The sequence below is a fragment of the Nannobrachium achirus genome, assembly GCF_963921795.1.
Source record: "Nannobrachium achirus genome assembly, chromosome: 17".
NCBI lineage: Eukaryota > Metazoa > Chordata > Actinopteri > Myctophiformes > Myctophidae > Nannobrachium > Nannobrachium achirus.
The window spans coordinates 479,825-551,913 of NC_137824.1; the positions used below are offsets into that span (position 1 = coordinate 479,825).

General features: G+C 41.4%; 1 protein-coding gene across 1 annotated transcript; it reads right to left on the reverse strand.

The window, feature by feature from the left end:
* Positions 1–29,150: 29,150 nt before the first annotated feature.
* Positions 29,151–51,695, reverse strand: LOC308301968 (ladderlectin-like; the record flags this gene model as incomplete). Its single annotated transcript, XM_080746113.1, has 7 exons — positions 29,151–29,394; positions 29,572–29,689; positions 30,023–30,160; positions 30,894–31,003; positions 31,861–31,953; positions 50,978–51,032; positions 51,519–51,695. 7 exons carry the CDS (start codon positions 51,693–51,695, stop codon positions 29,306–29,308), a joined length of 780 nt encoding a protein of 259 aa, XP_080602239.1. The 3' UTR covers positions 29,151–29,305.
* Between the last annotated feature and the right edge of the window lie 20,394 nt (positions 51,696–72,089).

Consider the following 72,089-nt stretch of genomic DNA (forward strand, 5'->3'; position numbering starts at 1 on the left):
AATTAGATCGATGTGCGTGCGACGAGGACGTAATGTACTTTCGAACGCTGTTTTTTCTCGCGGATTACCCCATCTCGCTCCATGCAAATGCACGGCAGAAATACAGCCAGCAGCAGCTTCTAAGTAAGTGGCCGCCCAAACACGTAGTGTGTGCACGTCCTGCTGGCTTGCACTGAACGACCCGCGCGCGTTGTTTATCATTTGGTGTGTTTGTTTTTTAAAACATGTTTATAAATAAAACGCTGATCGCACGGCAGTACCGGGGTTCAGGGGGTTCTGCCGGGGCTTGGAAGGTTTTAAACTGTCAACTGACTCTAATGTTCTGTTAAAGGTAAAGCATTCCACTGCAATGGCTCAGTCACCCTTCTTTATAAACCTGGTCCTTCTGACAACCAAAGGCCCTTGCAAGAAGACCTAAATGAGCTCACAGTTTTTATTGGATGGACTAAGATGTCCTCTTACTCCATGTAAGGTGTTAGTTTCCATGTTTTCATCATCACATTGAATTTCGTGGTCAGCATGGTATCCACATTATGCCTATGTCCTGCGGCTACGTGCTTGTGAAATAAATGCACATCCTCCATACAGTGAGCCAAGACGTGTTCCGTGGCAGACTTGAACATGTCCTCAATGATCAGTTGGCGTCGTTGGCGGTGTCTGAGTGATGAGTCGGCCCGACTGCAGGAAAAGCCCCCCATTATCACCTCCAAATGCAACAGACAAAATCTGAAAGGTTCAGTGTTATTTATTGAGTGGCTTAATTTCTCCATTAAGTGGTAAAGATGTACTTACTCAAATGTGCTTGGCTGATGGCATGTCTTCATGACAGGTTCCAGATGGTCTCTTGTCCCGCAGGGATGGGACTCTGCTGCTTTCTCTCCTGGATCACCATGGTTTGAGATACAGGTGGCCATCTATCTCTCCTCTTCCTTCTCCATGACATGGCCAGAGGGCTCAACTCAACAAAAAAAAAAATCGGTCATTTGATGTGATCAACAGTGTCTGTATTTGCACTAAGCCATCGCCCTTGAAATAGGAAATATATTCAAGAGTCAAGGTGGATGCTTGAAGTTCAACCGCCTGCTTTCAGGCGGGTTGCCCTTTCCAGTGGCACATTTTCCTTGTTGGCCTTCACAATCCGCCTCCTCTGCCTCATCTCTTTAGTCCCAGAAGAACGGAAACATGGCAGTCCAATATTCACCCGCTCCACACCATGTTCAGAGTCTTCTTGTTCCACATACTTTCTGTAGGTTTTCCACCACACATCCTTGTTATTTTCTTCTTGTGCTTTTCTTGGATAACGTAAAGCTGCGGTACTTCTCTTCTGTAGTCAATGTCCTCATTCGGCATTGGACCCAGTGGGGGCGTCGACCGGCACAGGAATGCCGTTGTGCCAAGTGCCCTAGCATTATTGACTCCAACATCTGTCCCAGTTCTAAATGCCAGGGTACAAACCATGCGTAATGCCATCGTGGATGATAGATGGCTAGGTTATTGCATGGGTGATTTGTAAAATAGGCTCCGAAATAAAGCTTATAATTAGTTCTCTGCTCTAGGCAGGGTCCGGAGGGACGAAGACCTTAATGGTCGGACCATTAAGGTCACTCTCCGAGCGATGCCACTGTCAATTGTCAAATAAAGCGCATGATTATAAATGGTCGCAAGTCTTTTTTTATATAACATTTTGTACTTATGCACATGAGTCTCCAAGGTGGATAATGGGTACTTCTCCAATGATTCCAGATTTCTGTAGTCAATGTCCTCATTCAGCATTGGACCCAGTGGGGGTGTCAACCAGCACAGGAATGCCGTTGTGCCAAATGCCCTGGCATTATTGACCACCAAAGCAATAAAACATTAAGCTTACAACAAATACGTATAAAACATGATGAAATAATGTGCTTACAAAACATGAATCGTTATTAAACTGTCAACTGACCCTAAAGTTCTGCTAAAGGTAAAGCATTCCACTGCAATGGCTCAGTCACCCTTCTTTATAAACCTGGTCCTTCTGACAACCAAAGGCCCTTGCAAGAAGACCTAAATGAGCTCACAGTTTTTATTGGATGGAGTAAGATGTCCTCTTACTCCATGTAAGGTGTTAGTTTCCATCATCACATTGAATTTCATGGTCAGCACATTATGCCTATGTCCTGCGGCTACGTGCTTGTGAAATAAATGCACATCCTCCATACAGTGAGCCAAGACGTGTTCCGTGGCAGACTTGAGCATCAATGATCAGTTGGCGTCGTTGGCGGTGTCTGAGTGATGAGTCGGCCCGACTGCAGGAAAAGCCCCCCATTATCACCTCCAAATGCAACAGACAAAATCAGAAAGGTTCAGTGTTGTTTATTGAGTGGCTTAATTTCTCCATTAAGTGGTAAAGATGTACTTACTCAAATGTGCTTGGCTGATGGCATGTCTTCATGACAGGGTCCAGATGGTCTCTTGTCCCGCAGGGATGGGACTCTGCTGCTTTCTCTCCTGGATCACCATGGTTTGAGATACAGGTGGCTCTTCCTTCTCCATGACATGGCCAGAGGGCTCAACTAAAAAAAAAAATCGGTCATTTGATGTGATCAACAGTGTCTGTATTTGCACTAAGCCATCGCTCTTGAAATAGGAAATATATTCAAGAGTCAAGGTGAATGCTTGAAGTTCAACCGCCTGCTTTTAGCTGGGACCTTTGACAAGGCTGCCAGTAACGTACAACACACACATCTAAAAGTGAGCAGCGTGTAATTCAGCTCAGAACTGGCAACAACCTGTAAAGGCTGCAAGGTGCTACCATCGCTCAGACCATCGCTCACGTGAAGGAAGAGGTTTTGCTTTGGTCACTCTCATCTTTCTCTGTGCCTTCTTAACCCTTAAGTTCTGTTCAGATTCACTACACCCTTGTTCTGTTGACCCGGGGGATATTTGGTTTAAAAAAAACAACAACACTAATATAAATTTTAACTTAACAAATCATCATACATTGACTTTGACTCAATACCAAACAATTCATATGATATATATGGTAAAAGTTTGCATTTCTGCTTTGCTATATCACATTAAACACTGAAAGAGCTAGGTGTTTTAACTGATTTAGCTGAAATTCATGTAAAAAAAAATACTATTTAATATTGGGCAATATTGCTCATGCTTATAGGAAAAAATGGAAATCAGACAATGTTTTTTATGAACTTTCAACGTGCCCATTTATTGAATACTAGTGGTTGAAGCACACTCATTTCTCACACACAGAGCTGAACACATATGAACGTCACATACTGTATGAATATATACACTTTTCAAACATTTTCGTCTCACGGCACCCCTGTAAACAAAATTTTCATCCACAGCACCCCTGAATTACAGTGTTAGGATACTTGGCGTTTAGCCACTTAAACCCCATTATCCCTATTCTGGGGGGAATATTCACCAAAAATAGCCTATCTACAAGCTCACAATGCGTCACGTTGTGATGCGTTGTGAGCTCGTAGTTCTGCTATTTTTGGTTCAGACACTTGGTGTATAGCCTATATGCTGAAAAATAACATACCAATTATTATATCATGGTGTGGTTAACCCATTCAGGCCGGGTACACATTTTAGTGTATGGGAGGGGCTTACAGTACATGTACAGTATGTTGCAACATATTTGTTTTTGTAGGCTAAATTCTGATTTAGGCTATAGGTTAGGCCTAAAAAATATTATCAAAATAACCTGCGGCACCCCTGGAATTGCGTCATGGCACCCATTTTGGGAAACCCTGCTCTAGGAAGCACATTCTTCACAAACACGAACTGCATGTGAGGCACAAATGAGCTGTGTGCGTGTGTGTGTGTGCATGTGTGCGTGGGTTGGTGAGGGGTGAGGAGAGGGGGCGAAGGGTGGGGGGGTGAGGGAGATAGGAGGGGGGAGGGGGGGCTTCGGAAAGCTTCTATCTTTTTTTTTTTCAAATGAAAATGTAAAACGGGTCACACTGACCCGAACAGAACTTAAGGGTTAAAGCAATGCTGAATGATATGACACAATGACATGTCAGCTGATTTTAACTACACGATGCAACTTTGTGTCATTGTATACCATCTGTCTGTCTGTCTATTTATCCATCCATCCATCTGTCTAGCCTGTAGTTCATGTATCTGGAGGACCGTACAACCATGTGTGTATGTATGACACACACACACGCACACACACACACACACACACACACACACACACACACACACACACACACACACACACACACACACACACGGTAGTCCTCCTAATGAACGTGTCATCTTCAGCCTTCTGTGGAAGAAAGTGAAGTGATTTGTAAACTTATATCATGTGCTGAACTCATCTCCACAATGAGAATTTTGTTTTAAACAATTCATCAATTCAGTTTAAAGGTTTGTTTAATGTAGATTAGCCTAGTTTGCCCAAAGTGAACTAGTCTAATGGGTTCTGTGGGATCAATACTGTTGCACATCCTCTCAGAGCTTTTCCAAAATGGTAAATGGTGCTTTTATATAGTGCTTTACTTTCACCCATACATGGCGGCGTAAACCATGCAAGGCACTAAACAGCTCACCGGGAGCAACTCGGGGTTCAGTGTCTAACCCAAGGACACTTCGACATGCAAACAGGAGGAGCCGTGATTTGAACCACTGACCCATGGACATCTCCTTTCAATATCAACGTTACGTTAGCAACTGCTGCTTTTCAGAAAGTTTACCTTCAGAGTTCAGAGTGAAAAAGCTCACAGCTGCCTCTTAACTGGTCGTTCGTAAATAAGCCACACTGAACGCACTCTCCAACGTCACGCCCACTGCACTCACTACACTGAGCACACACCCGGTGCGGGTTTCCGAACGCACCCATAGTTTAAGGTGCTGTATGCTGTATGATGGAGCAAGATAAAAGTAATAACACACTAGTCTTACCCAATATAGCAGTGGGTGTGGTTTTCTGGTACCACTAAAGAAAAAAATATATATATATATTTTTTAAGCATATCATAGCCACAAAACCTTTGATTCTGTGAAAAAATATATAAATTAAAATACCTAGATAAATAAAGGGTATTCAATATTCATTATTATTATTATTAACCCTTTGCCGTCCGAAATAGAATGGTGGTTGGTAGATTAGCCGTGAAATTTCTATTATTGTATTGTGATCTGAGACATAATATTATGTTTATAAACATGAGCCCGCCGCCCCTCCTTCTTGGACAGCGCCGTTGTTTTTTTTTTGTTTTTTTTCCCAGGTCATTAGCTCACCGTGATTTTCTCGATCTCCGTTGGGATAAAGTGGTGGTTTTGGCCGAGCATCGATCTCCCCGTGCGTTTCGCGTGCGCGATCCGCGCGCATAACGATCCATGCATATAGTCCAGGAGTGACTGAACAGTCGATGTGTCCACTTTGGATAGCCTAGCACCTAGCACTCCAGCTCTGCTAGTGCTAACGTCCAAACAACAAGTGGGTGGGAGGAAGGAAGGCTGAAGAAGGAGAGGCCATGAGAGTCACTTCTGTTTCATGTCAGAGCAGCCACGAGCCACCGATGGACGAGCGGTGACTAGGGAAGGTTAGACGATCGGATCAAAATCATTTATTCCGGTTTTAATGACAAAGTCCGGGAAAGTACGGCGTGGCTGAGACTCCTTGCTGGGATGTGCGATATACTACGGTTTTAACATTAAGGGGCTCCCCGTGGCTTACAAAGTGTTAATATTATTATTATTAAGTGTGCCTGCCATGCAATGGCAAAACACTTATTGTAATCCGCCATACTTAATTAATGATAATAATAATAACTAGAAAAGAAAATTTCTAAGAAATTTTAAGTGTGCCTGCAGCTCGCTAAGTCTGTGCAACCTTGTGTAGCGGTTGGTGTTAGCATTAGCGTTATTAACATTAGCATTTTTTGCATAAACTTTAACATTATTGTTCTTCATATGACACCACCCACATGTCTGTACGACAAACGGTTCACGAGAAAACGGGTCACTTCCTGTTTGGTGAGGGGCACTTCCTGTTTGGCGAAATAGGCCCCAATTAAGTTTAAGGACTCTTAATCTTGTCATTTGACGCAACCCGCGTGTCTGTATGACAAACGGTTCACGAGATCAAGGGTCACTTCCTGTTTGGTGAGGGGCACTTCCTGTTTGGCGAAATAGGCCCCAATTAAGGTCATGGACGATTAATGAATTAAAGCTGCTAGCAGCGATGACCGGGCCCTCGCAGCTCTACCCACGTCACAAGGCCAGCAGCCAATCAGAAACCAAACAGGAAGTCAGCCATTTCGACTAATTAGTGGCGTTTTGGCGCATTTTTGGCCGTTATCACGGGTCGCACATTAACGACAGTTTTTTGAGAAAAAATTGTTTTGTGAGAAAAAAAAAGTTTTTTGAGAAAAAAAGTTTTTTGAGAAAAAAAAAAGTTTTGAGGAAAAATTGAGGAAAAAAAAAATTGAGAAAAAAGTTTTTTTGAGAAAAAAAAGTGAGAAAAAAAAATTTGAGAAAAAAAGAATTTTGAGAAAAAAACATTTTTGAGAAAAGAAAATTGAGAAAGAAAAGGGAGAAAAAAAAATTTGAGAAAAAAAAATTGAGAAAAAAAAAATTTGAGAAAAAAAATTATTTGAGAAAAAAAAATGAGAAAAAAAATTTGAGAAAAAAAATTTTTTGAGAAAAAAAAATTGAGAAAAAAAAATTGGAGAAAAAAAAAATTGAGAAAAAAAAATTGAGAAAAAAAAATTTTTGAGAAAAAAAAAATTTTTGAGAAAAAAAAAATTTGAGAAAAAATTTTTTTTGAGAAAAAAAAAATGAATGACACCAGCCGCGAGTCTGTACGACAAACGGTTCATGAGTTATAGAGGCACTTCCTCTTTGGTGAAGGGCACTTCCTGTTATAGAGGGGGCGGGGCTTAATCAATTACAGCTCATCCCTATTGGTCGGAAAAAGACCAAAGTTGTGTGAGCATTTTACATTTTAAATGACGTTGCTAGGCAAAAGTATGGCAGAGTTATGTGGCGCCAAAGTTTCTGGGTTTTTTTCGGAGTCCCCCATTCAAAGTCAATGGAGTTTTTGGGCGTTGTTTTTTGCGAATTACATCGCAATCGTATCGCGGATCGGAAAGAAAAGTAATAGCACACCATTCCCGGCCGAGCCGCACATTTTGATGTATATATTGCGGGGGTGGCGTAAATCGTGCGGCAGTTATTACGTGCCGAAGTTTCCCCCATTCTAAGTCAATGGGGTTTTTTGGCGTCGTTTTTTGCGAATTACGTCGCAATGGTAACGCGGATCGGAAAGAAAAGTAATAGCACCCCATTCCCGGCCGAGCCGCACGTTTTGATGTATATATTGCGTCGGTGGTGTAAATCGTGCGGCAGTTATTACGTGCCGAAATTTGCAAGGAACTTAATTAATTACTTAAAGGGATATTACACTTTCAAAGTCATTTTATCGTCTAATCAGGCTTTTATGAACACCCTGAACAGTTTTTAATTTGCTTGATTCAATATTTAGATATTTGATGTAAATGTTACCAGGCCCGACACGCCCAGGCCCTCTCCACATACACACCCATTGTAACTTCAAACTCCATTTTAACCGTGATAAATTCATTAAAAACAACCATTATTTTTTCTGGTGACTCAAACTACCCTCCTAATACGTGAGCAGGCCGTGTTTTTTCGATAACTTTTTTCATTTATTTTTAATAATCCATTTTTGTATTAAATATTTTTCATTTTCCCAAATAATTATTAAAAATTAATGAAAAAAGTTATCGAAAAAACACGGCCTGCTCACGTATTAGGAGGGTAGTATGAGTCAACAGAAAAAACAACGGGTGTTTTTAATGAATCTATCATGGTTAAAATGGAGTTTGAAGTTACAATGGGTGTCGGGCCTGGTAACACTTAAAATTTCTTAGACATTTTCTTTTCTAGTTATTAAGTGTGCCTGCTATGCAATAGCAGAACACTTATTGTAATCCGCCATACTTAAGTTAATCAGTCAGTCAGTAAGTAAGTAAGTAATGTTCTTGCAAATTTCTGCTCGTAATAACTGCCGCACAATTTACGCCACCGCCGCAATATATACATCAAAACGTGCGGCTCGGCCGGGAATGGTGTGCTATTACTTTTCTTTCCGATCCGCGTTACCATTGCGACGTAATTCGCAAAAAACGACGCCCAAAAACTCCATTGACTTTGAATGGGGGACTCCGAAAAAAACCCAGAAACTTTGGCGCCAAATAACTCTGCCATACTTTTGCCTAGCAACGTCATTTAAAATGTAAAATGCTCACACAACTTTGGTCTTTTTCCGACCAATAGGGATGAGCTGTAGGAAGTGCCCTTCACCAAACAGGAAGTGCCTCTATAATTCATGAACCGTTTGTCGTACAGACTCGCGGCTGGTGTCATACATTGTTTTTTCCTCAAATTTTTTTTTTCTCAAAGATTTTTTTTTTTCTCAAATTTTTTTTTCTCAAATTTTTTTTTCTCAAATTTTTTTTCTCAAAAATTTTTTTTTCTCAAAAATTTTTTTTTCTCAATTTTTTTTTCTCAATTTTTTTTTCTCAAAATTTTTTTTTCTCAAATTTTTTTTTCTCAAATTTTTTTTTCTCAAATTTTTTTTTCTCAAAAATTTTTTTTTTCTCAAATTTTTTTTTCTCAAATTTTTTTTTTCTAAATTTTTTTTTTCTCAAAATTTTTTTTCCTCAAAATTTTTTTTTTCTCAATTTTTTTTTCAATTTCTTTTTTCTCAAAAAACTTTTTTTTTTCTCAAAAAACGTTTTTTTCTCAAAAAACTTTTTTTTTCTCACAAAACTGTCGTTAAAGTGCGACCCGTGATAACGGCCAAAAATGCGCCAAAACGCCACTAATTAGTCGAAATGGCTGACTTCCTGTTTGGTTTCTGATTGGCTGCTGGCCTTGTGACGTGGGTAGAGCTGCGAGGGCCCGGTCATCGCTGCTTGCAGCTTTAATTCATTAATCGTCCATGACCTTAATTGGGGCCTATTTCGCCAAACAGAAGTGCCCCTCACCAAACAGGAAGTGACCCTTGATCTCGTGAACCGTTTGTCATACAGACACGCGGGTTGCGTCAAATGACAAGATTAAGAGTCCTTAAACTTAATTGGGGCCTATTTCGCCAAACAGGAAGTGCCCCTCACCAAACAGGAAGTGACCTGTTTTCTCGTGAACCGTTTGTCGTACAGACACGTGGGTGGTGTCATATGAAGAACAATAATGTTAAAGTTTATGCAAAAAAATGCTAATGTTAATAATGCTAATGCTAACACCAACCGCTACACAAGGTTGCACAGACTTAGCGAGCTGCAGGCACACTTAAAATTTCTTAGAAATTTTCTTTTCTAGTTATTATTATTATTACCCTTATTATTTGCCAATGTGCACCCCTGAACACATGCATTCATTTTCTTTATGCCTGTACTTTTCCTTGGAATTACACATTTCAAATGTGTTAAAAAAAATCATCAATTGGCTATCAATATCAAACTCAACAGTTATTTTTATTTTTTTCAATTGTAACTGAAATAACAAGCACTTGATATAATGCATAGCAAATTGACATTTTAATCAAATTTAATGGTGCACCACAGAGTTCAGTGTTAATTTTAACCAAAATAAAACAAAATGTGTCATCCAACCACAAAGAAATGGTCTCTGCCAGTGCATCTGAAGTCGAGTGTGTTGTTTGTATCTACATGTATATCATCCTCTGTCCACAATAAAGGACTCTTGCAGGGACATATTAAACATTAAAGCATACAGTAGACACATGGTTTAAACATAAAGAGATTAACTATAGATCAGGGGTCAGCAACCTTTTTGAAATGAAGTGCCATGTTTTTATTTTGTAGACAGTCAGTGTGCCATGTCAACATACATTTTAATGATGCTTCAAAATTCGGACATAAACTCAAAAACACAAAAAGAAGGGAAACTTGACTTCGGTCCATTATATCTCCCCTTTGGTAATACATAATTGTATTGTGTTTATATCATTTCCATCGTTGATTCGTCACCTTTACAACAAGGTACAGTTTGTAAGCATCGGGCATTCGAGGCATGAGCTACACAAACATGTGGGTAGAGCCGACAAAGATTTTGACAAAATGGGCTGCAATACTGTTCTGCTGGCATTTACTCTCTTTTGGGCTTCCCTGACACTGAGCTTAACATTAACAAAGTGTAAAAATGGCTAATATGTGTTGATTTTTTTCTTTTCCTTATTACTGTGGGAGAGTGCAATCATGCAATGCTCCAAGCAACACATGTGAACACTAAAAGAACAGTACTGCAGGCCTGCCAGGCCATTTGACAATTTTTGGAGGGGCCCTACCCACACGTTTGGCTGTGTTGCTCATTTAACGAATGCCAGGTCCTTACAAGCTGTAACTCGTTGTAAAGGTGACAAATCAACGATACAAATCAACGATAACAATGATATCAAGCGCAATACCATTTGGGGGGGATATAATGGACCGAATGTTGGCAAATGTTGGGTTTGCGCTACCCACAAGTTTGGCTGTGGTGATCATTCCACAAATGCCCGATGCTTACAAACTGTACCTCGTTGTAAAGGTTACGAATCAACAATAAAAATGATATAAAACACAATACAATTTGGTATTATTAAAGGGCAGATATAATGGACTGAAGTCAAGTTTCCTTTCTTTTTGTGCTGAGTTTATTTTGATTGTCAGGACATTGTTATAATAATCATTAGAGCGACTCATCTCCCCGACTCCCTCTCCAGTCAACGTTCATAATTTTAAATGAATGTGTGTGTGTGTGTGTGTGGGGGGGGGGGGGGGGGGACAGGTAAACACTACTTTGTGGGGACCTCATGTCCCCACAAAGATAGTACAATCGGAGAAAAAAAAAACCTTGTGGGGACAAATGTAGTGTCCCACAAGGCACAAGGTATAGGGTTAGGTTTAGTAGGTTTAGGGGTTAGGTTAAGGGTTAGGGTTAGGGTTAGGGTTAGGGTTAGGGTTAGGGGTTAGGTTTAGGGATAGAGGTTAGGGTAAGGCCACAGAAAATGAATGGAATGTCCCCACAAAGATAGTAGACTATGTGTAATGTCCCCACAAGGTAGGCTTGCAAACCTGTGTGTGTGTGTGTGTGTGTGTGTGTGTGTGTGTGTGTGTGTGTGTGTGTGTGTGTGTGTGTGTTCTTGTGCGTGTGCGTGTGCGTGAGTGTGTGTGTGTGCGTGTGTTGTAGTCCTGTGCATGTCATGCAATACTCCATAGAAGTTCAACATTAATCAAACTCCAACAAAAGTCTTTTTCCATAACCCAGTACGCAAATACCGCCATCTTGGATATCGCGCAATGCATTCTGGGGATGGGCAAAGGTCTCTGGGATGGATTGGGTCCATGCACAATTGCGCATCTCAGCCGGTATTGGAGGATGACGGACGCACAAGACCAATTTGATAATTTCACTGTTCCACAATTAAGACAGTATTTATTAGACTGTGACGTTGTTGTGTCACATGCATTAAAGGATGCTTTAGGGCGTGTTCACACCAGGGTTATTTGGTCCGCTTAAAAGGGACCATGGTCCTCTTTCTCCTTTGGTCCGCTGGTGTGAACGTGCGGTCCGGACCATGGTCCTCTTGAAAAGGCAGGACTCGGTCCCCTTCCAAACGGACCATGGTCCGGTCCTCTGCCGGTGTGAACGGAGCCGTACTTTATAGAGGACCAAACTTATGTCTGATCAGCCTACTACATTCTGCATTGTGTGTTGTTCATTGAAAAACAATATGGAAAAAATAATAAACGACTACTCGTGAAGCAATTGTAACTTCGGCTACAAGAGACTACACTCATCAATCTTTGTTAATTGCAGTTGTGAAGCTGGATTAATAATTAGTTCTAAAAGCATGAATTTCTTACGGGAATCATTATTGATATGACCCGACCGCTGATATGTCTTCATGACCTGCAGTAGGCTACACGTTAATAATTGTATCATCTCCTCTAGGGATGTCCCGATACCACTTTTTTGCTGACCGAGTACAAGTACGAGTACTTCATTTTGAGTACTCGCCGATACCGAGTACCGATACGAGTACAATTAGTAATACAAAATGTCTTTAAATTACTTTTTCTTTTTTTTTATCAGATGTTCCTCACTTTCTGGCTGTATATAACACATTAAATTGCATTGCTTTCCCAGAACATGGCACAACTGCCACACATTTCACTTTTTTTTTTCAGGTTTAGCCCATGGAAATTCCTGTACTGTGCATGATCTTCTAGATCTGCTATTCTCAAACATTTTGTATTTTTACTTTTGATACTTTAAGAGAGAGAGAGAAAGGCGAAGTGGCGGAACACACAGGGTACTCGGGCGCTTTGTGAGCAGTATCGGACGAGTACCGATACCGCAAAATAGGCCGGTATCGGGGCGAGTACCGATACCACGAGTACTGATACCGTATCCCTAATCTCCTCTCCCTGTGAGCAGGCGCTGCGGTGTCTTGTTAGCTACATGGAAACTGGTGACCCATCGTGTGCGGTGACTCCAGGGGTCGCTCTCCGAACACGGTGATCATTGTTTGTTTTGACACAAATACAGTCACAAATAAAAGTAAGGTCACCATCTTGTGTATAACACAGGAGGAGGAGGCGGCACGGCGGGCGCGCTGCGCGCACAACCTCCATCCAAACGACCACAACACAGAATAAAGTCAAACTTGGCTTTTCTTTCGAGGCATTAGGATTTTCGCTCTCTTTTCGCTCTCTCGCTGTTCCCTGAGGACAGGCGTGCACGAGTCAAACTCTTCACGTTGTTGCTGGGACGGCAGTATGTCCATGTCATCGGGTGCGGTGCACAAAAATAACGGATTTAAAAGCTTACAACACTGTCCGATGCACAGCTGTTATGTTTCATGGCTAAATGAATCATGTGGTTAAAAAGAACAGATCTGCAAGCTAGCATCCCGTTACATTAATATGTTCTTTTTAAGCATGCGCCACCGCATATAAAGTTATGGCTCACACGATTCAACATTTGGGATTATACTTTATTTTATTGTTTTTATTTAGGTTATTTATTCATTTAGCTTCACATTTCCAACCTGATAAGGATAGGACATATCATTATGGACCCGTTGCTTCACTTGCTTGTAAAGAAAGAAAGAGACAGACAGAGAGAGATTTGATGTGGAAACGGTGATGCTTATTATGTTCACGCGTTCTTGCGCTATTTATTGTTAAATGAATCAAGGAGAAGGCTTTATACAGGCTATGTTTTGAGAGAGAGAGAGAGAGAGAGAGAGAGAGAGAGAGAGAGAGAAAGTGTGAGAGATTCCTCCACCCATCCATCGCTAATTACTGCCTGAAATGCGTGAAAAGAGATATATAGGAAGCGGCTGTGATTAATAACACAAAATTAATTGGAATAGGCAGTGAAGTAATTTTCCATAGGAATAGCCTATTCTGTCAATAGATCAACAGCCGCCTGTATGACCACGTGTCAGTTGTTTACATATTTGGTTCTTTTAACAAAAGTCCCATGTGAACGCTAACCGGACCAAATTCAAAATGCAACAATGTAAACATTTGGTCCCTGATCCGGACCTTCTAAGCGGACTTTGGGTGAGAACGCCCCCTTAGTTGTCCGTTGTAGAGCAGTGTGTCTTTTAAATCTGCAACCTAAGGCTACACCAATACAATATGCTGCAGAAATAGAGAACCAGAGGAGGTCTAAACTAGTTTTAGACGGGGGCATAATTGGTCTACCCGATCCTGATACCCTGCAAAACGTCTGGGAAGACAGCCCATCAAGCTATCCACAGTTGTTACAAAGTGCTGTAGAAACTTACTTTGAAAAAAAGTAAGTCTATTAATAAGAATCATATCAAGTTTGCTGCAATAAGGCATATATCTCTTCAATATTTCAAAACATATCACACAGAGTTCCTTGAAAACATCCATATTCAGAAACTTCAAGGTGATGATCTGTGTACAGTAATAATTTAACTGATCAGTTATTTTGTGTAGCTGGCTGACATTTTCTTTACTCTGTTGCATTTTGTTATTCCCTTCTAAGAATGTGATACAACATTTTACAAAAATAACTTTATAGGCTAACAATAACAAAATCCATTTCCTATTACAGTCCACTAAGCCCACACCAAAGGCTAGCTGTCCATGTTTTACTCTCCAGCATCTGTGAAGCCTCTAGCCTCAATTCACATAAGCCTGGCAAATCATATAGCCTAAGATCCGTTTTTAATTTGACATTTCAGGAAACTCATTGAGGAGACCCTGTGTCGGTCTCGGAGGTTTAAAGGGCCAGTTCACCTCTGGGGCAACCAGATCGTATTTTATTGTTGTTTGGGATATGATCAACACAATCCTGAGTTATTTTTTTGTGTTCAATCTGTGTTTTGAGATATTTTAGTATTTAAGCATGAATGATGATGCATTTTGCATCATATGATGCAGCATGATGGCTCATATGATGCCACAGAGCCAAAAGATCCATCCACGACATGGACCTTGAGGGGCTCAGGCAGGTGACAAATGGAACTGCTGGGATTCTCTGTTACCATCCAGCTTCCCCTGATCCAGCACATGCATCACCTGATTTAAGAGACTGTGGTGTAGTACAGTGGGAGGAGGCTATGGAAGAAGACCCACTACAGCAAGTGAAGGCTGCTCTGCCTCCCTCTCTCAAAACCCTTGCAGCAACACACTGCTCTTCTGCAGATCTTTGATGGAGCTCTCAGTACACAACAGACCAGGCAAATTCAGATGAATGGTGTGAGTACAGAGTTGGGCATGTTACAGCCAGCAAAGCACATTCTGTGTTTGTAAAGGTGAAGCATGATGGGGTTAGCAGCAAGAACACAGCTTTACTAAAATAAATAATGAACTATTTGCCACCAGCTCATTCACCAGCTATCCATTGGGGCAATTATAATGAGAGGTATGCTGTGCACAACTTTAAGAAGCTGAACCAGCGTAAGCACAAGGGTATGAAAATAGTCCCTTGTGGACTTATTCTGTACGACCATCTGCCAATAACAGCAGCATCACCAGATGGACTTGTAACCTGCAAGTGTTGTGGCACTCGTCCCCTTGAGGTGAAAAACCCCTTCAAGGATCGAGCTCTCAGTATCCCAAAGTTTGCTGAGCAACCTGATTCCTGCCTTCAGGTTACACAAACAGGTATGGTCTAATGCTATTGTGTTCTTCTATAGAGTAACTGAAATCACTGAATTGCGAATTTCCACACAAATAATTAACTTATTCTAATTGTCATTGTCAATGTCAAATGAGGTTCATAAGAATAAGAATATACAGTATGTATATGCAGCACACGCACACGCGCGCGCGCGCACACACACACACACACACACACACACACACACACACACACACACACACACACACACACACAATATATTTAGCTTTTCCATACCAACAGATTAAATAAAGTTGAAGGCAACACATCCCTACTACTTTCAAGTGCAAATGCAGCTGCTGGTGACCCATGCTGATGTTGGCTTCTTCTTTCTCCAAACTGCTTCCCCTTACAACCAATTTCACACGGAAGAAATCTGCTTTGACCCCAATCTTGTTGAGGAGATCATTGAAAAGTCAACCATTTTCTTACGGTCTGTGATCCAACCAGAGTTACTGAGGGGGATGTTGAAGAGCTCAATGGAGAAAGATGTGCAAAGAGGGGCGGTGGCAGTTTCCTCTGGTCCAGAGGTGCTCCAAAGTGCCATAAGTGATGAACCGCCACCATCCAGTGCAGTAAGGCCGGATTTAGACTGCAGTCAAATCCAGCCCAAATCCGATTTGGTTGTCAAATCCGATCTTTTGGCCCGAGTTTTCACACAGCATTTGCAAGTGACACAGATCTGATCTGTGCATTCAGACAGCGTCAGCCCAAAGCTGCCCTGCGGCGACATGTATGCTTTGGTTACCATGGTCATAGACATAGAAAGGTAGACACCTCCTTCGACTCTGATGCATGTGCATCGAGGGACTAAGGGAATCACGTGTGCATTGCTTCCACGTGCGTCACACATAGGGAAGTTGCTAGGCCAATCAGAGGTAGGTGGGGGCGGGTCTTTACGTACGCAGCCTGTAAGAATAGCTGAGCCGCACCGAACATCGGAACTGGCTCTGTTGAATTGAATTGTAGTCCTTGGATAAGTCCCGGAAAAGTCGCGCTGTGATTGGCCAGTAGTCACTTTGACTGACAGCGTTCCCTTAGTTTTTCCAGGATGTCCGGACTACAACTGTTGCACGTCGCTCCAATGAACTGCAGAGGCGAATGAGGCATCTAGCTCTTTATATCTGTGACCATGGTAACGACGTAGACGTCATGACGTTACGTCACTACGTCGACACTAGTTGATTACGTTCAGGAAATGCGACATAATAGACCATAGTGAACACATGTATATATATTGTTTTTCTCTCTTCTTTTCTTTACTCTTGTGTTTCGGTCTTCTCTCTGGTTTTATCTGTTTAGCTCACGTGTTTTCTCTCTTCTCTTTTGTTTTTCTCATGTGCTCAGTGAGCTGTAATCAAATAGTAAATACTCACGCTCTGTAATGATGTAATTTACAGCCGCGCTCGGGACGTGCAGCAAGTGACGCTTGGCCAGTTTGATGTGACTTGCATGTGACTTACTTATAACTCTATGGGGTGGATGTGGTTGCTGCTTTCAGACTGAGTCAGATGTCCTCAGATCCGATATGGATTGGATTTGAAACCACCTCTGGATGTGGTTTTTCAAAATCGGATTTCATGTGACATGCATGTGACCTGTCTGGATTTAAACTATTTAAAAACAAATCGGATTCCACTTTTGATGCGACTCAGATCTGATTCAGGCTAGATTTTTGTGGCAGTGTAAAGCCGGCCTAAATGAGCTTGCACCCATCTCATCAGCTGTGGAGTTTCCTTGTGCTGTCTGCACAAAGGAATGTGTGGATAACCCACACACGTTTGAAGACATGAGTATTGTGTGTTACTCTTGTAAGGAGTGGTCACATTGGCCATATTTAGAGTTAAGCGGTAATGAGGCCTTCCTCCAAAATAATGTGACAAATTGGGTTTGTGCAAAATGTGCCCAAGGGTAGTGTGTTGTAGACCAGGGGTCTTCAACGTTTTCAGGCCAAGGACCCCTTAGTTGAGAGAGAGATGAAGCAGGGACCCCCACAACCTGTTCATAGATTCCCTATAGTTTCATTGTTTGACAGCGCAATCGTTAGTGTATTTTGGATTAATGTCAATTTGTGTTTTCAGATATTTAACCACTTGAACCGTCAATACCTAAACTTGACCTTTCACTCTGCTCTTTTCCCCTCTACACCAAAGCTCTTTGCTGGAAAATAGAGAGGTGTTGTGAGCTTGTAGATCTGCTATTTTTGGCTACAGTTCTCGGAATATGGACACTAGGGTTCAAGTTGTTAATATAAAAAGGATTAGAAGATTTGGAGGACCCCCTGTAGAAACTCTGAGGACCCCCTAGGGGTCCCGGACCCCCTGTTGAAGACCCCTGTTGTAGACTGTAAATGCTGATCAGTGCACTGAAATATACAGCTTAAATATTCCTCCAGTCTGTGTAATGCTCTGCCATGTTCAGTGCACTGAAATGAGAGAGATTTTTTTTAAAGAAAAAAACAGTACACTTGAAATACCTGTTTTGTTAACTTTATTTTGCATTACATATGCACAACTTGAGTTCATTTAGTTTACAATTAATGTTTGCACTGAATCTGTTGCAATAATGTTTCTTTTACATTGAATGTTTAAACTGCACCTGTTTCTTCTTTTCTTACAATGTTTGCACCCACCTCTGGATGTGGTTTTTCAAAATCGGATTTCATGTGACATGCATGTGACCTGTCTGGATTTAAACTATTTCAAAACAAATCGGATTCCACTTTTGATGTGACTCAGATCTGATTCAGGCTAGATTTTAGTGGCAGTGTAAAGCCGGCCTAAATGAGCTTGCACCCATCTCATCAGCTGTGGAGTTTCCTTGTGCTGTCTGCACAAAGGAATGTGTGGATAACCCACACACGTTTGAAGACATGAGTAGTGTGTGTTACTCTTGTAAGGAGTGGTCACATTGGCCATGTTTAGAGTTAAGCGGTAATGAGGCCTTCCTCCAAAATAATGTGACAAATTGGGTTTGTGCAAAATGTGCCCAAGGGTAGTGTGTTGTAGACCAGGGGTCTTCAACGTTTTCAGGCCAAGGACCCCTTAGTTGAGAGAGAGATGAAGCAGGGACCCCCACAACCTGTTCATAGATTCCATATAGTTTCATAGTTTCTTCTTTTCTTACAATGTTTGCACTGCATCTGTTCCACTAATGTTTTGTTGTTGTTTTTACAATGAGTATTTGCACTGCATCTGTTGCACTAAAGTTTTTTCTATGCCAATATGTCAGTGACATTTCAGTGGAATTACAGTATGTGTGGCTGTAAATTATAAGAGCTACCACAAATGTCATCAAAATGTATAGACAGTAGTTGAATAAACATATGTGAGAAACAAAAATAGTACACTTGAAATTGATTTTGCATTACAAATGTGTTATTGTTTTGGTTTACAATACATTTTTACACTGCACCTTTTGCACTACTTTTTTTGTCAGTGACATTTCAGTGGAATTATGGGTGGCTATAAGTTGATAAGAGCTGCCACAACTACTACAATGTCATCAAAAATGTCAAACATGTGTAATGGGAGTTCAGATTTCATTATGTCAAAATCCTTAATCCAAACACGTTCAATGTGAATTCGAGCATTAGCAACTTGCTTGGTTCGTCTATCATCAGCATCTGAAAACTGCTTTTTGGATTTCAAGAATGGAGGGATTACAAGGGTCACTCCTTTGTCAAGAAGTAGTTCTTGGATATTGAACCCTCTGTCTGCCAGCAAGTGATCACCCCTTTTTAGTAAGTCAATGATGCCTGACCTTTTAACTATTTCCTTGTCACTCATGCATCCCCCTGCAGATTTTGACACAAATGAAACGGTTCCTGCTGGACTTCATGCCACCAAAATTTTAGCAGTAGGTCTTCCCTTGTATTGTGAGTATATCTGGCTATTGGCTTTTGCCAGTGAAGGCCTCTGTATGGGTACCTCAGTGCAGTCTATGATGGCCCGCACATACTTGTACTTTTTGAAGCATTCAGGGTAGTACAGGTGAATCTGAATGTCGAGGCCAATATATAAGTGGTTCTAATTCTTTTGAGAGCAGAGGCACCCATGTAGATATGATTTGTGATACAACACTGGTGCATATTCCGAAAAGATAGGCAAGGAACCTGAGTGACAGATTTAGTTTCAACTTCATCAGAGTCAATAAAAGTTAATTCTCAGGTGCCAATTTTCGCTGTGGTCCTGTTTTTTTTTATCTGCAATCAATTGGTACTTCTTCACTGTTTGAGAAGGACCACCTTTGAAATAATGTAGAGAGGGCAGTTTGGATTGCACCTGATTAAACACCCACTGGAAAAGAGCATAGTTCTGTAAGCCTGTGTGCAGGCGCATCAGATCATCAGAATGCTTGATGGAAGAAATATCATAATGGACTGGCAGTGGCAATGAAGAACAATGTCTCTCATATGATAACCTTCTCTCCAAGTCATCTCTCTCATGTAAGAGTTCATCCAGGATGTCAACTCTGTGAGCAGAGAGTCCATCTCTCTCCTCAGTCTCCAGCACATGTTTTGCTTTCATCTGGCACTTTTCACACACACAGGAACACGTGCAGGCACTCACTGGCTTCAAACAGTAGTTGTGCTGCTCCATGTACTATATGATGAAGATTTGTATGGTGACTGTTGTATAAATGGCTCAGAAAAGTGCCCAAGACCAACACTCGGTATAGTATCATGATCACTGTAGCTGTGCTCCCATGACACAAGACTGGCAGGGGTTTGACTTGTGGCTTCCTCATTAGGGCCTGGGGACTGACTAGAGGTTTCTTCACCAGGGCCTGTTGTTTTTTGTTTCTTGGTGGTAATGTCCTCAGCACCTTTTCTCTTCACCTTACCATGCCTTGTTGTCAGATATGTGCTTTCATCATTGTCAGGAGACCAGCTGCTAATTATTCTCTGCAGTTCAATGTTGTCACTGTTGCTGTCCTTGTCCAAATACCTCCTCATGTAAAGGGATGGATGGGGATGTATTCCAATGGGTTTGCCAAGCAAAAAGTGGTTACTGCAGATCCGGGTGTTGTCTGTGATCTTGCAGAGGTCTTTTCTTCTGAGGAGCTTCAGCTATAGTGAGCGCCATTTGACAGGGCAGAAGTGGAACTTGAGCTCATGGACATGCTCTTTGATTACCCACCTATAACAACAGAATACACATGACACAATCAGCATTTACATTATGCTTAATATGGATTTACAGCATGATGCTCATTTAATGAATTACAGCATGAAATGTATTAATTAAAAAACGAACTGAAATTAAAGTGTGTAGTTAGAAAATAAGTAAAATAAATAATCAGTATTTCTTTAGAATTGGTCAATGCACGTGGGATTACATTAATAGGCCTATATTATTATTATTACTACAATAGGCGACAAGGCCTACATGAACATCTTAAATGTTGACCATAGCAAAATAAAAATGATAAATAAATGCCCACATGTTATTTTCGCTGAACCTAATCTTTGAACTACACTGAAACTAGCAAACAAGTCCACTTATTAAACCCAATCAATTGGACACAAGTTTGTTACTTTGTTGGACTGCTTTTTTCTATGGCTACTAATAGGCCTATTAATACTAACAACAATAATAAATGCAAAAGAAAAACGAAGGCAGATACAAATACTTTATTTTAACAGGTCCATCCAGACTCAGGGTGAAACAATAAAACTTAACTAAAGATATACTGTAAGAGCATCTATCTAGCGAGAATTCTACAGATATATGTATTAACACTTACTTGGATTTATATCGCCGATCATTACCGCAATTGTAGACAGCGCATCGATCTGTTCCACCCATTGTTATGATGATCAGAAACCAAGAAACGATGGAGAGGTGCGCTTTAGAGCAAAGACGCGTACACTCCAAGCCTATTCCAAGCGGCTGAGGTGCGCATGGACAAAATTCATCCCAGAGACCTTTGCGCATCCCCAGAATGCATTGCGCGATATCCAAGATGGCGCTATTTGCGAACTGGGTTATTGTCAGTGGTATTTTCACCAGTTAATATAATTTTAAAAAGGCTAAATGAAAATAACAGAGTGGTGTTTTATCATTAATCAACTTCTATCTAGGGTGCCTATAAACTGTTTCTGTTAATATGAAAAATAACCGTTATTTTCAACATTTATCAAGTTTTTGCCAATTAACACCTTCTAAGCCACGGGGAGCCCCTTAATGTTAAAACCGTACTATATCGCACATCCCCCCAGGGACTCTCAGCCACGTCGTACATTCCCGGACTTTGTCTTTAAAACCGGAATAAAAGCTTTTGATCCGAAAATCGGCGATCGTCTAACCTTCCCTAGTCACCACTCGTGCACTGATAGCTCATGCAGACCGTGCATGAAGCAGAGGTGACGTCAGCGCCTCTCCTTCTCCAAGGCTACTCCCAGCCATCCGTTTGCTGTCTGCACACTCGAGCTCCTACAGCAGCCATGCTTGGGGCTATGCTAGCGAAACTTTTCAGTTCTGTTCTTCAGTCACACATGGACTATTTGCGGGGACATTTACGTGAAAGGATCGCGCACGCGAAACGCACGGGGACATCGACGATCGGCCAAAACCCCCATTCTATCCCAACGGAAATCGAGAAAATCATGGTGAGTTACTGGCCTGGGAAAAAAAAAAAAAGAAAAAACAGCGGCGCTGTTCAAGATGGAGGGGCTGCGGGGTCATGTTTATAAACATAATATTATGTCTCAGATCACAATACAATAATAGAAATGTCACGGCTAATCTACCAACCACCATTCTATTTCGGACGTCAAGGTGTTAATGAATATATCCGATATTATACTGAATATCATAGTAATAATACCAGTAGTAGTTAGTTAATGTTGCCTTTGTTTCACTGAGCATATTTCCTGTTATTCTGCTTTACATCGTGCCTAATTTTAATGGCCATAAATACAAACACTAGAGGGTGCTAAGTGCATACAGTTGGTGTGCATGCCAAAAAATGCTAACAGTGTGACACACAGGTAATGCAATACAATGCAAGCAAGCACACAGGCGTGTGCGTGTGTGCATGCGTGCGTGCGTGCGTGCAGTGAGCATGGAATTTGCCACCACTATAGCATTCACATTTAACATCAAATTGTTATTGTATGCATATTTCTCCACTTCTGAAGTTATTTTTTTGTTTTGTTTTGTTTTTTTGCAGATTAGTATTATTTTAGATTGGCACTGAGTGCAACTCAATCCACGACTCCATGGTCCAAGTGTGACACGTGTGTCCACTACTTCACACAGTCCCCATTTTCACCAATTTCTCAACCTTTGCACTCTCTTGTGTGCATTTGATCTGCCTTGCCCTTGAGGCGTGATCAGCTGGAAAATAAGGCCTCACAGGCTCACATCCCCTCGGTGGTTGAGATAATATGGAGGTTTAAATATGGAGATCCATGTACTGTATATGGAGCTATGCTGTGAGAGCCCAAACATGCTTACTCAGTTATTCGTTATGTGAAAGCCATGATGTCTATGACATCTGACATCATACCCTTTTATGCCCATACATGGAGATCCCTGTCTGTAGAACCAGCCACACAGATTGGCCATCTGTCTTGGCCATATATCCATATGGATTCTGTTATGCTGTTCCTTCAATACGTATCTTCCGTATTGTTATTAAACAATATGGAAGATACGGGTAATTCCGCTTGAGCGTACCATAGTGTGACATCTGTGAGACTTCAGTAAGCACTTTATCTTTGAAATCGGAATGTCTGTGTAGACATACAGAGCAAATTGGTTAAACACCAGGTTGAAGTGAATCCATTACGGTCGTCAGCGACATGTTCAGGGCTATAGTTCAGAGCAATGTTGTTTAGGCTACTGGGCCGACTGACCCGACGGGCTCGGGGCGGACGCATTTTCATAACTAGAAAAGAAAATTTCTAAGAAATTTTAAGTGTGCCTGCAGCTCGCTAAGTCTGTGCAACCTTGTGTAGCGGTTGGTGTTAGCATTAGCGTTATTAACATTAGCATTTTTTTGCATAAACGTTAACATTATTGTTCTTCATATGACACCACCCACATGTCTGTACGACAAACGGTTCACGAGAAAACGGGTCACTTCCTGTTTGGTGAGGGGCACTTCCTGTTTGGCGAAATAGGCACCAATTAAGTTTAAGGACTCTTAATCTTGTCATTTGACGCAACCCGCGTGTCTGTATGACAAACGGTTCACGAGATCAAGGGTCACTTCCTGTTTGGTGAGGGGCACTTCCTGTTTGGCGAAATAGGCCCCAATTAAGGTCATGGACGATTAATGAATTAAAGCTGCAAGCAGCGATGACCGGGCCCTCGCAGCTCTACCCACGTCACAAGGCCAGCAGCCAATCAGAAACCAAACAGGAAGTCAGCCATTTCGACTAATTAGTGGCGTTTTGGCGCATTTTTGGCCGTTATCACGGATCGCACTTTAACGACAGTTTTGTGAGAAAAAAAAAGTTTTTTGAGAAAAAAAAAAGTTTTTTGAGAAAAAAACATTTTTTTGAGGAAAAAAAAAAATTTGAGAAAAAAAAAATGAGAAAAAAAAAATGTGAGAAAAAAAAATTGAGAAAAAAAAATTTTGAGAAAAAAAATGTTTTGAGAAAAAAAAAATTTGAGAAAAAAAAAAATTGAGAAAAAAAAATTTTTGAGAAAAAAACATTTTTGAGAAAAAAAAAAATTTGAGAAAAAAAAAATTTGAGAAAAAAAATTTTTTGAGAAAAAATTTTTTTTGAGAAAAAAACATTTTGAGAAAAAAAAATCTTGAGAAAAAAAAAAATTATGACACCAGCCGCGAGTCTGTACGACAAACGGTTCATGAGTTATAGAGGCACTTCCTGTTACAGAGGGGGCGGGGCTTAATCAATTACAGCTCATCCCTATTGGCCGGAAAAAGACCAAAGTTGTGTGTGCATTTTAAAGTTTAAATCACGTTGCTAGGCAAAAGTATGGCAGAGTTATGTGGCGCCAAAGTTTCTGGTTTTTTTTCGGAGTCCCCCATTCTAAGTCAATGGGGTTTTTGGGCGTCGTTTTTTGCGAATTACATCGCAATCGTATCGCGGATCGGAAAGAAAAGTAATAGCACACCATTCCCGGCCGAGCCGCACGTTTTGATGTGTATATTGCGGGGGTGGCGTAAATCGTGCGGCAGTTATTACGTGCCGAAATTTCCCCCATTCTAAGTGAATGGGGTTTTTTGGCGTCGTTTTTTGCGAATTACGTCGCAATGGTAACGCGGATCGGAAAGAAAAGTAATAGCACACCATTCCCGGCCGAGCCGCACGTTTTGATGTATATATTGCGGCGGTGGCGTAAATTGTGCGGCAGTTATTACGAGCAGAAATTTGCAAGAACATTACTTACTGACTGACTGACTGACTTAAGTATGGCGGATTACAATAAGTGTTCTGCTATTGCATAGCAGGCACACTTAATTAATTGTCGGACGTTAATTCGGGTCGGACATAATTTTGATTTATAGAAAATAAAGTGTAAAACGATACAACTATCGTCTCTGTGTGTGCTATTTCCTTGTCTTTCTGGTGCACGTGACAACGCTGCGTTGTCTTGACAACCACACACATGTTCATCCAACAAGCAGGAGCAGCAGCGAACGCAACTTTAGCGCAGCTGGAATGGAAGTGTCGTCGAAGAGAGAAGAACAGCATTGAACCCGTCCACGGTGGATTCTATCCTTTTCCTCCATAACAACATGTAAACCATAATGGTTGGATTAAAGTAAATAGTTCGATTTATAAGCTGCTATACAGTCAGTATAACTAGTTAACAAGTCAATTTCAGCCTGCCGCTGCCCGGCCCCTTGCCTTTGTGGATAATACAATTAAAAGGCTGATGTTTCATGTAACATAAGCCTAAACCCCTAAACCATAATGGTTGGATTAATAATAGTTTGATTCATAGCCTAAGCTGATAGAAAGACGGCCAAGGCCGCTGTTGTGGAGTCTGTGGAAACATGGACATTAAAAGCAGATGTCAGATTCGTCAAAGCTGGTAAGACTGCAAATTTGATATTGATAACAGTGGAAAAGGTTTGTGTGTGTGAATACTTTATTAACAGTTTGCAAAGTCTTTGCAAAAGGTGCACTGCTGCCGCAAGTCACTGCAGTCAGATCAGACGCGCAGTGCACATTATATTATTTAATAATCAACGTAGGCCTACTCTCTAAAACACCAATGTGGCTTACAAGCAGGCAAGCTGCATGCACTGCACATTAGAACAAGTTTGCTAGTGAGTGTAAATCAGTGGCTTCCTCAAAGAAAAATAAATGAGGGGAAAAAGCGGTGAAATCTAAGGTTCGGGCCTCGGCACGGGTCGGACACATTTTAATGATTAATGTTCGGACGTCGATTTGGGGCGGACAAAAAACTATCGGACACATTTCGGAACGCACAGAAAAAATGGGCCCAATCCCAGCTCGAGTTCAGTGTGGTATCGGCTCCGAAAATAGCCGACCTCCAAGCTCACAACTCTGCTATTTTCAATATTTCCACCAAAAGGCCCTTTTAGAAATTTCAGCCCCTGCCTCTCTAACATTCTCTGCACGTCCCTGACCTGCTGTGTCTGGGAGCATTTCTTGTTTTTGGCTATTTCTCGTTGTTGGGACATTTCCTTCAGTTATTTTCTGTCCTCAGGGCTCCAGGGCCAAACAGGCCTCCAGTACGGAGTGCTGCCTCAGCCTCTGCCAAGCTGTGTCCTTCCTCCCTACTGCTGAAGAAGACGAAGAAATGATGATGAGGAAGGTGGACAGACATGAGAGGGGTATACGGCACACACACACACACACACACACACACACACACACACACACACACACACACACACACACACACACACACACACACACATATATACATAGACGCACACAGAGTATGTGTGTCAAATTTACTGTATATATAGTATAGTACAGTGCCATTACTATTGTATGGAAATAATTTAAATATTACAGTTGACAGAAAATATAAATTGCACCTGTGCGAAGTGAACGGGTGCTCACTTCGCATGGTATCAAACACGACACCAGGGTTTCCTGCAGCGCTTTATTGGCCACCCGGCCTAAAATCTGTAGCACCACCACCAAGAGTCTGGTGAAAATTATGTAAAATTCCTCCTAAACGTGCAAAACAAGCTATACTTTTGCGTTTGTGTTTGTTTAGGCAACTTCTCCTCCTATGTTGAGGGCAAAAATAAGAATTCATCAAAATTAAGGTAATCAATTGAATCAAATTAATTAATTCATTTATTAAAATTTATCGAAGCGCGCGCAATGCGTGCGCGCCACAGTCCCACAGTCCCCCACAGTCCTCCAGCCTACCACCTGGCCAAGCCTTTTTCCTGCAGGAAACCTTGGACACACTTGCATATCTCCATGTATGGGCCCTTCTGTCCATGGCATCAGCTGTGGTGATGTCGGTCTCTGCGTACTTTCTATGACGTTAGTCTCGTGCTCAGCCTGACATAGAATCCGGTGGCATCAATTAGGGGTGGGTGATATGGTGAAAAAATATCGTTGAGACGATACAATGTCTCCACGATATGCCTTTTCAGAGATTCATTGCAAAATTCATTTAAACCTGCATTTTTGTCCAAATCAGTAGTTTATTTTTATTATTTTTATTTCCCATTGTTGTTTTCGTAAGAATATATTATATTAAGGTTGGGCCTATAAGGCATGACAAGCACATTTATAATGCACTTATATTGTTATAATTATAACAACTTATATGTACTGGTCATAATGCATTATAAGCTCAGTGGAACAGCACATTATAACTACCATAACTTAGTCAATTATAAAGTGTCTTTGTTACAAGTTGGTATCCATGATTATTAATATTTATAATAAGTTTAAGAAGCATTAAAAGTGCATTATAATGCATTGTAAATGCACTTATAATTATTATAAATATTATAGACCCAACATTAATATACAGTATGTTTTTCTTATTTATGCTGTCCAACGATTAAATATTGTAATCTAGTTAATCGCGTGATTAATTGCAAATAAGTCATCAGTTTGTATGTTCTCTATGAACAGATCAACTAGAACTGGTAATTCGATCTTCTCCTGTCCTCAAGTAACACTGACTGTACTCAGTTTAATGACAATGGAATACATTGGGCTTTCCATTATTCAATTATGATGTATCTGTTTTGACTGTCAGGTTTATTCCTCCATCATTCCATTAGCACGCACACCTTGCATCATAACCTATACTTATGGAATCAATCAACAATGTTCAAAGACTTTTTCTTTCTTGGAAAGCACAACTATTAAAGATACCTTGCCAAAAAAATAAATAAAAATAGAAAATTGACAGAAAACTACAACTGGTAGAACTTGATCTCCTCCTGTCCTCAAGTAAATCTGTCCTCAGCCAGTTTAATGAATTTATGTAATTATCGTGTATCTGTTTTACTGGTTTAGCACACCTTACAACACACTTTCACATGGCATCCGAAGCCTTTCTCATCAACATAGGAAACCTATTCACCTTAAAGGGATATTTCATTTTCAAATAAAACAAACATTGAAAAAAAGTAATATGGTGTCAAGTTATATGAGTTTTGAGGGCATGTGGTTTTACCTTCATAATATTTGCCACAAGGGCAATTATAGCTTAAGTATATTACTCCTTTTGTGGTACATGTAATGATACCTTTAATGGGAATTGTTTTTCCTGAGTGAGAATGCTTAAAGGTGATACACCATGAATTTTCACTTTTCCTATTTTAAAACCTTTTTTTGGGGTCCCACTAGCACTTTCTATCCTCACAAAGTCCCATTTCTGACCATTGTGTCTTTCTCTGTTTTTGGGAAGGCTGAGGTTAAAAGCTTTCCACGGGTTCTCAGAACAGGCTGCAGAATGTGCTGCCGTCGCTGACGTCAGCGACGACCCCCCCCCCCCAAAATGTAAAGAATTTACATGCCCACCGTGCCAATTACCAGACTAGAATATGGAGATGCTCTCTGCAGACTCACCCATCTGCAACAGATCCCATACAGAGTGGATGGACAACCGTTGATGGACAGTTATCAATTCACTGGATGCAAACAGCCCCTGCACCAGATGTAGTAGTCCTTGAGTTTTAGGCTTCTGTGCACTTCCTAACTGCAGTTGTCTTCGCAATGGGTTGAGATTTACAGACGTCTGCAAACTCCAGATCTGTACAAACCAAGTACCAGAGGAAGATTCAATGCCCACAGTTGAACACTGTTCTGATGAGAAAGTAGCCTCAGGATCCAGGCATTTCAAGGAGAAACGCCTGTGTCAGCCCCCTTGTAACTGTGGTTCTCAACATTTTAATTGTAATTTTGCGCATATAAAATAATATATCTTGCCGTTCAGATATCTTTTTTACATCAATATTGTTCATGTGAACTGGTTTGTTTATGCTTATATTCATTGTAATGATCAAAATCGCTATAATTTATCACTCGTTTTCCACCGCGACTCACTTCCTTGTTTAGCAGCAGCCAGCAGCAGAATAGCTGACGGGGTCTGTGTATTTTTCGGCCATCCAGGATTGACACTGTCCACTCTGAATCACCCTGTTCTTTTTATTGATGCAAGTAAAGACATTAGAAGAAGAAAACCATCCATTCCATTCATATAAAGTCACTGTCTGCTGGTAAAGCTATACTATGTTCCTTTCTTTTGTAATGAATTACAGTGTAGTCCAGTTTCTATGTTAATACAATAGAACTATTACATCTGTATGGTACAGTATGCTACTCTACTGTTGGACAAAACTGGTTTACAGGTAAAACATTCTCCCCTGAACAAGCAGGCAGGCTCTGTTGTCTGTTAGATAAGTGTTTAAAAATGTCTTGCACAGGAGACCCGGGTTGGAATCCGGGGTAGAACAGGAAAGTTACAGAATGCAGCTTTAACGTCTTGTCTCTTCATTCCTTCAGTTTAGTTACAGACATAGAAAAGCAGGATGCTGGATACATGTGTGTGTGTGTGTGTGTGTGTGTGTGTGTGTGTGTGTGTGTGTGTGTGTGTGTGTGAGAGTGTGAGTGTGAGTGTGTTTGTGTGGGTTTGCGTATGTGAAATCTCTATGTTATTGTTGTGAGGGCATCAGCAGGCTTCTTGCAGACAGATGGACGTTCATACGTACAGGACTCGTCATTCCAAAATCGTTTGTCTATTAAATAAACAGCATTTTATAATTTAGTTAACAAAAACACAGTAAATAATGAAAACTACAATTGGAAAGATTTGAACCCAGAAAAGGAAATCTTGTTTTGGAAAAGAGAAATACAGATATACAGTCGAGCTGAAGTAAACGTTTGGATTAAACTGAAGGTAACATGTGACTTACCTGTGAAGTTGATGGTCAGACAGTGTTCGACTCCCTTCGCCCCCTTGTTGCTAGGCTCACCTTTAGCCCAGGCAGTGTAGGTCATTGGACGGCCATCACTCCACAGCCAAACACCCTCCTGTTGGACACCACAGTACAACATCATGTCATGATGACCAATTTACATGCCAAGTTTGGTGTGGATCAGGCCAAAGGTACCCCTTTGCAAGTCTGCATGTTACATTTATGATGCCCCCCCCCCCCCTGCCTACCCACCCTCTTGGCAATTTTAATATTGGGTATAAGGGTTAGACTACCAAGAACAAACAGTGAAAACACCACATGATTTTGCAGATAAACACCATGATAACTGCTGCTATAGTAAATAATGTACATGTATTGTTTGATATGTAAACACAGAGCAAAGTTACATACAGTACTATGCATTCAATAAGAAGATAATATAGCCTACCTTTGCAGCATCACAGCCTCCAACCCAAGGATACTTCCATTGGCCACCGGTGTTGGAAAGGGTGAGTTCCTGGATGAACTTGTGTTCTCCTGGACTGTGGATGGATGCGAGGTTAGCACCCTGAGCCAGGCACACTCTCTATAGAAAAATAATGAATGCTAGGTGAATGTATGCTACATTATCACCCTGAGCTAGAAACATAAAGAATGCTAGGTTCATGGTTGCTAAGTTAGCACCCTGAGCCAAGCACACTCTCTATAGAAACATAATGATGCTAGGTTAGAAAGGCTCACTGCTCTTATAGAGGACATACATTATGTGCACATATACAGTGACAAAAAAACACCCCAAGGCAGGGACGTGCAGGGAAAGAGAAAGTTCTAAAATGGCCTTTTGGTGAAAATATCGTAAATAGCAGACCTCCAAGTTGTGAGCTTGGAGGTTGGCTATTTTCGGTGCTTGATACCACACTGAAGCACTAAGCATAATCAAGTCAATACTGGAGATGTGGTGTAACGGCATGGATTTCCACACAGAGAGGGCAATTCTCATAAGAAGCTGCATTCAGGTTCTGGAGAGTTTGGACAAGGCAATTATCTTGAATGCTGCCTTCAGGTATGGCATGGAAAGAGGGCAATTGTATTTCTTTCACCATAGTAAAAACTGCATTCATGGTCTGGAGAGGGCACTTTTTGCAGATGGGTGAAAGGGCAGGGGCTCAAGCCCTCTTTGATGTCTATGTGTGCACGTGCCTGCCCCAAGGAGTAGAGACTATTCTGATTCTGCAAATATGGTTGCACGTTATGTCAATAAAACTTGCAATAGAGTAATCAAATGAATGGATGCAATGACTGACTGATTCATTGATTACCTCTGCGTCAGCCCAATTTGTTTTGGCCTTTTCATATTTGTAACAGTTCCCAGTAAAGCCATCCCATCCGGCTGGGCATCTGGACCACATGCTTACCAATACCGAGTCTCCTGAAGAAAGAAACAAAACAATAATCAGATCAAGTGTACGACTCGCTCAAATCTCAGGTCTGGTCTCAGGTCATGTAGGCTCAGTCTACACCAGTTTGTTCCATTGTCTGGTAATCAGACAGGCATTTAAACATAATGCAGCAGCCAATACTCACTTCAAATTATTTAACCCAACGTATCCCTAACATAAATGGGAAGTAGTCATTACATAAGTTGACATAATTAGAAGCATTTAAAATCAAGGTATTAAAAACAACCTATTAGGTTGGATGCTTAATCAGTCACCCAATCACAAACAATGTAGGATGCAAAATACGCAAGGTCGGGCAACGGTGGAATGCGTTGTCTGCCGAGACCTCACCACTTATAAAATGTTGTCTTAACAGACAATTTATAGTGAAATATGGTATGCATTATCTATGGATGCATTATCTATGGTAATGCATCGTTCAGGTGTTCATTTTAGGTCTAAATACTTATAAAGGGTGAATGACGGCTAGGAGTTTGTCATTTACTTGTAGTAGATACTGTATCTCCACATCAGTGGCACCTTTTAGTTCAACTAGACCTGCGCAGTCATATTCAGTTATATTTGTGTCAGTTATGTCTGTGTGCTGTTCCGTTGACGGCCCGGGCAGCCTGCTTATGCAAATACGTGTGCGTTACTACACTGATATATGATTGGAGGGGTGAATTTCCACCCGCTCTTTCTATTGGCTTCCCAGAAGAACTCACACGGGTGTTCTTACTGAAAGAAGGGCTTGTTATTTAAATGACGGTCGACTGCAGACACCAGACTGATCAACACACTGTCCATTCTGTGATGGACAGCTGTACACCTGCTTGATAAATCACACCTGCAAGAGCGGCAGCAGTCAGAGCCGTCACGGCACAGAGAAGCAGAGACACACTCAGCACCCTCATAATGATGATGAAGACGATGTTCTTCTCTAGAAAGAGACAGACGATAAAGAGAAGAGAGAGGAAGAGAAAGTCAGCAGGGCATCACCTGTATCATGATATGGGCAAAATTAAGATATAGGGAAAATAGCTACAATTACTACTCATTGCAAACGATTATAGAATAATGCTTAAGATACACACAGAATCTATACACAAGCAATACACACAGAAAAAGTAGGGCCTGATTTTTAAACATTGAACGTGGAAATATAATTTATCGATAAAGTCAAAATCACTTTGCAGCCGATCTTATTTATGTCCTTTATTTACGTTTGTCGTTTCTGTAATAATATAGGTCGGGTCTATAAGGCATTACAAGCACACATACAATGCATTATAATGCACGTATATGGCATTATAAAACAAGGCAACTATATAAAGCTCAGTGGAAAAGCCCAATATAACTATCATAATAAGTGTCTTTGTTATTAAGTTATTATGCATGATTATAAACATTTATAATGATAATCTGATAATTATTATGATAATTATTATGATAATTATTATGATAATTATTATAATGAGCAATAAACCAGGCAGCAAATAGCCTACTTTAGCAAGATATTATTATATATGAATAGGAGAACGTCAACGTCTCTCTCTCGCTGGCTCCTTCTCTCTGCACTCAGCTCATAAAGCTCTCCATTTGGCAATAGGCCTATGCGTGAAGTTTCTATGAAAGAGATTGAACTTGCGCACCGCTACCAGCCTACCATAGAGGTAATTAAGGTGGGTCAGTGCGACCAGGCATGCCGTGATGCTGATCCAACTCGAGTCAAGTGGTGGTCACAGCTGTTTTGTGCATTAGTGTGGAAAAAATAACAAATGATACAAAATAGGCAAAGTTAGGCTATTTTGTATCATTTGTTATTTTTTGAGTGTCTGTTAGGCTGCCTAACACACATTCACACACAGACACAAGCATTCAGAGATTTAGGTTTTTGCTGATAGATTGAGTCATAATTTATTTCCTGCATTATTTCATCCACGATTATCCAAAAATGATTAATAATTACCTATATTTGATTGATCCATTCGCCTGCACCGCGGTAATTTGTTAAAAGACAGGGGAAATCATGATTGAAACTGAAAGCCATGGCCAGTTGGCCACTAACAGACACTTGTCTGTCTGCGGTGAAGTTCACCACTTCACCCACTACTTCAGTCACTTTCTCTGATGGTCCGTGCAGTTACATAATCTCTACTCCTTTGAAGTTCCAATTGGCCATTTAGGTACATTGTGTAGCTTAATTGATGGGCCATCATCAACTCTATTTGATCTATCTACCAGCTGGGAGTTGAACAACTTCGACGCACGGCGCACGGCGCGCCCCGTATAGCCTACAATGCGCCTGGCGCCTGGCGTTTCGCACGCACAAGTAGGCCTATTTTCACGACAGCAGGTTTAGAAAATATGCTTTACATTTCAAGTAGGCTATATATAGGCCTACAGTATATGCCCATAAATATAGCCAGACCGTTTTTGGAGACAATATAGGCCGCCTACGTGCGCAACTGCGCATATGGGCATGCAGGCACGGGCGTCTGACCAACCAATTTGACATTGTGTGACAGTCTGTGATGCGTTGAGAGCTTTTGTTTTCGATGACTGATCAGCTATAAAAGGGACTTTGTACGATTTAAATTACGACATATTTTTTATTTTAAACATTGTACAAGTTACAGCGAACAGGGTGGGCTGTACCACTACCATTTCTAACATACTACTTATTAACTGAGAACCAGTGTCAATAATATCAACAATCTGTCAATTGCATAGTAATCATGTATATAAGCTATTCAAAATGGATAGAATCATGATTTATTTTTTAACATAAATGTAGGGAAAAAAAAAAAAAAAAAACATTTTTTGAAACCTTTTTTTTTTTTTTAAGCAATAATTTCACGGACCCCTGCAGTACCTCCGCGGACCCCCTAGGGGTCGCGGACCCCCTGTTGAAGACCCCTGACATATAGGCCTACCTACATATCATATGACAGAGAGAGAGAGAGAGAGAGAGAGAGAGAGAGAGAGAGAGAGAGAGAGAATCAAATTGATTTGACAAATCTCTCCTCCCTCTCCCTCTCTCCCCAACTTGCTCGGCCGTGAGTCAGTCAGTCGTTTCGTTCGGTCGTTTCTTTCTTTTTTTTTCTTTTTTGACCAACTCTGATGGTTGAGAGAGAGAGAGAGAGAGAGACGAGAGACGAGAGACGAGAGAGTGAGAGGTGAGAGCAAATCCATTGTGTCGCTCTCTCTCCAACTTGCTCGTCCGTCGTTTCGTTCGGTCGTTTTCTTTCTTTCTTTTTTACCAACTCTGAGAGAGAGAGAGACGAGAGACGAGAGAGTGAGTGAGAGGTGAGAGCAAATCCATTGTGTCTGTGATAGATATCTAAATAAATGTAACTACTAATTTGTTTCTAAAGTAACCAGAAGTCATGTGTCTGTCACTTTACTCCAGTAAGTTAAGAATAGTACTATTCAGTTGGCACAAAAAGACTGACTCAGCCAACAGCTGTCTATGGGGACAGTGGCTCCACGCGTGCTCCGACGTCACCAGCCCATACATGGAAGACTCTTCACAACTGAATTGTATCTTTAGACAACTGTTTAGTGGACACCCTCTCAACTATTCTTGTCACACTGTCGGTGTATATAATGGGACCATGCCTGAGAAACGGGAGCGGCACGATCGCATGCGTGTCGCTCAGAGCTCTTGATTATATCGTAAATAAATACTGTATTCATTGCACTTCTTCCTCTCAGAATTCAATTTATTATATCTAATAATGATGCTTGAAGAATTCTATAACAGTTGGCGTTGTCGGCAGGATGGTTAATCTGTCTGTCAGCTTTTCTCTTTCTTTGTGCAGGACACAATGGCTATTACGTGATTACGTGCATGGGCTTGGAGAGACAGCTGCTGACGGACAGAGGCTACCATTCGAATAAAACAGGGTGAGAAGTGTCGTGACTACAATATTTTTGAGAGGCCAGACGTGGTCATTATATTGCATGTACCCAGGACAGGCCACGACATTAAGATGCGGCTGTCGTACTTGCATGAACAAAATTTAATAGTGAGATGCCTTGCATGTATAGAAGGTATCTGCCCGTGGAATTCGGGGTGAAAGCTAATACGTAGCTCCACGTGATCGTGGGTTGTTTCTGTTAAAGTACAGTACCTGTAGGAAACCAGGGTTAGGAATGATTATCGAATGGGGAATCGCTATTCGGCAATAATCATCTCGGTATAGAATATTGCATGACCGTAATCAGACGAAATATTCTCTAAAGACGCCGCACGTGGGCGATTCGTGAAAGACGAGACATTAAAGACGTAAAGGAAACGTAACCAGACGTGAAATATGTAATTATGAAATGGTCGTAGCCAGACGTGTGATATTTAACTATGAGAGCCAGACTTGGTTGTTAAATAACTATTTCATATAGTACAGGTGATACTGTACAACTAATGTTTTTAGTTCAATGTGTTGTGAGCATCTTTCTGGAGGTACTGTATTTTGGGGTGCCTGTGAGCATCCATAGGCTTTCCGTGATAGCTGCTCACAAAGGGGGGATAATAGACCTATAGTTTAATGAATTTAACATATATTACATGGCAATGATATTATGTATGTATATGATAGTCAGCTAGAAGTGGGTAGTTGGGAAAAAAACAGAACCGAAATAGGAATCGGTATTATCTTTCCTTTCCACTTTCTTTCCTCTGTCTGGGGAAAAATGACCTGGGAAAATAAGAAGGTCTTATGTCATTAGGACATTGGGTAGACTGTATATAGGTTTTGCCACAACCTTAAATATTTTGTAAAAGGCGTAAGACTCGAGCAGCTGCTGGGGGTGTGAATGTGAGTGCGTGAATGTAAGGAAATACATTTTTAACCTATATCAAATAACTGATGCTATTGTAAAAAAATACCAGGCGGACGGGAGAGTCTGTTACTTTGTATAAATAGTCAGTCATGGTCGAGCGATCATATCTGAAATGAAGAAACTGTTTTAAGCCTATAGACTTCAAATTACACATTATTATTTGTCTAAAGTGGTAAAGCTACAACAGATCCCTATCATAAGTAGTCTATGCCCTGTCAAACTCTTGTGAGTCTGTTTGACACGGCAGCTGTCTGCTCCTGTTTCGTTCTATATTCGTCGTACAAGGGTTACGCACGTTGGGGGGTTGACAGAGCGCCTATGTGAAATGAGCAGAAATAGCATTAGCAGAATGGGGCTTCCGGCGCTGGTCTCTTCAGAATAAGAGTACCCCTAAAGCTATAATATACAGTATGTACTACACTCTTGGTGTGAAGCTCTTGGAGCCTGGCTTATTTCTGCCGGCTCCCAGACCGGAAATGTTCTTTCTGTTCACTTCACGGACCTGGTCAAACTACAAGCTGACAGCACGTTGAAATGCGCCGCGCTGTGAGCTTGTCTGTCTGCTATTTTTAAATGCGCTCACAGCCATATGGGCACCAGCGTCAATATAGCTAATCATTTATTTTTTGTGTGGAAAAGACACCTCTGCACAATTAGATAGACATTATTTAGTTAACCCTAAAAACCCAAAGACACACTGGGCTCGTTAGGACAGACCTGGTGAGAGTAGGATATTATAAGACGGTAACGTAACAGACCACCACTCTTGTCAATAATGTAGATCAGCTGTTTCCGAGGCATGTTGGAGAATATATTGATTGTAATTTGTAATGGTTAATGAAGGCTTGCTTTTGTCTTAATATTTAAGTAGGACCTAGAAAGCGGTTTGACTATTGAGGCTAATTTGAGTTTCATAACATTTTTTGTGAACATGTACTGTAGCTGCAGTGATGGCAGACTAGTATATAGTTGTGACGAAATAATCACATTGATAAACAGTGATGTTTAAATGTTAATGGATGTATTTATATTTATGTGTGGACCAGATGAGTCTGGGTTGACCTCTGAAAAAATGTAGCCCACTTCGAAGGAGTAATGGGTTGGTTGATATGACTTTACCAGGGTTAGAGTTAAGGCCTTGCCAGGGTTAAATTAAGATTAGGTAGCAGTCTATTCTTAATTATTAACACTACGGTGTAATCGGTTGGCATTGCTTTGTGGCAGGTATTAAGTGCTGTAATTCGTGGGTAAGAACCACATCTCAGACATGTTAGTGGACGTCAGTCTAAATGGTTTAGTAGTTCATTGAAAGACAGCTTGGGCTGTGATTGTCATTGTGCTATTTTTTGTCTAGAAGGGCAGTGTAGAATAGATGGACATGAAGGAACGGATGCCATGCTTTGAGGATAGTGAGGGGCTGTGGGAACGACCCTTGCTGTGAAGGTGACATTTTTTTTAGGTCCATCCAAGCACATCTCAGTATAGGGAGAATGGAGGTCTAAATATTTCCCTTGTTTTTGTACACTCATTTGGGAAGAGAATGTAACTTATTTCAGCCAGTGGACCGAAGGAAAGTTTGTCCAAGAAGGAATGCTTCAACCTACAGTTTAGCTGTTATGTTGTCAAAATAAAAGTGACCATATGAACTAATGAACATTGTTTTAAAATAGGCTATTGTCAGCTTGTGGTCAGGCTGTTATGTTTGTAGATCGGGCAAGGACTAAGGGTAAAAAATGAACAGTAGTGCAAAATATATATAGTTGGCTGAAACCTTTATTGATTTTATTTAAAAGAAAAATGTTTCTCTGATTCAGTGAAACTCAAGCAAAGTGGTGGTGTAATCTGGTTACACAAGTATGCCACATACGAGAAGTTAAATGTTTCAGTAGAATCTAATTTTTCCTAATATAGAATAGTAAAAAACGGTTGCCAACCTATCAGTATATTTTCACATACTCCAACTTGTGTGGAGACCAGTGCTCGGGGGAGCACTGCTTCTAGTTTATTTTTAAGTCTTAGCAGCCAACATGGCAATTTCTTTGAGAAAAGATAAGCAACCGATTGGTTGGATGACTATCTTTGAGTGTAACCCATTTTAAATTCTCAGATGTAGCATGTAAAATGTATCTAAGGAAAGGGAGCTGACAAACGGGCACTAGAAATAGTGGCAAATGGATGAAGTTAATATTGTTAGATGGGTGATGAAATTTTCCAATATACTTGGGTTTACTTTTGTACCTATTATAAATGGGAGACAGGTTAATAGTCAGATCTAGAAAACTGACTGTAAGGAGATTAGTATGAACGTCATACGGCCAGTGCTATTACTGTAAAATATGCAGGTGTCAAGACCTATAGAAGCGGGTGTGACAATTCTCTCACAGGAGCTGTTCGGGGTAAATACTGTCTGTTCATTCCATAGTATTGACAGAATGGCCTTAAGAAGGATTCTGTGTAAGTGTAAAATAATTTTAAGATTGCAGGGCATTATAATTAATAGCATTAGTATAAGGATATTGTGTGGTTGTCTTGTTTTATCATATTGGGAGAAGCCAGGTTTTCAAACATAAAATCCTTTACTCTGCTTACTGCGTGTCCATCAGAGGTCCACCTGTCGCTTAAAGCTATACTGGGAGAGGGAAAAAGCAATCACATTGACAGTCTGGTCATCAAGATGGACTGGTTCCGCATCTGGGAAACACGTGTTGGACTGGGACAACATGACACTGAGAATGTTACTCAAATGACATTTTGGGACTGCAAGAATCCCAATGACTGCTAAAGCCAGGTGCATGGCTTTGATTCTGTGGGGGGCACACAGAACCTTGGGTGGAACCGAACATTCCGAAGGAGCATAAAGGATACATCGTATAACCTTTTTGGATGGACTAATCACTATGTCTTTTTCCTGTGTGGTGTTTGTAGTAATTCCTCTCTCAGTGGGGCGCTAACGTGACGGGGGAGCGGTGGTGGGGTCATAGTAAGTTGGTGAGTACCTATGGCTCTGGGAAGAAAGGATTGATTAGGTGATTAATGGCTTCCATATGATAAAGATGAACTATACTATCTAAATGTCTACTTGGCGTAACAGAGGATGAACATAATCCTAAGCCAGGGTCATACATATACCGGTATTGATAGGACATTTATTTATAACTCAGTAAAGATTGTTTAAAGAACATGTAGAGTTTTGTAGAAGTTTTGAAACCATGATATTTTGAAAAAGTGTTAATGGGAAGAAGCGTCCTGTAAATATGAACCCAATTTATACTTTATAGTCAGTATACCCATAACTATATATATTGGGATGGTTTTAAACCAATCAAGGCATAAGACAGTCTGTGAAGAGAATTGTCCCACTGAAAATTATTTAACCCATCAGATAAAGTGTTCCTTAACCCTGCAGTGGCCATATTAGTCCTTTGGGCTTAAAGGGGGGGGGGGGTCACAAATGAAATAAGTTAGATTTGTCTAACAATAGAAGCCAAATTTTTACACTTACATAGGATAAGTGTCACATTGTCATTAATATTGGACCCAGATCATGTAAAATAGTGCAGTGGCATGGAATTTAAGAACACAACAGTGGCATCAGACTGACTGTTGCCAATATAATTAAGGATAATTATAACTGATTTAAAATCGTATTTGAATAGATCCCTACTGTAGGCCAATAACACATTTTGTTCTCTTCCGACGTGCTAGAGTGAACACAAATATAATCTCTTAAGTCTATTAAAGATTAAAATAGGAATAATGCGATTCTGTGTGGGTGGTGGGGTCTTAGGTCTAAGATAGAATAAAATAATAGTGTTTTTAGGTGGATTGACATAACAGATAACCCAGGTACTCCAGTAAAGTGTAAAGCTGTTTTAAAGAAGGCTACTAGTGTGTGGTACTGTCCAACTCTGTAATAGCCAAACATACAGGCAGGCAACACAAAGAGCAAATATATTTTTGGGCTAAATCTCAGCTGTTGTGGCCACTTACAGATCAACTGTCATGACTTGGTTGGGAAACAGCTTGGGGAAGTCAGTTCAGTTGTTCAAACTTATAGTAAGCACACAAGGGTAGACGGAAATAGCTGAGTGATAGGAACAGTGTGGTCGTCAGATGACATTAATTGACACGGTTGAGATGATATCTGCTGTTTAGCATTCAGTAATTGAATGGAGAGTCTGTTTAGCATTCAGTGATTGAATGGAGAGTGCACATGGAGTTGAGCTCTGCGATAATGTCCCTCCACTATAAGGTTTGGCCTTGTAGTTCTATCATTTCTCATAGTATATCTATAGGAGTAATGTTGAGACTTGTTAGAGTAGTGCAGTACATTGCCACACAAATTGATCTATGTATTAAATGTATTGCACTACTAATGGGCGATATGGAATCATACCAATTTCCTCCATAATACAAGGAAAAGAGTCCTGTGCCTGATCAAGTAATATATGATTCTGGAGGAAAAAAAAGGTATGTTTTTGTGCATAAGGGGGGTATATGATTCCAGGAAGGATGAAGTTTAACATTTAAGTTGTTAAGTTAATATATGCAGGCTTAAACCAGTGGGCTGGTTGTTGTTTACTTCTATTTTAGTTAATAGTGAGAACACTTACGGTGGTTCCTAAGGACGGTAATAATCGGTGTTGAGGGGATAGCAGGTTATTAGCAAATTGGGCCCTCTTCGGGCGGCCCAGCCTGTTTTCATAGGACCTGTTTTCATAGGACCTGTTTTGACCATCTGTCTGCCTGTGTCCATTTATGCCCATATATGGAGATATCTGTATCTGTCTGTCTGTCGGCGTCCATTTTATGTCCATATAGAGATCACTGCAGTTATAGTTCTGGGTCCATTATATGCCCATATATGGAGATATCTGTCTATCTGCGTCCATTTTATGCCCATATATGGAGATCTCTGTATCTGTCTGTCTGTGTCCCTTTTATGCCCGTATATGGAGAACTTTGTGATTCTGCGTCCATTGTATGCCCATATATGCCATATATGGAGATATCTGTTTATCTGCGTCCATTTTATGCCCATATATGAGATTTCTGTCGCTTTTTCAAACAGATGGTCAAAACGGGTCCTATGACAATAGGTATAATGGGGTTTGCATTAAAGGGGGAACCGGCACTGTGTCTGCAACACAGTCGGAGGCACAGACAGATACAGAGATCTCCGTAATGGGAATAAAGGGACACAGACAAACAGATGGAGGAGGAGACAAACTTAATGCAAACCCCATTATACCTGTTGTCATAGGACCCGTTTTGACCATCTGTTTGCCTGTGTCCATTTATGCCATATATGGAGATATCTGTATCTGTCTGTCTGCGTCCACTTTATGCCCATATATGGAGATCTTTGACCATCTGTTTGCCTGTGTCCATTTATGCCCATTTATGGAGATATCTGTATCTGTCTGTCTGCATCCATTTTATGCCCATATATGGAGATCTATGCAGACACAGTGTCAGTTCCGGAAAATCCTGATGTCAGACATCAGAATCCGAACCTTTCGTGCTGGTTACAGAAAATCGTGTATCGGGTCGGGTCGAGGCCGAGCACTGCACTACCTGCTGCGGTGGGGAACGCGCGTGCCGAATTTGAAATAGGGAATGAATGCCCCACCCTTTAATGCAAACCCCATGAATGCCCCACCCTTTAATGCAAACCCCAATATACCTGTTGTCATAGGACCCGTTTTGACCATCTGTTTGTCTTTGTCCACTTATGCCCATATATGAAGATCTCTGGACACACAGTACCGGTTGTGGAAAACTCTGATGTCAGACATCAGCTCCGCATACGGGCATTCATTTTATCCCATATATGGAGAACGCGCGTGCCGGTGGGACGAACGGTTCTCGAGATACGCGGATTACATACATACATACACACTCACAGAGATTTTTTGTTGACTCATGTGGCGTACGTGATGTCAGAGCCTTTTATGAGGTGATGTCACAAATCTCACAATGAGTCAGCGCTTGCACCGATTTCAGTTCTCAGTCTTATGCCCATATACGGAGATATCTGTCGGTCGAGGCAAGATGCCCATATATGGAGTTCTCAGTATACGGAGATATCTGTCGGGTCTAGGGTCTGTGTCCCTTTTATGCCTATATACGGAGATATCTGTCTATGTATGCCCATATACTGTATGGAGATCTCTGTATCTGCCCATATGCCCATATATGGAGTTCTCAGTCTTATGCCCATATACGGAGATATCTGTCGGGTCGAGGCAAGGCCCGGCACTGCAGTGATGTCACAATGAGTCAGCGCTTGCGCCCGGCACTGCAGTGATGTCACAATGACCGATTTTGCGCCGATTTCCTCCGGAACAGCCTGATGTCAACAATCAGCCCCGCATAAGGAGATTCCGAACGTTTCGCGCCGGTTAGGGAAAACCGCGCGTCGGGACGGGTCGAGGCCCGGCACTGCACTCCGTGCCGCGGCGGGGAGCGCGCGTGCCGGTGGGACGAACGGTTCTCGAGATACACGGATTACAAACACACACGCAGAGACTTCTTGCATTTATAGATAGATAAGCACTATCCATGAAGTTCCTAGGAGTTTAATGGATGAGGCCCGCGACATGGGGTCAGTCAGCATAAACTCGAATGGGTCAATGCGGTTGTATTCAGTTTCTAATACGATGCTACTAAGCCAGGCTTGCGTCACAGGTGACATGGCAGTCTGGACTCTTTCTTTTTCTTTTTTTTATGGCTTGCTTGCCCCGCCGCCTACCCCGCGCCGCCTGTGGCCCTGTGGGGGGGGGGGGGGGGGGGGGGTTTATGTGTATTTGTGTCTGCCTGCTCCTAAAGCAGCGCATCACAGTGAGCTTGTACTGTAGGTCATGCTTCGGTTTGGAGAGAGTGAGCTTAACCAGTGCTTCTCAAAAAGAGGGGGGAGGTGATAGGAATTATAAGAGAATTATAGATATGAATTAGCTTTTTATGAATTATTGTATGAATTATGAGCATTAGGCTATTAATTATAAGAGGACTAGAAGTATTTACAATTTCCAGAGTTGTTGTCTCTAGTCTCTAGTAGTTACAATTTTGGAATGGCTCTAGTACATTTTCAGGTTAGATTATTAGGCTATTATTATTCAGAATTGCTGTCTCTAGTAGCTACATAATGTAGGTTTGTTTATTTGGTTTGTTTTGTCACCTGTTCAGTCTCCTACTGGCCAGAGGAACCCCTGCTGGGTTTACATGACCAGTTGATATGCATTGGAAATATATTATGGAGGACTACAAGCCTGAACCAAAGAGTGCAAGTCTAATAAGATTGTATGATGATACCCGGGTATAAAGACTAATCGGTATGGGAATGAATGGGACAGTGGTTTTTGAGAATCACTGGTCTGTTGGAAAATAATGTATAATGTTGAATGCATTATATGGAAGTCATGCTAACTATACTTTTGATTTGTCTCTATAGGGATCCTGAGTTCCCTACCATTTTGGACGGAAATGATTTGTCTAATGAAAGATCGTCTTTTCCCACAAATCACGATATGATTTTCAGTTTTAGGTAAGGAGAAACGTGTCTTCTCCTATATGTTATTGGATTCATCTAATGAAAGATTGTTTTCCCAATATTTAGGTGCTGAAGAAATAATCTGGGTGGCTTAAGAGAGAAACACAATTTAGTGATGGAATGTTCTAACGGATGTCTCTTTTCTTCCCAACATACTGTATGTGTTGTTAACATAAACTAACTAAACTAAACCAGTAACAACATTGTCTATGCTATGAAATGTTGTTGTGTAGATGAAATGTAATTACAGGAGATGTCAAATGTTCCTAAAACCATTGAATCAATATGGTAAAGGAATACGTCTACAAATGAAACAAATGGAAGGAATAAATGTCAAATGTGACTAAAACACTAAGGTAAGAAAATACTTCCACAAATTAAGGTATGTAAAAATACAAGATATCATTCATTATTGAACCATTCATGACGTGATAAATGCTTCCCATTGCCATGTTGGAAAATACAGAATATTCATGGCTGTATAAATTATAAAAATCATTCTAGGATAGGATGTCGTAACCATTGGTGCTGAGTTTTCTATTTCCAGTTTTTTTAAATCCAAAAAATTAAGCCATACAAATGAAAGATGAGACGGAGCCATAAAAAATTAGATGTATGGAACCAAAAGATGTCTGGAAAACCACTATGGAATTACCACCCTGCATCCCAACCCGATTGCCGATTGCCATGATGGAACTGTGCAAGGGACATAACCATGAAGGACGCTGAAGGACACGGTGGTCAATCCGGCTGCTAGGAAGGACGTTGCCCTGTTTTGTGACATTGCCCAAATAAGGAAAGAAGAGAAGAAGGGACAGTACGAACCAACAGAAGAAGGGACTCGTTGAGTTCATGTGGAGAAGAGTGCAGGAGAAACACATACACAAACAAAATGCTGGCTTTACGAAGTGATCGCTCAAAACTGAGGGTCGTAGGATGGAATTTTACCAAGCGGTTTTTTGCCCCTACCAGAATTAAAATGTGTTTCAAAACTGATTTTTGATCCTCCTGTAGATGGAAAACAAATCTCATTACATTTACTGTTTATGACCATATATGATCATATATGATCAAAAGGGAGGAATGTGATAGATATCTAAATAAATGTAACTACTAATTTGTTTCTAAAGTAACCAGAAGTCATGTGTCTGTCACTTTACTCCAGTAAGTTAAGAATAGTACTATTCAGTTGGCACAAAAAGACTGACTCAGCCAACAGCTGTCTATGGGGGCAGTGGCTCCACGCGTGCTCCGACGTCACCAGCCCATACATGGAAGACTCTTCACAACTGAATTGTATCTTTAGACAACTGTTTAGTGGACACCCTCTCAACTATTCTTGTCACACTGTCGGTGTATATAATGGGACCATGCCTGAGAAACGGGAGCGGCACGATCGCATGCGTGTCGCTCAGAGCTCTTGATTATATTGTAAATAAATACTGTATTCATTGCACTTCTTCCTCTCAGAATTCAATTTATTATATCTAATAATGATGCTTGAAGAATTCTATAACATGTCGTAAAGGGGAGGTGGCGGAGTAGCGGGGGGGCGGAGTAGCGGGGAGGCGGAGTAGCGATATTTCGAAATGGGAATGCGTCGAAATGGGGGTCTGTTCCCAGTATTGACAGTGGCATAGCTTGGGGAATGCATATAAGAGTGTTACCAGATTCAGCAGTTAAAGTATTAAGTATTAACACTTCGCCAGCCAAAATAGAATGGTGGTTGGTAGATTAGCCGTGAAATTTCTATTATTGTATTGTGATCTGAGACATAATATTATGTTTATAAACATGAGCCCGCCGCCCCTCCTTCTTGGACAGCGCCGTTGTTTTTTTCTTTTTCTTTTTCCCCCCAGGTCAATAGCTCACCGTGATTTTCTCGATCTCCGTTGGGATAAAGTGGTGGTTTTGGCCGAGCATCGATCTCCCCGTGCGTTTCGCGTGCGCGATCCGTTCACGTAAATGTCCCCTCAAATAATCCACGTGTGACTCAAGAGCAGAACTGAAAAGTGTCGCTAGCATAGCCCCTAGCATGGCTGCTGTAGAAGCACTAGGGTACAGACAGTAACCGAATGGGGGAATGTGCCTTGGAAAAGGAAAGGCCAATGACATCACTTCTGCTTCATGTCAGCCCAGCCATGAGCTATCGATGCACGAGTGGTGACTAGGGAAGGTTAGACGATCGCCGATTTTCGGATCAAAATCATTTATTCCGGTTTTAATGACAAAGTCCGGGAAAGTACGGCGCGGCTGAGACTCCTTGCTGGGATGTGCGATATACTACGGTTTTAACATTAAGGGGCTCCCCGTGGCTTACAAAGTGTTAAGGTCTTCGTCCCTCCGGACCCTGCCTAGAGCAGAGAACTAATTATAAGCTTTATTTCGGAGCCTATTTTACAAATCACCCATGCAATAACCTAGCCATCTATCATCCACGATGGCATTACGCATGGTTTGCACCCTGGCATTTAGAACTGGGACAGATGTTGGAGTCAATAATGCCAGGGCACTTGCCACAACGGCATTCCTTTGCCGGTTGACGCCCCCACCGGGTCCAATGCCGAATGAGGACATTGACTACAGAAGAGAAGTACCGCAGCTTTACGTTATCCAAGAAAAGCACAAGAAGAAAATAACAAGGATGTGTGGTGGAAAACCTACAGAAAGTATGTGGAACAAGAAGACTCTGAACATGGTGTGGAGCGGGTGAATATTGGACTGCCATGTTTCCGTTCTTCTGGGACTAAAGAGATGAGGCAGAGGAGGCGGATTGTGAAGGCCAACAAGGAAAATGTGCCACTGGAAAGGGCAACCCGCCTGAAAGCAGGCGGTTGAACTTCAAGCATCCACCTTGACTCTTGAATATATTTCCTATTTCAAGGGCGATGGCTTAGTGCAAATACAGACACTGTTGATCACATCAAATGACCGATTTTTTTGTTGTTGAGTTGAGCCCTCTGGCCATGTCATGGAGAAGGAAGAGGAGAGATAGATGGCCACCTGTATCTCAAACCATGGTGATCCAGGAGAGAAAGCAGCAGAGTCCCATCCCTGCGGGACAAGAGACCATCTGGAACCTGTCATGAAGACATGCCATCAGCCAAGCACGTTTGAGTAAGTACATCTTTACCACTTAATGGAGAAATTAAGCCACTCAATAAATAACACTGAACCTTTCTGATTTTGTCTGTTGCATTTGGAGGTGATAATGGGGGGCTTTTCCTGCAGTCGGGCCGACTCATTTGGGCCGACATTCCACACAAAACTCCAAAGCAGACACCGCCAACGACGCCAACTGATCATTGATGTTCAAGTCTGCCACGGAACACGTCTTGGCTCACTGTATGGAGGATGTGCATTTATTTCACAAGCACGTAGCCGCAGGACATAGGCATAATGTGGATACCATGCTGACCACGAAATTCAATGTGATGATGAAAACATGGAAACTAACACCTTACATGGAGTAAGAGGACATCTTACTCCATCCAAAAAAACTGTGAACTCATTTAGGTCTTCTTGCAAGGGCCTTTGGTTGTCAGAAGGACCAGGTTTATAAAGAAGGGTGACTGAGCCATTGCAGTGGAATGCTTTACCTTTAGCAGAACTTTAGAGTCAGTTGACAGTTTAATAACCATTCATGTTTTGTAAGCACTTAATTTCATCATGTTTTATACTTATTTGTTGTAAGCTTAATGTTTTATTGCTTTGGTGTTCAATAATGCCAGGGCATTTGGCACAACAGCATTCCTGTGCTGGTTGACGCCCCCACTGGGTCCAATGCTGAATGAGGACATTGACTACAGAAATCTGGAATCATTGGAGAAGTACCCATTATCCACCTTGGAGACTCATGTGCATAAGTAAAAAATGTTATATAAAAAAAGACTTGCGACCATTTATAATCATGCACTTTATTTGACAATTGACAGTGGCATCGCTCGTGGAATGCATATAAGAGTGTTACCAGATTCAGCAGTTAGTCCGACCATTAAGGTCTTCGTCCCTCCGGACCCTGCCTAGAGCAGAGAACAAATTATAAGCTTTATTTCGGAGCCTATTTTACAAATCACCCATGCAATAACCTAGCCATCTATCATCCAAGATGGCATTACGCATGGTTTGTACCCTGGCATTTAGAACTGGGACAGATGTTGGAGTCAATAATGCTAGGGCACTTGGCACAACGGCATTCCTGTGCCGGTCGACGCCCCCACTGGGTCCAATGCCGAATGAGGACATTGACTACAGAAGAGAAGTACCGTAGCTTTACGTTATCCAAGAAAAGCACAAGAAGAAAATAACAAGGATGTGTGGTGGAAAACCTACAGAAAGTATGTGGAACAAGAAGACTCTGAACATGGTGTGGAGCGGGTGAATATTGGACTGCCATGTTTCCGTTCTTCTGGGACTAAAGAGATGAGGCAGAGGAGGCGGATTGTGAAGGCCAACAAGGAAAATGTGCCACTGGAAAGGGCAACCCGCCTGAAAGCAGGCGGTTGAACTTCAAGCATCCACCTTGACTCTTGAATATATTTCCTATTTCAAGGGCGATGGCTTAGTGCAAATACAGACACTGTTGATCACATCAAATGACAGATTTTTTTTTTGTTGAGTTGAGCCCTCTGGCCATGTCATGGAGAAGGAAGAGGAGAGATAGATGGCCACCTGTATCTCAAACCCTGGTGATCCAGGAGAGAAAGCAGCAGAGTCCCATCCCTGCGGGACAAGAGACCATCTGGAACCTGTCATGAAGACATGCCATCAGCCAAGCACGTTTGAGTAAGTACATCTTTACCACTTAATGGAGAAATTAAGCCACTCAATAAATAACACTGAACCTTTCTGATTTTGTCTGTTGCATTTGGAGGTGATAATGGGGGGCTTTTCCTGCAGTCGGGCCGACTCATTTGGGCCGACATTCCACACGAAACTCCAAAGCAGACACCGCCAACGACGCCAACTGATCATTGATGTTCAAGTCTGCCACGGAACACGTCTTGGCTCACTGTATGGAGGATGTGCATTTATTTCACAAGCACGTAGCCGTAGGACATAGGCATAATGTGGATACCATGCTGACCACAAAATTCAATGTGATGATGAAAACATGGAAACTAACACCTTACATGGAGTAAGAGGACATCTTACTCCATCCAAAAAAACTGTGAGCTCATTTAGGTCTTCTTGCAAGGGCCGTTGGTTGTCAGAAGGACCAGGTTTATAAAGAAGGGTGACTGAGCCATTGCAGTGGAATGCTTTACCTTTAGCAGAACTTTAGAGTCAGTTGACAGTTTAATAACCATTCGTGTTTTGTAAGCACTTTATTTCATCATGTTTTATACTTATTTGTTGTAAGCTTAATGTTTTATTGCTTTGGTGTTCAATAATGCCAGGGCATTTGGCACAACGGCATTCCTGTGCTGGTTGACGCCCCCACTGGGTCCAATGCTGAATGAGGACATTGACTACAGAAATCTGGAATCAGCATGGGGTCCCATCGGGAAGTTCTTCTCGCACACTCGGAGCCAAGGAACGCATTAAAAAGCCTTTATTTGACAACTAGGGCTATTACATATTAAAACAATAAAAAACCAATAAAGCCGACCGGTTTCGACACAAAGAGTGTCTTCTTCAGGGCGTGGCTATAGGGGGATGGCACCGTAGGTGCATGTCCTCTTATACCTCCTTGTGGCCAAGGGAACCAATCATAACACATATATATCTCATCAGGATCAGTGTAAGCAATCTAACTCATATACATAGTAAGTATTGTGTATTTACATTCATATCGCCCACCTATACCAACAATATAGACATATATGACAAATTTCATAACTCATACTTTCAATATGTAAATAACCAAATAAATCACCTTTACAGAAATGGTTTAAAATCAATTTCTTCATTTAGACCAGGGTATACCATGGCGTCAAAAGTAAATATCCAGTATGTTTCTCTCTGCAGTAACCTCTGTAATATGTTGCCACCCCTTGGTGTTTGTTCAACTTGTTCAATACCCTCTACTTTGAGGAGGCTGTCATTTCCATTGTGGACACTGTGGAAATGACGTGCCATAGGGTAATCTTCGTTATTTGTTCTAATGGCATATTTGTGTTCAGCCACTCTGTCTTTTAACCTCCTCTTAGTCCGCCCTATATAGAAACAGCCACATGGGCATGTAAGGCGGTACACTATGTAGGTGGAATTGCAATTAATAAACTGTTTGTACTTGAAGGTCTCCCTAGTTTTGATGTCTTTAAACTCCTTTTGTTGTACAACATTAAAGCAGTGTCTACAATTAGTTTGTAAACATTTATATGTGCCTATTGGTCTATTAAGCCAATGGCCCTCTCTCTTGGCTGGTAAATAACTCTGAGAGAGTTTGTCTTTTAAAGAAGGAGCTTTTTTCAAACAAAAAGTAGGGGGAAGTTGAAATGTTTTATTTAGAGAGGGGTCACTTTTGAGAATATCCCAATTAGATCGAATGATCTGTTTGATTTGTGAGGACTGTTTGCTGTAAGACAAAGAGAAGAATACACCTGTTGTCTCTTTTTTCCTTTTGTTAGAAGGTTGTAAGAGTTGTTGCCGTTCTAGGGAGCTCACTTTATTTCGAGCTGCGGTAATAGTAGTTTTATTATAGGATCTATTTAGGAAGCGTTTACTCATTTGTTGAGATTGCAATTCAAAATCAGAGTCCTGGTCACAAATTCGTTTTACCCTTTGAAATTGTCCATAAGGGATGTTGTTCTTTTGGTGGTACGGATGAAAGGACCCATAATGTAACACTGAATTGCGATCTGTAGGTTTTCTAAATAGAGTAGTGTGTAATTTACCATCCTCCTCACTTCTGTAGATTGTGAGGTCTAGAAAGTTAATGTTCTCTCTAGAGTACTCTAATGTTAATTTAATATTTCTGTTTGTGTTATTAAGATACTCATGAAACTCTAACAGATCAGCTTGGTTACCTCTGAATAATAGGAAAATGTCATCGATGAATCGACAATACATTTTAATATTCTCTTTGAAGGGATTTTTAACACCATCAAAAACAGATTCTGCTTCCCACAATCCTAAATATAAGCAGGCATATTCAGGTGCAAAAGAAGCACCCATACTGGTACCTTTACATTGTTTGAACTTCCTATTCTGGAACAGAAACACATTATTGTTCAACACCCAGTCGGTGAGTTCCACAATGAAGTCTGTAGGGGGCGTTAGCCCTTCTCTATCTGACAAATAATGACTCACTGCTCTAAGGCCATCTAAGTGGTCAATATTCGTATAAAGCGACTCTACATCCATAGTTACCAAGAAATCCCAAACAGTGTCCTCTTCTATATTACTCAATTTGTTCAGGACATCGGTAGTGTCGCGAACATAAGAAGGCAATTTGTGGACATATGGTTTTAGAAAATAAACTGTGATGCGGGCTCTGTGAGCGTCCCATTGGCGGCCACAATTGGTCTGCCTGGGGGGTTGTCTTTAGGTTCCTTGTGCACTTTCGGCAACATATAAAATGTTGCCACTCGAGGATGTTCACATGACAAGAATCCATGTTCACTGGTGGTGATCCATTCATTGTCTTTAGCTCGGTCCAGTAGAATAGTGAGCTCCTCCTGCATATGAAGAAGAGGATTACTAGTATGGAGTTCAGTGTAATACTCCGTGTTTTCTAATTGACGATGAGCCTCCTTAACATATTTGTCATAATCCCACACAACAACTGCCCCTCCTTTATCTGCTCTTTTAATCACAATGTCTTTATTGCGTTGCAGTTCATTTAGAGCTGTGCGTTCGGAGTGGGTTAGGTTGTCTCTCTGCGGGGTGGGTGGCTGTTTATCAAACAATTGTTTGACATCATAATCAACTTTCTTAGTGAAAGCCACCAGACTGGGATTATTACTTAAGGGAAGAAAATGGGATTTCGGTTTAAATCTTCTCTCTGAAGTGTAAGTGTGTGGCTGTGGGGTATTGTCACCAGTTTGTCTCTGAGCATACCAGACTTTAAGGTGCAAGTTTCTATAAAATTTAAACAATTCGACTTTAGTGTCAAAATGTTTGGCGTTATACGTCGGGGCAAATGATAAGCCTTTTGATAGTACCTTAATCTGGTTGCTGTTGAGTTCCATAGGCGACAGGTTTATCACCGCGCTCTGTGCGTCTTGGTCCGTAGTCCCGTTCTCCCTCCGCGTGTCGGTCTGCCCTGCAGCGGGTTTCTTCTTTCGTCCCCTGCGCGTTTTGCGCCGGGTGGAGACTGTGTTGCTTGCAGGGTGGGACATTCCTCTTCTAAAAAAGAAGCCCTCGGGGGTTGAGATGGTGACGCCTGGTGTGTCTCATCCTCGCTGCCCGTCAGGTTGAAAGACACCCGTCTGTCCCTGGGTTGACTTTGGGAGCGCTGGCGAGAGGCTGAACGCCCGCGTCTGGGCTTCTTCCCCCAGAGACAAACTGGTGACAATACCCCACAGCCACACACTTACACTTCAGAGAGAAGATTTAAACCGAAATCCCATTTTCTTCCCTTAAGTAATAATCCCAGTCTGGTGGCTTTCACTAAGAAAGTTGATTATGATGTCAAACAATTGTTTGATAAACAGCCACCCACCCCGCAGAGAGACAACCTAACCCACTCCGAACGCACAGCTCTAAATGAACTGCAACGCAATAAAGACATTGTGATTAAAAGAGCAGATAAAGGAGGGGCAGTTGTTGTGTGGGATTATGACAAATATGTTAAGGAGGCTCATCGTCAATTAGAAAACACGGAGTATTACACTGAACTCCATACTAGTAATCCTCTTCTTCATATGCAGGAGGAGCTCACTATTCTACTGGACCGAGCTAAAGACAATGAATGGATCACCACCAGTGAACATGGATTCTTGTCATGTGAACATCCTCGAGTGGCAACATTTTATATGTTGCCGAAAGTGCACAAGGAACCTAAAGACAACCCCCCAGGCAGACCAATTGTGGCCGCCAATGGGACGCTCACAGAGCCCGCATCACAGTTTATTGATTATTTTCTAAAACCATATGTCCACAAATTGCCTTCTTATGTTCGCGACACTACCGATGTCCTGAACAAATTGAGTAATATAGAAGAGGACACTGTTTGGGATTTCTTGGTAACTATGGATGTAGAGTCGCTTTATACGAATATTGACCACTTAGATGGCCTTAGAGCAGTGAGTCATTATTTGTCAGATAGAGAAGGGCTAACGCCCCCTACAGACTTCATTGTGGAACTCACCGACTGGGTGTTGAACAATAATGTGTTTCTGTTCCAGAATAGGAAGTTCAAACAATGTAAAGGTACCAGTATGGGTGCTTCTTTTGCACCTGAATATGCCTGCTTATATTTAGGATTGTGGGAAGCAGAATCTGTTTTTGATGGTGTTAAAAATCCCTTCAAAGAGAATATTAAAATGTATTGTCGATTCATCGATGACATTTTCCTATTATTCAGAGGTAACCAAGCTGATCTGTTAGAGTTTCATGAGTATCTTAATAACACAAACAGAAATATTAAATTAACATTAGAGTACTCTAGAGAGAACATTAACTTTCTAGACCTCACAATCTACAGAAGTGAGGAGGATGGTAAATTACACACTACTCTATTTAGAAAACCTACAGATCGCAATTCAGTGTTACATTATGGGTCCTTTCATCCGTACCACCAAAAGAACAACATCCCTTATGGACAATTTCAAAGGGTAAAACGAATTTGTGACCAGGACTCTGATTTTGAATTGCAATCTCAACAAATGAGTAAACGCTTCCTAAATAGATCCTATAATAAAACTACTATTACCGCAGCTCGAAATAAAGTGAGCTCCCTAGAACGGCAACAACTCTTACAACCTTCTAACAAAAGGAAAAAAGAGACAACAGGTGTATTCTTCTCTTTGTCTTACAGCAAACAGTCCTCACAAATCAAACAGATCATTCGATCTAATTGGGATATTCTCAAAAGTGACCCCTCTCTAAATAAAACATTTCAACTTCCACCTACTTTTTGTTTGAAAAAAGCTCCTTCTTTAAAAGACAAACTCTCTCAGAGTTATTTACCAGCCAAGAGAGAGGGCCATTGGCTTAATAGACCAATAGGCACATATAAATGTTTACAAACTAATTGTAGACACTGCTTTAATGTTGTACAACACAAGGAGTTTAAAGACATCAAAACTAGGGAGACCTTCAAGTACAAACAGTTTATTAATTGCAATTCCACCTACATAGTGTACCGCCTTACATGCCCATGTGGCTGTTTCTATATAGGGCGGACTAAGAGGAGGTTAAAAGACAGAGTGGCTGAACACAAATATGCCATTAGAACAAATAACGAAGATTACCCTATGGCACGTCATTTCCACAGTGTCCACAATGGAAATGACAGCCTCCTCAAAGTAGAGGGTATTGAACAAGTTGAACAAACACCAAGGGGTGGCAACATATTACAGAGGTTACTGCAGAGAGAAACATACTGGATATTTACTTTTGACGCCATGGTATACCCTGGTCTAAATGAAGAAATTGATTTTAAACCATTTCTGTGAAGGTGATTTATTTGGTTATTTACATATTGAAAGTATGAGTTATGAAATTTGTCATATATGTCTATATTGTTGGTATAGGTGGGCGATATGAATGTAAATACACAATACTTACTATGTATATGAGTTAGATTGCTTACACTGATCCTGATGAGATATATATGTGTTATGATTGGTTCCCTTGGCCACAAGGAGGTATAAGAGGACATGCACCTACGGTGCCATCCCCCTATAGCCACGCCCTGAAGAAGACACTCTTTGTGTCGAAACCGGTCGGCTTTATTGGTTTTTTATTGTTTTAATATGTAATAGCCCTAGTTGTCAAATAAAGGCTTTTTAACACCTTCTAAGCCTGGTCGTACTCCCTCGGACTTCCTACTTGGTCCAATCAGCCACACGTCTATTCCCGGACTTTTGATATAAATGATAATAATCAAAAAAAAAAACATCGGCCATTCTTCTCTGTGTCATTTTGGAGCCATCTGAAACGGTTAATATCCTCTCTCAGTCATTTTCTGGGACTGGGTGTGATGCTCGTAGTATCCAGCAGGCCGCGCCGTTGACTCACATTCTGGATGGATGGGTGGCTAGGAGTGGCCTCCTACTCTCCACGTTGTTGAAACTCGACAAGAAGGGCACACAACATGGCTGCTCTTTGTCTCTGTTCGTGGATCGCGGTCTCAATCATGTTCGGGCGCCGCTTCTCTATCGCTCCTTTCCCTGCTTCGCCGCACGTAAACGAATGGAATTGATCTCCCCTCCGCCTCGCCAAAGTAAGATCGCCGACCTCTGCAGGATGAATATGTACGCTGTATCGAGCACTCCATTACGTGTTGTTATCATGTGGGCTTTGTTTTTTTAAAACATGTTTGTAAATAAATGGCTTATTTCTTCGGCGCTACCTCTGTTCAGAGGGTTCTGCCGCGGCTTGCAACGTGTTAATGCGTTCCTTGGCTCCGAGTGTGCGAGAAGAACTTCCCGATGGGACCCCATGCTGATTTGATCCTATATTAACTTCTAGCACCTCAAACACGACAAGACTGGAGATACTACACATGCTAAACTCTGAAGCACTCGGCTCATCTTGTTTCATTGTAGAAATCTGGAATCATTGGAGAAGTACCCATTATCCACCTTGGAGACTCATGTGCATAAGTACAAAATGTTATCCACAAGTTTCACCGGGGGTTTACTGGAGACTATCAGGACCAAACTTCCGGGTTTAACAGCAGACATACAAGCTCACGTCGCGTCGCAGATGCAACCTGTTGTGAGCTTGTAAATCGGCGGCGGAACCTCGATGCAGACGTTTGCGCAATGCACTATGGGGCGTAGGAAACTCGTGGATATAAAAAAAAAGAATTACGGCCATTTATAATCATGCACTTTATTTGACAATTGACAGTGGCATCGCTTGGGGAATGCATATAAGAGTGTTACCAGATTCAGCAGTTAGTCCGACCATTAAGGTCTTCGTCCCTCCGGACCCTGCCTAGAGCAGAGAACTAATTATAAGCTTTCTTTCGGAGCCTATTTTTTAAATCACCCATGCAATAACCTAGCCATCTATCATCCAAGATGGCATTACGCATGGTTTGTACCCTGGCATTTAGAACTGGGAGAGATGTTGGAGTCAATAATGCCAGGGCACTTGCCACAACGGCATTCCTTTGCCGGTTGACGCCCCCACTGGGTCCAATGCCGAATGAGGACATTGACTACAGAAGAGAAGTACCGCAGCTTTACGTTATCCAAGAAAAGCACAAGAAGAAAATAACAAAGATGTTTGGTGGAAAACCTACAGAAAGTATGTGGAACAAGAAGACTCTGAACATGGTGTGGAGCGGGTGAATATTGGACTGCCATGTTTCCGTTCTTCTGGGACTAAAGAGATGAGGCAGAGGAGGCGGATTGTGAAGGCCAATAAGGTAAATGTGCCACTGGAAAGGGCAACCCGCCCGAAAACTTTCAAGATCCCTCTAGATCGAGTGCAGGCCACCTGGGAGAAGACTAGTGGTCCATTTCATATACAGAGACTGGCAGACCACTATGGAGTCTTCAAAGATGTATTCCCCATTTATGATCCTGACAACCTGTGGATAACATACTGAATTGTACGTTTTAGTTTGAAAACGACGTGATGTTCTAAATGTGATTTACTTATTGTATTTCTATATTGTTGGATGCTTGAAAGGTTGTCTATCATTATAGGTCAAATGCTAGAGATGCTGTGTGGTGGTCGAACAATCAAATAGACAGGATAGCAGGGGACGACATAAGACAAGTCTGGGAAGACAATTCCACGTGTAGAATATTGTGCATAGTAAGTAATATGGACTGAATATATTGTTTTTTCTAAATTATGTCAGTATCTTGAAATATTATGACTTTGTTGGGAATTTTTTGTTACTTTTCTTGTCTTTGCATTTTAGAGATCCACGATGCCAGAATCCCCTTCTCTGCAAGAAACCCTTGCGGGTTTCCTGCGGGACAAGAGACCATCTGGAACCTGTCATGAAGACATGCCATCAGCCAAGCACGTTTGAGTAAGTACATCTTTACCACTTAATGGAGAAATTAAGCCACTCAATAAATAACACTGAACCTTTCTGATTTTGTCTGTTGCATTTGGAGGTGATAATGGGGGGCTTTTCCTGCAGTCGGGCCGACTCATCACTCAGACACCGCCAACGACGCCAACTGATCATTGAGGACATGTTCAAGTCTGCCACGGAACACGTCTTGGCTCACTGTATGGAGGATGTGCATTTATTTCACAAGCACGTAGCCGTAGGACATAGGCATAATGTGGATACCATGCTGACCACGAAATTCAATGTGATGATGAAAACATGGAAACTAACACCTTACATGGAGTAAGAGGACATCTTACTCCATCCAAAAAAACTGTGAGCTCATTTAGGTCTTCTTGCAAGGGCCTTTGGTTGTCAGAAGGACCAGGTTTATAAAGAAGGGTGACTGAGCCATTGCAGTGGAATGCTTTACCTTTAGCAGAACTTTAGAGTCAGTTGACAGTTTAATAACCATTCATGTTTTGTAAGCACTTATTTCATCATGTTTTATACTTATTTGTTGTAAGCTTAATGTTTTATTGCTTTGGTGTTCAATAATGCCAGGGCATTTGGCACAACGGCATTCCTGTGCTGGTTGACGCCCCCACTGGGTCCAATGCTGAATGAGGACATTGACTACAGAAATCTGGAATCATTGGAGAAGTACCCATTATCCACCTTGGAGACTCATGTGCATAAGTAAAAAATGTTATCCACAAGTTTCACCGGGGGTTTACTGGAGACTATCAGGACCAAACTTCCGGGTTTAACAGCAGACATACAAGCTCACGTCGCGTCGCAGATGCAACCTGTTGTGAGCTTGTAAATCGGCGGCGGAACCTCGATGCAGACGTTTGCGCAATGCACTATGGGGCGTAGGAAACTCGTGGATATAAAAAAAAAGAATTACGGCCATTTATAATCATGCACTTTATTTGACAATTGACAGTGGCATCGCTTGGGGAATACATATAAGAGTGTTACCAGATTCAGCAGTTAGTCCGACCATTAAGGTCTTCGTCCCTCCGGACCCTGCCTAGAGCAGAGAACTAATTATAAGCTTTCTTTCGGAGCCTATTTTTTAAATCACCCATGCAATAACCTAGCCATCTATCATCCAAGATGGCATTACGCATGGTTTGTACCCTGGCATTTAGAACTGGGAGAGATGTTGGAGTCAATAATGCCAGGGCACTTGCCACAATGGCATTCCTTTGCCGGTTGACGCCCCCACTGGGTCCAATGCCGAATGAGGACATTGACTACAGAAGAGAAGTACCGCAGCTTTACGTTATCCAAGAAAAGCACAAGAAGAAAATAACAAAGATGTTTGGTGGAAAACCTACAGAAAGTATGTGGAACAAGAAGACTCTGAACATGGTGTGGAGCGGGTGAATATTGGACTGCCATGTTTCCGTTCTTCTGGGACTAAAGAGATGAGGCAGAGGAGGCGGATTGTGAAGGCCAATAAGGTAAATGTGCCACTGGAAAGGGCAACCCGCCCGAAAACTTTCAAGATCCCTCTAGATCGAGTGCAGGCCACCTGGGAGAAGACTAGTGGTCCATTTCATATACAGAGACTGGCAGACCACTATGGAGTCTTCAAAGATGTATTCCCCATTTATGATCCTGACAACCTGTGGATAACATACTGAATTGTAAGTTTTAGTTTGAAAACGACGTGATGTTCTAAATGTGATTTTCTTATTGTATTTCTATATTGTTGGATGCTTGAAAGGTTGTCTATCATTATAGGTCAAATGCTAGAGATGCTGTGTGGTGGTTGAACAATCAAATAGACAGGATAGCAGGGGACGACATAAGACAAGTCTGGGAAGACAATTCCATGTGTAGAATATTGTGCATAGTAAGTAATATGGACTGAATATATTGTTTTTTTCTAAATTATGTCAGTATCTTGAAATATTATGACTTTGTTGGGAATTTTTTGTTACATTTCTTGTCTTTGCATTTTAGAGATCCACGATGCCAGAATCCCCTTCTCTGCAAGAAACCCTCTGTTTCAGGAGAGTTTAGTAGTCAGAGCTCATGTGCTTGTTCTGAACAAGATGGACCTGGCTTATTTATCTGGAAAACAGCGAATCCTGATGCAACTTGAGAGGAGTGGGGTAAGGAATATTCTCTGCACAACCTGTTTCTGAGATAGATGGCCACCTATATCTCATACCATGGTGATCCAGGAGAGAAAGCAGCAGAGTCCCATCCCTGCGGGACAAGAGACCATCTGGACCCTGTCATGAAGACATGCCATCAGCCAAGCACATTTGAGTAAGTACATCTTTACCACTTAATGGAGAAATTAAGCCACTCAATAAATAACACTGAACCTTTCTGATTTTGTCTGTTGCATTTGGTGGTGATAATGGGGGGCTTTTCCTGCAGTCGGGCCGACTCTTTTGGGCCGACATTCCACACAAAACTCCGAAGCAGACACCGCCAACGACGCCGACTGATCATTGATGTTCAAGTCTGCCACGGAACACGTCTTGGCTCACTGTATGGAGGATGTGCATTTATTTCACAAGCACGTAGCCGCAGGACATAGGCATAATGTGGATACCATGCTGACCACGAAATTCAATGTGATGATGAAAACATGGAAACTAACACCTACTCCATCCAATAAAAACTGTGAGCTCATTTAGGTCTTCTTGCAAGGGCCTTTCTTTGGTTGTCAGAAGGACCAGGTTTATAAAGAAGGGTGACTGAGCCATTGCAGTGGAATGCTTTACCTTTAGCAGAACTTTAGAGTCAGTTGACAGTTTAATAACCATTCATGTTTTGTAAGCACATTATTTCATCATGTGTTATACTTATTTGTTGTAAGCTTAAAGCTATACTGTGTAAGATGCCCAACTAGTGGTCGTCCGCGTCTTTCGGCCGTTTTTCGTACCTTCAGACCCCCGCGTCTGCCTCCACCTCGCTGAGATCTATCTTTTGAGGGGTCCCTTGTTCCTGTGCGTTCAGTAATTCCAGAGATACGGACTCCTTCACCCTGCCTGGTAGGCGAAATTACCTAGAGAAGGGATGGTACAAACGGGCGACAACAAATATGGCTGCCATAGCGACCCCACTTCAAGATGCGCTGTGATTGGCCGGCAGTTGTATAACCCTCGCTGTGATTGGCCGGTAGTGTGATGACGCAATTTTGGCGCGAGATCCGGTCCCCGGCAAGGATCGCAGTTTACATATATAGAGAAGGCTTTACAGGCTGAAATTCACGGAGTGGGTGTTCTAAAACTTTAGCGATTTAACAGTTAGGACAATTTTAAGATTTGTTTTATAAAAAAAGTTACATGGTACAACTTTAATGTTTTATTGCTTTGGTGGTCAATAATGCCAGGGCATTTGGCACAACGGCATTCCTGTGCTGGTTGACGCCCCCACTGGGTCCAATGGTGAATGAGGACATTGACTACAGAAATCTGGAATCATTGGAGAAGTACCCATTATCCACCTTGGAGACTCATGTGCATAAGTACAAAATGTTATATAAAAAATCAAACCTCGGTTCGAAGTGAATCGGTGAATCTTAGTATAGAATTGTCTGGAGAGCCGGTATGACAGCCGGTATAATAGGTTTTAAAAAAATATATAAAAAGTCCTGCTTGCTGGTCTCTTAGTTGTTTGTCAACTGCATCCCTCTATAATTATTTCAGTTTCTGTTATCTTGGTGGCCTATTAAATTTTTCAACTTCTGCTAGATTTTCAATGTATTTACTCTTGTCTGCCTTAATGCTCCTTTTTATGGGGAGAAATTTGTCTCAATAATATGTGTGTGTCCAATACCATACTGCACACATATTTCCAGGATTTGCACAAATATTTTCAGGATTTGCAAATGTTTTTTGTGATTGCACAAATATTTCCAGGATTTGCAAATGTTTTTCCGTGATTTACAAATGTATTTTGCAATCCACAAATAGAATGTATTTATCTGTGTGTGCATTCATCTAAAATATCATTTGTAACTCATCAAGTCTGCATTTGAATTGTGAATCTGCATTTGTGAATAGACCAACACACACACACGCATTCCTTTTTCCTGTTCCATCATTTTGAGACAAACGTACCGCTTTTTAACAGAATTTTTACAAATGTTTCCACAATTTACAAATGTTTTTACGATTTACAAATGTCTTTCAATAATTTACAAATGTTTTTCCATGTTTTACAAATGTGTTTTTACGATTTACAAATGTCTTTCAATCATTTACAAATGTTTTTCCATGTTTTACAAATGAGTTTTTACGATTTACAAATGTCTTTCAATAATTTACAAATGTCTTTCAATAATTTACAAATGTTTTTCCATGTTTTACAAATGTCTTTCAATGGTTGACAAATGTCTTTCAATGATTGACAAATGTCTTAACAGAGCTTTTCTCTCACACTAAGATTTTCTCACAAACACCTGCAGATCCACACGTGTGTCTGCGCCCCCTCCCCCCTCTGCATTTGTGAATCTCTCTCACTGTGAGAGAAATCTCTGTTGTGTGATGTTTGTCTCAAAAGTCACATGATCGGTTGAGAGCCAATCACGTGAGGCCTTTTCCACTAGCCAATCAAAAAGCTCCAGGGTTGGCCAGGCAACCAGGGTTGCCATGTTCGCTAAGAGTAAGTTATTGGGCTTTCCTATCTATAAGTTAAGCTATTTGAATATATCCTTACGATATCTTGTCTGAAAACAATCAGTCAATGGCGAATTGTCTAAACCATTACAGAGTGGCACAGGCTCGGGGACCACCTCCAGGGACCCCTGGCGATATGACTGTGGACTTGGGGATATGTATGGGGTTATCTTTGTGCCATAATTAATTCTTATTCGTACTTAAATAAATAACAAAATGATATAAATAAAAAATACATAGTTCTATAGATCTAGGGAGTCGTCCATATGTTTTCAGATCTATATGCCCATCCCCATGTTCTATTAATAGATCTATGGAGTCATCATATGTTTTATTGTACTTCTTTTAAATAAAGGGGCCTCGGCATCGGCCGAGGGACCCCCCGGGGACCCCCTGGAGCTCCGGGGACCCCCGCGGACCCCTGGCGCCGCCGCTAAGGGGCTCCGAAGGGGCCCAAAAATAGGAGCGGCACTTTCATGGGAAATTCGGGACTTTGACCGTGCGGACCCCCTCCATGGGTGACAGGACTGAGGCAAACGTGACAGCGCGGCCTGGTGGTGGCCCCCCCGGTAAAAAAAAAAAAAAAAAAAAAAAGGAGTGACCGTTCGAGACGGGACCGGTACCCACACGTCCGGTCGGGGCCCCGGAGCTGCAGGGCTGCAGGGCCCCGGACGGACGGACGGACGGACGAACGGACCAAAAAGGAAGTGCCATTCGCCAAACAGGAAGTGCCTCTATATCTCATGAACCGTTTTTTTCTTTCAGACGCGTGGGTGGCGTCATATGACTTGATTAAGAGTCCTTGACCTTAATTGGTGCAACAGGAAGTGCCCTTCGCCAAACAGGAAGTGCCTCTATATATCATGAACTGTTTGTCGTACAGACGCGTGGGTTGCGTCATATGACTTGATTAGGAGTCCTTGACCTTAATTGGTGCAACAGGAAGTGCCCTTCGCCAAACAGGAAGTGCCTCTATATATCATGAACTGTTTGTCGTACAGACGCGTGGGTTGCGTCATATGACTTGATTAGGAGTCCTTGATCTTAATTTGTGCAACAGGAAGTGCCCTTCGCCAAACAGGAAGTGCCTCTATATCTCATGAACCGTTTGTCGTACAGACGCGTGGGTGGCCTCACATCACTTGATTAGGAGTCCTTGACCTTAATTGGTGCAACAGGAAGTGCCCTTCGCCAAACAGGAAGTGCCTCTATATCTCATTAACCGTTTGTCGTACAGACGCGTGGGTGGCCTCACATCACTTGATTAGGAGTCCTTGACCTTAATTGGTGCAACAGGAAGTGCCCTTCGCCAAACAGGAAGTGCCTCTATATCTCATGAACCGTTTGTCGTACAGACGCGTGGGTGGCGTCATATCACATGATTAAGAGTCCTTATTAACCTTAATTGGTGATTCCTTCGCCAAACAGGAAGTACCCTCGCCAAACAGGAAGTGCCTCTATATCTCATGAACCGTTTGTCGTGCAGATTCATGGGTTCTGTCATAAGACTTGATTAAGAGTCCTTAACCTTAATTGGTGCTTCCTTCGCCAAACAGGAAGTGCCCTTTGCAAAACAGGAAGTGCCTCTATATCTCATGAACCGTTTGTCGTAAAGACGCGTGGGTTGCGTCATATGACTTGATCAAGTGATATGAGGCCACCCACGCGTCTGTACGACAAACGGTTCATGATATATAGAGGCACTTCCTGTTTGACGAAGGGCACTTCCTGTTGCACCAATTAAGGTCAAGGACTCCTAATCAAGTAATATGAGGCCACTCATAAGACTTGATTAAGAGTCCTTAACCTTAATTGGTGCTTCCTTCGCCAAACAGGAAGTGCCCTTTGCAAAACAGGAAGTGCCTCTATATCTCATGAACCGTTTGTCGTAAAGACGCGTGGGTTGCGTCATATGACTTGATCAAGTGATATGAGGCCACCCACGCGTCTGTACGACAAACGGTTCATGATATATAGAGGCACTTCCTGTTTGACGAAGGGCACTTCCTGTTGCACCAATTAAGGTCAAGGACTCCTAATCAAGTAATATGAGGCCACCCACGCGTCTGTACGACAAACGGTTCATGAGATATAGAGGCACTTCCTGTTTGGCAAAGGGCACTTCCTGTTGCACCAATTAAGGTCAAGGACTCCTAATCAAGTAATATGAGGCCACCCACGCGTCTGTACGACAAACGGTTCATGAGATATAGAGGCACTTCCTGTTTGGCGAAGGGCACTTCCTGTTGCACCAATTAAGGTCAAGGACTCCTAATCAAGTCATATGACGCAACCCACGCGTCTGTACGACACATGGTTCATGAGATATAGAGGCACTTCCTGTTTGGCGAAGGGCACTTCCTGTTGAACCAATTAAGGTCAAGGACTCTTGATCAAGTCATATGACGCCAACCACGCGTCTGTACGTCAAACAGTTCCTGAGATATAGAGGCACTTCCTGTTTGGCGAAGGGCACTTCCTTTTTGGTCCGTCCGTCCGTCCGTCCGTCCGTCCGTTCGTTCCGGAGCTCCAGGGGGTCCCCGGGGGGTCCCTCGGCCGATGCCGAGGCCCCTTTATTTAAAAGAAGTACAATAAAACATATGATGACTCCATAGATCTATTAATAGAACATGGGGATGGGCATATAGATCTGAAAACATATGGATGACTCCCTAGATCTATAGAACTATGTATTTTTTATTTATATCATTTTGTTATTTATTTAAGTACGAATAAGAATTAATTATGGCACAAAGATAACCCCATACATATCCCCAAGTCCACAGTCCTATCGCCAGGGGTCCCTGGAGGTGGTCCCCGAGCGGTTGCCACTCTGTAATGGTTTAGACAATTCGCCATTGACTGATTGTTTTCAGACAAGATATCGTAAGGATATATTCAAATAGCTTAACTTATAGATAGGAAAGCCCAATAACTTACTCTTAGCGAACATGGCAACCCTGGTTGCCTGGCCAACCCTGGAGCTTTTTGATTGGCTAGTGGAAAAGGCCTCACGTGATTGGCTCTCAACCGATCATGTGACTTTTGAGACAAACATCACACAACAGAGATTTCTCTCACAGTGAGAGAGATTCACAAATGCAGAGGGGGCGCAGACACACGTGTGGATCTGCAGGTGTTTGTGAGAAAATCTTAGTGTGAGAGAAAAGCTCTGTTAAGACATTTGTCAATCATTGAAAGACATTTGTCAACCATTGAAAGACATTTGTAAAACATGGAAAAACATTTGTAAATTATTGAAAGACATTTGTAAATTATTGAAAGACATTTGTAAATCGTAAAAACTCATTTGTAAAACATGGAAAAACATTTGTAAATTATTGAAAGACATTTGTAAATCGTAAAAACACATTTGTAAAACATGGAAAAACATTTGTAAATTATTGAAAGACATTTGTAAATCGTAAAAACATTTGTAAATTGTGGAAACATTTGCAAAAATTCTGTTAAAAAGCGGTACGTTTGTCTCAAAATGATGGAACAGGAAAAAGGAATGCGTGTGTGTGTTGGTCTATTCACAAATGCAGATTCACAATTCAAATGCAGGCTTGATGAGTTACAAATGATATTTTAGATTGAATGCACACACAGATAAATACATTCTATTTGTGGATTGCAAAATACATTTGTAAATCACGGAAAAACATTTGCAAATCCTGGAAATATTTGTGCAATCACAAAAAACATTTGCAAATTCTGAAAATATTTGTGCAAATCCTGGAAATATTTGTGCAGTATGGTATTGGACACACATATTATTGAGACAAATTTCTCCCCATACCTTTTTACCATTCTGTTAGCATCTGTATATTCTTATTGTGCCTTTGCTTTTGCTCTTATGCGGCTATTTGTCATTGCTGCAATAGGTGAGACCTATTGCATGTACAAGACAGATAAAACCTGAAGACCAAATTATCATGTGAAGCTTGACCAATCCTCAAAGTATCCATTCATTTGACCGGGAGGACACCGCACACATATTCTGGACGTACAGAACAGACAAGGCCAATTCATTCTGAACTGAAATGACCATATATGGACATGGGACACACATTTTGCTTTTTGAAAAAGCCTATTCATTCTGGACTGATATTTTGCACGTACGGGACAGGAAAAACCTGTTCATTCTGGCCTGGAGTGACCATATATGGACATGAGGTGACATACATTGTGTTTTTGAAAAACCCTGTTCATTCTGGACTGAGATCACCATATATGGTAATTAAACGGACATTCTGTTTTTGAAAAAGCCTGTTCATTCTGGACTAAAATGACCATATATGGGCGTGATACACACAAAGCCACTCATAGGAAGCGGTTTTCACCGCTTAAAAAAAAAGACTTACGGACATTTATAATCATGCACCAGATTCAGCAGTTAGTCCGACCATAAAGGTCTTCGTCCCTCCGGACCCTGCCTGAGCAGAGAACTAGGTAGTGTTGAGCTTGACAATTATAAGCTTTATTTCTGAGCCTATTTTACAAATCACCCATGCAATAACCTGGCCATCTATCATCAAAGATGGCATTACGCATGGTTTGCACCCTGGCTTTTAGAACTGGGACAGATGTTGGGGTCAATAATGCCAGGGCATTAGGCACAACGGCATTCCTGTGCCGGTTGACGCCCCCACTGGGTCCAGTGCCGAATGAGGACATTGACTACAGCAATCTGGAATCCCTGGAGAAGTACCGCAGCTATACTTGAAGAAAATAACAAGGATGTGTGGTAGAAAACCTACGGAAAGTATGTGGAACAAGAAGACTCTGAACATGGTGTGGAGCGGGTGAATATTGGACTGCCATGTTTCCGTTCTTCTGGGAGGCGGATTGTGAAGGCCAATAAGGTAAATGTGCCACTGGAAAGGGCAACCCGCCTGAAAACTTTGAAGATCCCTCTAGATCGAGTGCAGGCCACCTGGGAGAAGACTAGTGGTCCATTTCTCTTCAAAGATGTATTCCCCATTTATGATCCTGACAACCTGTGGATAACATACTGAATTGTACGTTTTAGTTTGAAAACGATGTGATGTTCTAAATGTGATTTTCTTATTGTATTTCTATATTGTTGGATGCTTGAAAGGTTGTCTATCATTGTAGGTCAAATGCTAGAGATGCTGTGTGGTGGTCGAACAATCAAATAGACAGGATAGCAGGGGACGACATAAGACGATAAGAAGTCTGGGAAGATAATTCCATGTGTAGAATATTGTGCATAGTAAGTAATATGGACTGAATATATTGTTTTTTCTAAATTATGTCAGTATCTTGAAATATTATGACTTTATTGGGACTCTTCACAGGTCCAAAAAAATTAAACAAATTATTTTCCGAAATAATAATCAAATTACAAAACCAAACCCGAGTGGCCCCGTAACAGTCTCGTCCAAGGTTTTGGGCTTTTATTTTTAATTTAATTTTGGTTTAGTTTTAAAACCGGGTTTCTTTTTTAGTTTAGTTTTAGTTTATCCAAAGGCTTAGTTTCAGTTAAATAGTTGAAGATAGTTAAAGGAGGACCACATAAAAACTACGTTTTTACTAAGTTAGATAATAGAACATGTCCAGGTGAATGCCACTTCTCTACAGTATATTGATTTAGATTTTCCTGCTTTCCTTTTGAAAGGTGCGAGCGATACTTTCATCCTTGATGTTAACATCAGGAGCAGGTATCAATACCGATTGAGTTGCTGAGGTTTGCTTCAAAGAAGTCGGGCGGTAGCAGCAAACACCTCAGAAGAAAGAGCCCTGGTCGGATGTACGGTTTCAAGAAACTGGATGGAAACTTTGTCCATGCTGGCAACAACCGAGCAACACAACGTCTGCTGAGGTATCACCCAGGAGCACACGTGGCGATGGGAAGAAACAACAGGCTCTATGTATTTGACTGCTGCTATCTAGAGTTCAGGTATAGATTTCATGCTGTTGCTTCCAGGTTGTATGCCATAATGTTTGTTTGGGGAGAGATGATTTTTTTCTTTTCTTTTTTTTTTTTTTCAGTTTAGTTTAGTTTTTAAAGCTGGCTTTCTTGTTTAGTTTAGTTTAGTTTACTGGTAGTTTAGTTTAAACATGTCCAAATGCTTAGTTTTAGTTAATTGAGGATAGTGAAAGAAGGACCACACTTTGTGTATCCCTTGCTTATCTCCAGATTCACCCCATAAAAAAAAAGACTACAAAATAACAGGAAAGCAAAAATGCTTATGGGTGCATCCTATTCTTGAAAATCAAACCATGTATTTATGGATAATTCATAAGCTCATCAAAAAACTGAAGATGTATGAAGACAGGTCGAAGGGATATTTAATTTTCAACTGATTTTTTCTAATGACAATTCAGTCTTTTTTGCATTTTATCAATTATATTCGTTAAGGGTTGGTAATACAACATTAACATTGTCAGTTTTCAGTAAGTTCTGTGTGCAAATTGCCATGGTGAAACATTGTGTTGGCTCTGGACCTAGAGCACAATTGGGAACAGAGACTCAAGCAGTCCGTGACCACAGCTGAATTGTCTTCATTGGAGCACAGCTTGGCAGGCTCCCTGGTTCTATTGGTGGAACAGAAGGTTGGAGGCCAGACACATTGGTTGCTTCCTTGATCATTTGCAATAATAAAGGTATTTAAACCTATCTAATGATAGGATGAAAGCGGACACAAATGAAATGTTGTTGTTATGCAAGAACATATTTATGTGTATCTTCAATTCCACATGTTTGAGACTACCTGGGAGACACAGGCCAGGGGACAGCGGACAGATATGCAATTTCCCAGAATGTGTATTTGTCCAGTCAATAGGAAACCACCATGCTTTATGCTGGATATTCTCCCAACAGAGCACTCCTTCAGGCTTTCTAAAAGAACATCGCTGACACTAAAGACATCTGCTAGACTATGGGAAAGTATCATTTTTGAGCATCCACTCAAAAAGAAGAACGCGGAACCCAGAAGAAGCTGAAGAAACTGGACAGTTCCACCGAAGCATATCCTACGCCATAGAAGACTTTATGATTCCATCCAAATGCTTGGATGAAAGTTGTTTTAACCAAAAACATATCACCCTGCCTTTAAGGAGTGTTTACAGAGATGCTGTACATAACTGAAATGTAGGCTGTTGAGCTTGCTCTTAAAGCTCAGATGAAGGTTCTGGAACGACTGAAGTTTGAGTCTGAGGAGCTGTACCAGGCACCACTGAAGTTGGTTTCCCTTCAGTCATAAGGGACCCAGCTACAACAAAAGCCAAGGACCAGGTGGAAAATATAATGGTGACATTACCAGAGTCTGCACTCAGTGAGGACATTTGGAATAGCCTATTCATTTAAAGCCTATACCTCAGACTCAAGCAGGGCATTTGGCACAACGGCATTCCTGTGCTGGTTGACGCCCCCACTGGGTCCAATGCTGAATGAGGACATTGACTACAGAAATCTGGAATCATTGGAGAAGTACCCATTATCCACCTCGAGACTCATGTGCATAAGTAAAAAATGTTATATAAAAAAAAGACTTACGGCCATTTATAATCATTGACAGTGGCATCGCTCGGGGAATGCATATAAGAGTGTTACCAGATTCAGCAGTTAGTCCGACCATAAAGGTCTTCGTCCCTCCGGACCCTGCCTGAGCAGAGAACTAGGTAGTGTTGAGCTTGACAATTATAAGCTTTATTTCGGAGCCTATTTTACAAATCACCCATGCAATAACCTAGCCATCTATCATCCAAGATGGCTTTACGTATGGTTTGCACCCTGGCTTTTAGAACTGGGACAGCTGTTGCGGTCAATAATGCCAGGGCATTTGGCACAACGGCATTCCTGTGCCGGTTGACGCCCCCACTGGGTCCAATGCCGAATGAGGACATTGACTACAGAAGAGAAGTACCGCAGCTGTTATCCAAGAAAAGCACAAGAAGAAAATAACAAGGATGTGTGGTGGAAAACCTACAGAAAGTATGTGGAACAAGAAGACTCTGAACATGGTGTGGAGCGGGTGAATATTGGACTGCCATGTTTCCGTTCTTCTGGGACTAAAGAGATGAGGCAGAGGAGGTGGATTGTGAAGGCCGACAAGGAAAATGTGCCACTGGAAAGGGCAAACCGCCTGAAAACTTTCAAGATCCCTCTAGATCGAGTGCAGGCCACCTGGGAGAAAACTGGCAGACCACTATGGAGTCTTCAAAGATGTATTCCCCATTTATGATCCTGACAACCTGTGGAAAACATACTGAATTGTAAGTTTTAGTTTGAAGACGACGTGATGTTCTAAATGTGATTTTCTTATTGTATTTCTATATTGTTGGATGCTTGAAAGATTGTCTATCATTGTAGGTCAAATGCTAGAGATGCTGTGTGGTGGTCGAACAATCAAATAGACAGGATAGCAGGGGACGACATAAGACAAGTCTGGGAAGACAATTCCATGTGTAGAATATTGTGCATAGTAAGTAATATGGACTGAATATATTGTTTTTCTAAATTATGTCAGTATCTTGAAAAATTATGACTTTGTTGGGACTTTTTTGTTACTTTTCTTGTTTTTGCATTGTAGATATCCACGATGCCAGAATCCCCTTCTCTGCAAGACACCCTCTGTTTCAGGAGAGTTTAGTAGTCAGAGCTCATGTGCTTGTTCTGAACAAGATGGACTTGGCTTTTTTTCTGGAAAACAACAAATCCTGATGCAACTTGAGAGGAGCGGGGGATCAAAACGCTGGTTCCCATATGCTGATCAGGAGTTTTCAGTATATGGCAATAAAAGGTATTTGGTTCCCTTGACATCACAGGGATCTCCATATCTCCATATATGGGCATAAAAGGGATTTGGTTCCCCTGGCATCATAGGGATCTCCATATATGGCAAACGGGATTTAGTTCCCCTGACATCACAGTGATGTCAGTGTTATGTCAGAGCTTGAGAGTCAATCAACAAAAAAGCCAAGCGTTAGCCATACAGGCACTGACAAGATGTGCCGGTTCTGATAGTAAACTGCGACCTATGGTCACAAAAAAAAACAGACATGGCAACACATGTGCTGACATCAGTAGAGATTAAAAAATTAAATGAATTCTTTTCCGAAATAATAATCAAATTACAAAACCAAACCAGAGTGGCCCCGTAACGGTCTCGTCCGAGGTTTTGGGCTTTTGTTTTCAATTTAATTTTGGTTTAGTTTTAAAACCGGGCTTTCTTGTTTAGTTTAGTTTTAGTTTATCCAAAGGCTTAGTTTCAGTTAAATAGTTGAAGATAGTTAAAGGAGGACCACATAAAAACTAAGTTTTTACTAAGTTAGATAACATATCAAGGTGAATGCCACTTCTCTACAGTATATTGATTTAGATTTTCCTGCTTTCCTTTTGAAAGGTGCGAGCGACACTTTCATCCTTGATGTTAACATCAGGAGCAGGTATCAATACCGATTGAGTTGCTGAGGTTTGCTTCAAAGAAGTCGGGCGGTAGCAGCAAACACCTCGGAAGAAAGAGCCCTGGTCTGATGTACGGTTTCAAGAAACTGGATGGAAACTTTGTCCATGCTGGCAACAACCGAGCAACACAACGTCTGCTGAGGTATCACCCAGGAGCACACGTGGCGATGGGAAGAAACAACAGGCTCTATGTATTTGACTGCTGCTATCTAGAGTTCAGGTATAGATTTCATGCTGTTGCTTCCAGGTTGTATGCCATAATGTTTGTTTGAAGAGATGATTTTTTTTTTTTTTTTTTTTTTTTTCAGTTTAGTTTAGTTTTTAAAGCTGGCTTTCTTGTTTAGTTTAGTTTAGTTTACTGGTAGTTTAGTTTAAACATGTCCAAATGCTTAGTTTTAGTTAATTGAGGATAGTGAAAGAAGGACAACACTTTGTGTATCCCTTGCTTATCTCCAGATTCACCCCATAAAAAAAAAGACTACAAAATAACAGGAAAGCAAAAATGCTTATGGGTGCATCCTATTCTTGAAAATCAAACCATGTATTTATGGATAATTCATAAGCTCATCAAAAAACTGAAGATGTATGAAGACAGGTCGAAGGGATATTTAATTTTCAACTGATTTTTTTGAGCGGTGCTAACCGCTCCTATAGACCGCTTTTTTACCAAAACCATGATGTCACAAATGATGATGACACAAGTCCGTTAGACCAATGAAACACTTTGATTCTGTTGATCTGTCCATGATGTCATAGTCACATAGGCACCCGATTGGTTAACTCTGATTTAAAATACGTCATAACGCGTTTAGGCCGCCTAATTACGTCATAAAAAATTATTGAGCGGTGCTAACCTTGAATTTCAAAATTGTATTAGATGAATATTCACTTATAAGCGATAAAATAACCACACTTTTAGACAGACTGTGGAAAATGTTACAGGTTATAAATGATAGCCAAATAATACAAGTTTAAAATACAAATAAACACAATATCCACTGGGTATCCACTGATTGCCCAGTTCTTCGGGCTCTTCGGGCCTAGCTCTTCTTGAAAGATTCAGTCAAGTCAGTGGTCTTGAACATAGCTGACAGCTGTTGTACTTGGCTGACAGCTGTTGTACTTGGTTGTACAGTTGTTGCTGCAAGGTCTGTGGTTCCAAAAAATTTAAAATACAAATAAACAGCTTTTGGAAAAAAGAATGATGCTGTCACTAATGAGGGTAACATTAGAAAGAGAGAGTGATATCTTCTAAGACAGTTTCTGTATAGCCTTCATAGTGATCTGCTGGAACAGGTTCCAATTCTCTTGTATTCCTCTGTACAGGTGGGTCTCTCCTTAGGTCCTCTGTACAGGTAGGTCTCTCCTTAGGTCCTCTGTACAGTTGGGTCTCTCCTTAGGTCCTCTGTACAGTTGGGTCTCTCCTTAGGTCCTCTGTACAGGTGGGTCTCTCCTT